General features: G+C 38.6%; 1 protein-coding gene and 1 non-coding gene across 2 annotated transcripts; both read right to left on the bottom strand.

Annotated features, from left to right (window-relative positions):
- Positions 1-11,339: 11,339 nt before the first annotated feature.
- LOC145135048 (small nucleolar RNA R71) lies at positions 11,340-11,446 on the bottom strand. The gene has a single exon (XR_013719528.1). It is a non-coding gene; the product is annotated as a small nucleolar RNA R71 (small nucleolar RNA).
- Positions 11,447-38,532: 27,086 nt separating this feature from the next.
- LOC145131119 (putative receptor-like protein kinase At5g39000) lies at positions 38,533-40,602 on the bottom strand. Its single transcript, XM_079065849.1, has 4 exons — positions 39,838-40,602; positions 39,489-39,716; positions 38,875-39,321; positions 38,533-38,784 (listed from the first exon to the last, which is right to left on the bottom strand). Exons 1-4 carry the CDS (start codon positions 40,600-40,602, stop codon positions 38,533-38,535), a joined length of 1,692 nt encoding a protein of 563 aa, XP_078921975.1.
- Positions 40,603-72,089: the final 31,487 nt, after the last annotated feature.

Genomic DNA, 72,089 nt, shown 5'->3' with positions numbered 1-72,089 from the left:
AATTGAAACTTTTGTTTTCTATAATTAACATTGCTAACTTGCAACACTAACAATAATTATCATGCTCCCACTAACATGATGATTATTAGCGTAACACTTATGCTCCCACTAGCTTTGACATGTACTCAGAAATCAGCTGGACTTCTAGAAATCAATACTTTATTGACTTTCTTACCAAAGTTCAGATTTCTGATACGAGATGCTTTGATAAAACTTTATCAAAATCATACACCTTTCCTTAGATAGCATGCATGTGTGTCTAAACAATTTCAGAACTATGAAAATGGATGTCGTAATCATAGTCTCAATTGTTTAGACCTTTTGCCATCTGCTTCAAATCTACTTGGTGGAAGTGTTTCCTCACCATCATTTTCATGAATCGGAGAGAAACCTTATGACCCTTAGATTTTATGGTGTATGTGTTCTTATCCATGTGAATCGTCAAAACCATAGTCACAAGACAAGGATAATGACAAATCCAAACTCATATGGACTGAACTTATGCAATCTTAACTTCTTGCCACCTAGCAGTACAGGGCCTGCCATTGCTTCCAAGTTGTTATGCAACCAATTGAGAACTTTCAGAACTCCTATGCAAAGCCAACTTTAACTGGAATGGGCACAGAATATTTCAACACGATAGGTTATAAACCTCAAGTCGTGTGCTAGTGAAGAACCTCAGGTTTTATTCTTGATTAGTTCTTGAAATTCTTTTTAGGATCTTTAAGACTCCCACTATCCTCTTGACATATAAGACTATCTTGCCAAATATTCAAGAGATAGTGTGGATTCTTTATCAAGACAAACACTTCACACAATTGGCCTTAGTTGGTCTTTGTTTTATCCAAAACATCACAACTTACCAATTTCAAATGTACAAGAGTAGGACACTTTTACTCTTACATTTGACAAGTGTTTTAAACCTTTCTTTAAGATATGTCACTCAAGTTACAATCTTGGAGTATGACTCTAAGAATTGTTTTGGAACGAAGTATGACTCATCTTCCTGATCTAACCATTTCAACAATTCATGACTCCTCTTCTTAGTCATAAGAATGCACTAAGATGACCTTTAGAGGACTAATTGTGATATGATTTCTAAATCATCAAGATGATCACAAACATGATACTAAAGTACTCTCCCATCTTTTCAGATTTGAGAAACTTTTATCTCTCTACCTAATTTGATTCTTCCCATTCGTTCTGCCATACATTGAGACTTTTCCAATGTTTCAGAATTATACTTAAACTTGTAAGTATAACCATATTTACTAAACTTTAGTAAATCAAATAGTCTTAACGAGCTTTGTGGTGGACATGACCAGTGCACAAGAATGTGTACTCGATCCCTTTAGTCCTTCACTTGACTCACACATCCATGTGAACAAGTAATTAGTCTTGATTTTCCAATGCTTGAAAGTTCTCATTCATCATACTATTCAACTTGCATGATTCGAAGTTTCGGTCCAATTGAAACTTGGGTGATGAGGAACTTTCCTGATTTGGTAAATTTAGACACTACCACAAATGAAGGAATCAAATCCATTTTCCAATATTGCTGTCAGTGGAATCATATAAGCAACAATTTTCCACAAATGCCATTGTAAGGATACTTCAAATAAATAAAATTAAACAATTTTCTTTTATTTTAAAACTTTGCGGAAAAACTTATCCTTACAATCCACATGGAAAATTGTTGTTATCTATTCCTTAGCAATATATCATAACTTCTTAAGCAACTGCTCAAAATTCTAATGCGATCGAAATCCACCTTCGCGATCAGAATCAACATATACTTCCTTTAAGACTTCTCTCTATTCTTTGATTCTTAAAACATCAACATGTGACCCAGTCACATCATGTAATGAGGATCTTAGAATAGAACTTAACAGAGTTAGATAATGGGCTGTACCTGATGTAGAGTCAAACTTATTGACTTTAACATCCTTAGGTAAATTTGGCAGCTTTGCAATCAACGCCCCTTCCTTTGGCAAAATAAACATATGGACCCTTTGGTAATGGGACTATCTCAGACTTAGCCTTTCTCTTTACCATTTGGTCAACCGGGTTGACTATGGCCAATCCCTTTCTGTTGGGAAGAGAATGCTTTTTCTGGATTTCCAGTGTCACCATTATCACTCTCCATAAAGTTTTTGGGAAATTGATCTTCTAATCAAATTTGCTTTACTATCGTTCCAAATCATTGCTGATTCAGCAGGACCAAGCAAATAGATATGATCATTAAGGTTCATATCATAGTCTGTTTCATAGTAGTCCCAAAGGAACTCACTATGTGACTTAGAAAGTTATTGAACATCCAAATTTCTCAAGACTTTGACACCCAACTCTCCCGACTTGTCAATATGTGACTTCATCTCTAAGATGTGATCACACATAGACCTTGCTTGCCATTAGTGCTTGAGTGACCTTGAACTTGTGGGTTAGGGAGAATAATTGGAGGAGGTGGAGGAAGAGAAGTATGACTTCCATGAGCCAAACTCGGGAAGTCATATTCATTACGAAAGCTTGGTTTGGGAAGATCATTGTTGTCTAAACCAGACATCAACAATGGGAGAAATTCACGTAAAGTTGATTTAAGTCCTTAATATAACACCCAATATGATATATTAAGGCTAGGACCCAACAAACTATTTTATAACTTGGAAGAGGGATGCCGTAATCCAAGCTATAAAATATTTGAAGGTAGGTGAATGACGATTCACCAATTTCCACCAAGATAAACGAAATGTATTATTAGGTTTTAATTGGTTTTGAAACTCCTAGATTCTTTTGAGATTCATTGAACTTTTCAATGGCATGTTTCAATCTCGAGTGTGCCCTTCAGGTTTTGTGACTGGGATGCCGAGGATCACAAAACAAGGTGTGAAGTAGCCAGGCAAATATACTTGGTACCCTTAATATTTACCCCTCAATCGATGTGCCGGTTAACCACACACGCTCCAACGATACTATGATAAACATTAAGTTACCCTTTGCCTACCTTGTTAAGTCCAGGTTAGTGTGCCGGTTTACCACACACGCTCCACTAACAGCTTAAACAAAGTGCAAAGTGTAATTTCATGGATTAGCACCTTATTCATATTTTCCTAAGTAACTAAGATTGAGAATTTATAAGTGTTTAGTTACTTAGTATTTATCATTATACTTATAATGAAAGGAGAATTATAGTCTTTGTCCTACCTGTTCGGCTAACGACCCTCCACCGGTCAAGGAAGCGGTGAGTGAGAGTGGACACCCATTAAACTGCCATTTTATAGGCAGTAACCTTATACCCCCCTTATAGACCGGCTTCGTGAATGAGGCCTACTAATGGTAAGATGACTTGCTCTTATACATATAATATATTAAACTTTTAATATTATAATAGTATAAGGGTGTATTTTAGCCATTTAAAATACTTGGTGGTTTAATCTATTAATTAAATTAGACTTTTAATTTAATTAAACTCAAACCATATATTTATGGATTTAATAATACTCTTTTAATTAAACGCTTTAATTAACTATTAATAAAGTCCATAATAGTTAATTTGAACTATTCAACAAAACATCATAATTCCAATTATTAAACTCAAAATTAAAACCATTTAATTAATTGTTTAAGTTATGAACCCAAGAGTTTTAGAATTCAATTCTTTTTTTCATAAAAAACTTTTCTCAACTTCCAAAACTTGAGGGCAAGTTTTGTAATTCTTGAAAACCTTTGGATTCCATAACTTATGGAATTAATGGTGTTTTATGATGAAACTTTCCATGTTCCATAACTTAAGAACAAGTTATGGAATTCTTTAAAACATTAACACCAAATTTTGTAACTCCATAAAAACTTTGAATCAAATTTTTTTTTAAAAAAAAAACTTTCATATCCATAACTTATGGAAGTTTAAAAAACCCTTAAGATCACAACTTTAAAAAAAAACTTTTGAGCTCCAAAATTTTATGACAAAATATGTAACTCCTTAAAACATTTAGATCAAACTTTTAAAACTAATAAAATAATCATATCATTTTATCTTTTACTAAATTTGACCTAATTCAACTCATATAACAAATGATTCAAATTTTACAAATAATTCGTTTTTCACAAAACAAGTAATTATCTTAATATTTGACAAACGTCATGTTTTTTTTTCCTTTTTTTTCCAACTTGAAAATAAAACATTTGCATCAATATAACAGAAAACAACCTGGCTCTGATACCACTGTTGGGTTTTAAGCATTCTAACACTCCTATGATGTACATGCAACCCTATAAACCTTGGATCTATGTTTTCTCTATTATACATGCAAATATTAACTAATCCAAGGTTTCATCCTAACTAGCATATTATGAAGCACCTATACTACAAAGTTCTAGTTAGATGACATACCTTTTGATGTAGCTTGATGTCTTCAAGCTTTAAGAGCTTAGCCCCAATAGTGTGGACGCCTCAAATGGAATCACAAATCACCAAAACACCTTGGAAGAACTTGAGATAATATGTATGCACACTAAAATCGGCCCACTCTTATTTTCACACACTTGTACCAATTTTGTGAGCCAAGGACCCCTTTATATATTATGGAGGATTAGGGTTACATCCATGTAAACCCTAATACCCATGACCTTTCATTTACATAGGATCCATGGGTTAAAAGCTCCATGGACCATCCATGAAAGCTTAGCCCATCCTAAATGAACTTGGCCCATTCCATATATATAAGAGTCCATATTTAATTAGTTCTTTTTTATCACTTAATTAATTCTAAATTAATTCTTGATCAATACTAATTAAATAATATGATTCCATATTAATATATTAGAACTTATAATATATTAATATAAATCATAAATATACTATTCTCAAAAGACTATCCATATAAATTGTGCCGGTGAAGTGCAACCCAAATGGACCATGTCGGGTCGGGTCAAGTACATACCAAATATAGTTATGGACTAAGACATTAATCCAACACATATTTCCTTGAATACAACTCAGATTACCTCAAACACCCCTTGGGACAAACTTGGTCAACGACATAAGTCAAAAGTCAAAGTCAATGCTCCAAGTTGACTCAACTCGCCAAGTTGTTCCTCAACTCGTCGATTCCCCCCCCCCCCCAATAATCAACAGGATCGTGAAAAGTCGATCCAACTCGCCGAGTTTCCCCTCAACTCGTCGAGTTTCTCCTTTTTTAACAAAATTGGGACAATCCCAAACCAACTCGCTGAGTTCTCCTATGAACTCGTCGAGTTCTTCAGTCTCCCAACCCACTTAATGCACTAAGCCACAATTCTTCAAATCAAAACCCTATCTTCCAGATCTAGACTGAAAACACGTCTAGAATGGTAAAGTTTCCAACTTTACCCATTAAGAACCACCCTAAAGGCATTAAGCTCAAACCCTAAACCAAAAAGGCTTATGTCTTAATTCAAAAACCACCAAATCCTCAAGATAGGACATAGGAACATAGATATGGACCTTAGAGGCTAAAAGATCACGTAAAGCCTCCAACTTTACTCACATGCATGGCCAAATGAAGCTTAAAAGGCCAAAACAAAGGATTAGATGGTGCATGGAGCTCTTAGGGCCACAAAGTTGGCACCTTTATACCATAAAAGCTCCCAAGGACCCTAGATCTGAAAGGGTTTGGCCAAATGGGACATCCAACTCCCAAAGACCATATCATTTGGACAAAATCAAGCAAAAGACATTAAGATGAAGATCTAAACAACCCCAAGGCAAGGTTGAGACTTTCTTACCATAAAATAACGAAAATGAAGCAAGGTTTCTGGATCTAGCAGCTCTTCCTTGTTCTACAATCTTCCCTTTCTTCCAAGTAGCTTCAAACACACACAAAACCCTCCAAATGGCTCACAATCACTCAAAAGTGACTTAGGGTTTTGGGCAGTGGAGGGTGGAAATGAGACTACCTTATGGGGTTTAGGTTGTTTAAATAGGGTGCAAAATACCGAGATTAGGGTTTCACAAACCACATCCAACTCGTCGAGTTGGTATTCAAAAACACACGTGACCAATACATTCAACACGTCGAGTTTATGCCTTAAGCTCGACGAGTTGACCTTTACAAATGAGGTTTTATTTCGATACTTAACCTTCTAAATTCCGGACGTTACAACTCTCCCCCACTTAAACTAGATTTCATCCTCGAAATCGCTCCTTCTTAACACTCATAAAAAACAAATCAACCTGATGAAGATAATCGGAAGATATGCGCATAAAATAACCTTCCTAAAGCAAACGAAACCCAAACCGAAACTTTTATCCCGAAGATAACACCCCAAACCTTCAACCCTTGCAACCCACCTCTACCTCCGAAAACCTGAAATCTACAACGATCTGTCTTCCTGACAGGTCGCCCTTGCTGAAACAACCCATACCTTCTTCCAAAGAATAGCAAACCAGTCATAACCATTCAAACTCTGATCATACAACTTCCTATCCAGATCTGCTGAAACCTCCTTCAAAATAGTTCTTCATACCTGGTGAAGAACGAATCCTCAATCTTTTGAGTAAAACCCAATCCTATCTTGCCTGAAACCGAAACCAACAATCACGATGGTCTGGCTCCTCGTCAGACCTCCCACACCGAATCGCGACCAAGGCAACCCCACAGAGTTTCGTACAACCAAAATGCTTCCACTCTCTGATCACATTGCTACTTCGAAGGGAAAAAAAGTCACTGACCATAACAGCTGCAGAACACTTATACTTGACAGAAGACTCAGATAATCCTTTGAGTATAAGATTCATCCATGCAACGGTTAGACTTAGACGAGAGTTGCGCAACAGGGTCAAATCATTTACCTTGAGATTATTTAATCCCCCTGCGAGTGACTTATCATTTTCCCATCGACCAATTACTCCACACACACACGAGACCCAAACCACTAATACTGCCCAAAACACTGAAACTATCTGAATCACTAAAACTGCCCAAAACACTGAAGCTGCCTCCAGGATGCATTCGAAAATTCACCGAGACCTCCCTGGTCCCAATTCGTCTTCCAGCCAACTGAATTACCGAACTTTCAGCTTGGCTGCTAAGCCAAACAACACTCCCACAGTCGCCCTACACGACTTTTGCAAGAAAACCCTGACTAACATTAATTATCCGAACCATCGCGACACCAATCAGAGGCTAAGATGAACACTACAAGACCATTTGTAATGTTAACTCAAACCCGGTCTCCCACGACCTACCATATCCTGATTCCAAACATGCTGAGGCCCTCTCACAGCCTGACGAACTGACCCACCCGGCCTAAACCATCCGAGGAAAAATCACGATCAAATCACAATTTGCCACACCTTCACCGTTGCACAGGGACCGGTGAATGCTACGAGCAACCTCGTAGTCCTACGAGACTTCCCACGCTATCTGACCGCTTAGTGAATGCTACGGGTCACCCCCCAGTCTTACAACACGCCTAAACTATTTGTAAACTAGTGAATACTATGGTCTACCCCACAGTGTTACAACACTCCCACTAACTGCTAACTAGTGAATGCTACGGGCCACCCCACTATCTTACAACACTTCCACTAACCAAAATTGCAGCCTAAAGGCTTACCGATGATCTATCAATCCGAACGCCGCCCGGATTTAAACACACTCCTAACCAAACTGCCAAACTGAACTCGAATCATTACTAGAACCCCACCCCGGGTTCCCCTCCCGAAGCCTGTTGCCTGACACCACGAATACGCGAACCAAATGTAGAGAAGTTTTCCAAACTCATAACTCACACCACCCTCAATCCGGACAACCACCTGGACCGCCCTCCTCCCTGACAGGTATGCGAAGCTCATCCTAGTTTCCAACCTCTTTCTGATCCTGAATACTTGAATGATTCTCGCCCACTTTGGTTCGACTAAGTTCTGGCTGCGCATGAGAGTTGAAGGATTCCCAGTCCTTCTTACCTTTAAATGACCGATCCGCTGACAATCGGCGCTTACCAATGCTAATGTTCCACCACTAGCCAAAACCCAAAAGACCGCGCAACCACTAAAGACCAGATGAAAACTTCTCGAATCCTAACGAAACTGATAACCCCAGTTTCCTTGAAATTATACCATACTCAAATCTTGAATTTCTCCATAACCGACGCTCAGAGCAAAACCTCAGTAGTAGACCACTTCCCTTGGCGTCGCCGAAAGCCAACCCAAACACTAAGACTGAACTCACCGAACCCTGACGATTTTGGACAACCGACCCGCTGAATCCCTGACCACAAATCTTCCACATAATACCCATGACCGATCTTGACCATAAACCAAGGTGATACTGAACACTCCAAACCCTCAAAAAGGGAAACAACCTTTCACTAACCACTTAATAATTCATGGCATGCAAATGACATATGATATTACTTGGAGATATAACCCAGACATAGTCAATGAAATAAACAAAAGATACACTTACCCAAACCGATGCAAGATAACAATCACAAAATACATATATATAACCGAAAAGGACAAAAGATACATACCTGTACATCGCCTGCTGGGGTCCTAATCTACCCTATATGTCACTTCAAAGTCCGACTCCTCTCTACTGGGGATCCTACCCTACCCTCTCGTCCATCGGTGATCCTCAAAGTAGCCGGAGCGGGCGCACTCACTTCTCCTCCCCTCAACCTCGGACAGTCGGACTTCTTGTGGCCCACCTGATTACAGTGAAAACATAACGGGCTTGTCCCCTGTGGACAATCCCTGCTGACGTGACCAACCCTGCCACACTTATAGCAGCCCATACCCCTGGAACGACAAACTTTATCTTTTAGTTTCTCGCACGCGCTACATAGAACCCGGCCCTACTGGCCTCTCGAAAGTTGATCAGAGGTCTTAGGTCTCTTCTCAGGACCCTCCAATATATGCAACTGATCTGACCCCCTCTTCCCAATGTGCTCCAAATCAATCTCCCACTCTCAGGCTCTAGAAATCATATCATTCATGGTCTCTGATGTGTGCATATTTAGCTATATATTTAGTATAGATTTTCATTATTTATTAGCTAATTATTTACATATTATGGACAAAAGGTACTTAATAGTGTTCAAATTGTATTTTCAGTCCAAAAGATATGCTCGGAAGCAAAAGGAAGCAGGAGAAGCAGTTGGAAGTTCGTGAGTTGAAACAAAGAAGAAAAGTGCCAAAAACAAGAAGGACTCGGCGAGTCAAAGCCTGACTCGACGAGTTGGATCGAAGATTCACGAAGCTCTAGAAGTCCTTGCCGTACACATATTTTTAATGAGGGACTAAACGAGTTGGACCTTGACTCGACGAGTCACCTCTGTTTCCAGAAAAATATAAATAGGGACATTGAGATCGAGATGGGGACTTCTTTGGAACCCTAGGAGGCTCAGATTGCGATTAAAGGTACTGCTAGACCGAGAAAAGCCGAGGAATCAACCCTAAGTTTGATAAGAGGATTAAGGCAAATTCTAATTCATCCTTAGTTAGACTTTTGATTGAATCATGTTTAAACTATTTGAATTCGTTTTTAAGTTTGTTTTTACATCAATTATGAGCTAAAAACCTTTGTCTTCTGTTTAGGCTAGATGATTTTGTGAATATGGATTGATTTTATGGTTAGAATTAATTTTAATTGGTGATATTGTTTTGCTAAGCTTGTTAAAGAACCTCATAGATCAATGACAACTATTTTCTGTTAATAAATCAATAATTAAGTTGTATGAACATCTCTTAGTTATTAATTTCATATGATTTATGTGACCACATAGTTATATGTCTAGGAATAACGAATGTGAAACTAGAATTAACTAGAAGATAGGTAAATTAATACGTGAGCTTGTGTGATACACCATAAACAAGAGGTTAATTGAATTACCAATTCAATTAACCATTACAAGTCTTACTTAACCCGAATTAATTAACTAGTGAACTTATTAATTTAGATAACTTGCCACTGCTTGAATTAATCCGTTTTCTAAGGATTAGCAATAACGAACGTGAACCTAATCAACTCAATCAGTAACGAAGGAAAAGTTAATCCGATATATTCACCGTAAAATCAACCATAGGATCAAATGATTCGAACCTAGACAGAAGTCCTTTTTATCATTGAATTTAGTTGCAATTTAATTGTTAGCTTCTTAATTAAGTGCTAGTTAATTTTTAGTTAAGTTTCTAGTCTTGTAAAACTAGAGAAACCCCTTCCATTTTATTATTCGCTTTAGATAATATTAGTAATTAGTTTAATTTTCGTTCCCTGAGTTCGATACCCTACTTATTTAACTATACCACAATCGATAGGTCCACTGTCTTTGAGTGTCTAATTCATAATTGAAAAGTAGGATTAAAACTAGTTGGTTTTACACACATCAAGTTTTTGGCGCCGTTACCGGGGAACGGTTCAAAAATTAATTCTAATTTCTAGTTTTATCGATCCTTTGTGTGAGAATTATCTTGCACAAAGTTATCTTTTAGTAAATTAGTAAGTAGTTCAAGTTTTAGTAGTTTTTCTTTTTAGGATTTTTATTAATTTTTTTTTTGTTTTCGCCTTGAACTCGCCGAGTGCAATCGAAGCTACTCGACGAGTCCATCGTTGAAACTCAGTTTAGTTTTTATTATATTTTTGTTCTTTTTACGCGTGTTTTCTGTTTTAATTGCAGTACGTTTATGACCAGAGGAGAAGGTACACCTTTGATTCCACCGCTTGAAGCCCCGGAAGCAACCTTGAGGAAAAACAAAGGAAAGAACGTAGGAAAAACCGCAACGTCGAAGAATTCACCGTTGAAGAATCTAAAAGCTGTTTTTAGTAAGAAAAAAGGACAAGAAAGTGGGAGAATCCAACAATTTTTCTGAGGCGAACGAAGATCCAAACAAGGACGATATCGTGTACGAATCCAAAAAAGAAGAAAGCGAATCCGTAGAAGGAAGCGACATCGAGGGCGAATTAGCTAACCCCATAGCTAACATCAATGAAGTTCCCATGGGCGAATGGAAGAAGAGGATACGTGACGATACCGTACCGGGACTAGTGCAACCCATCATTCCTGCAACTGCCACCTTTAAACTTAAAGGCCACATACTTGCTCAACTTAAGGAGATTCCATTCTACGGGAAGGATCATGAAGACACATACAAGCATCTTGACGAAGTCAATGACATAGCCGACTACTTCAATGTCCCTAATGTGGCTCGCGACACTGTCTTGCTTCGTATGCTACCTGTCACATTCAAGGGAACTGCAAAGGATTGGCTGAAATCACTTCCCCTAGGATCCATCACTACATTGGCTAAGATGAAAGAAGATTTCATAGACCAGTTTTGCTCTCCTTAAAAAATAGCCAAGTTAAAGAAAGCCATAGCTAATTTTGAACAACAAGCTGGAGAGTCACTATATGAAGCACGGGAAAGGTACAAAGGCTTACTAAGGAATTGCCCACATCACGATCCAAACAGCCAACTAGAAGTCTCCATTTTTATGATGGAGTAAATGTGACAACTAGGCAACTCCTTGATTCACAAGGACCACTCACAAAGAAAGCACCCCCCGTGATAAAGGCCCTAATTGAAGAATTCTCTAAGTACTCTAGAAAATATCATAATCCAAGGAATGAACTCAGTCGGGGGGCGGTGAACTCAGTTAATGATAGCATGGCATCAATGATGGCTAAACTAGAGAATTTGGATCGAAGAATGACTAAGATGGAACAATCCATCCATGCCATTAGGGTCGGTTGCGAGAATTGTAGAGGGCCTCATCTCACTAAGGATTGTGATCTTGACGAAAACAAGAACCGGAGGGTGCAAGTGTGCTATTCAAGTGGTGATAGATATGATGAAAATTGGTGAAGACCCAAAAAGGATTGGCTTCCTTATGATGAGTACAAAAAGGCGAAGGAGGAGAAATTTAAGCAAAAAGAAAGGGGCTATTATCCAAAAGAGGAATCGGTGCTGGAGAAGAAAGCTGACTTGGAAGATATGTTCACAAGATTTGTAGCCGCGTCTGAGAAAATGCATAATGATATAGATGATGAAATGAAAGAGCAACAAAATATGCTTAGAGAACATCAAGTTATGATGAAGGATCAGCCAAATATGCTTAGAAATCAGCAAGCATCTATTCATAACATCGAAAAACACCTAGGTCAGCTTGCACAACAAATAAACCAAAGAGCACCCGGTGAACTTCCTAGCAATACCGAGCAAAATCCAAGAATGGCGCATGTGAATTCAATAACAACAGATTCTGAGCCAATTTACACTCCTCTGACCGCTATCCAGAAGAATCCCAACAAAGTACGAACAGAAGAAGAAAGTAGCTGGAATTTGAGTAAACCCGACTCGACTCACCGAGTTGCCATCATGCACTCGATGAGTCGACAACCTGATACCAAAAGCTGCTCTCTTTTGAAGCCTTACCGACCCTCTTTGCCATTTCCGAGCCGAGCCATATCTGATGAGCAGATTCAAGAATATAGGAAGTTTATGGAGCGCATAAAGGCACTCCAAGTAAATATCCTGTTTGTTGAAACAATATTACAAACACCGAAATACGGTAGTTTACTTAAAAACCTCTTTACCACTAGAAGAAATATATAAGAAGTTGCTGAAATAGTGCTGAGTGAACTGCCAGAAAAGAGGGGCGATCCGGGGAGCATCACCGTACCTTGTCAATTTGGGAATATAATGACCACACGAGCATTGACGGATTCGGGTGCAAGTATTAATATTATGCCATATTCCTTCTTCCGAAAGTTAAACCTTCCGATCCCAAAGGCTATTCAAATGAAGATTCATCTAGCCGACAAAACGATAATACATCCAATGGGAGTTTGTGAAGATATCATTATCAAAATTGATAAATTAGTATTTCCGGTTGACTTTATAATATTAGACATGGAGGAGCACTTTAAAGTACCAATCATTCTTGGGCGGCCATTCTTGAATACCGCTTGTGCCTTGGTAGATATGCGTGAGTCTACACTAACATTAAGGGTGGGAGATGATTCGGTAATTTTTGAAGCAGAGAAAAAGGAGAAGCCTAAAGAGTCAAAAGAAGATAAGGTTTCCTCAATAATTTTAGGTGATGAAGTATTGGAGAGAGAACTTTCTTACTTGCAAGAGGTCAATCCAAACCAATTCTTATTATCCTTGGAAGAGAATTCTAATGCCAAGGGAGATCTGGAGGAGATAGAAAGGCTGATCAAGGAAGCTGACTGCAAAGAAAACCTCGAAAGTGTTGAAAACTCTCTGACTCGCCGAGTCGTATCTGCCGACTCGACGAGTACCTACGGAAGTTCCCAATTTGATGGACATGTTACTCTGGAAGCCATTAGTACCCTTTGTGAACCAGATATGCAAATTTTGCATGATTACTTGAAGAATCTTCTTAAGAAAAACAAGGATGTTAAGGATCGTATCAACTTTGAGGATGCACATTTGGCTTTTCTTGAAACAATGGTAGAGAATGATACGGCTGTTCAAGAGGAGGATAGAGGAAGTTTGAAAGATAAAGGGGATCTTAAAAATGTGAATGGTAATAATCATACCTTTTCTATTAAATCACATATGCTAGATCGAAAAGAGATGTCAATCAAAAGAAAAAGAACCAAGCCTCGTGTTATTGTCTCTACTACGTGTGAAGTTTTCGCTTTCAAAGCACCGTATTCTGTAACGACCAAAAAGGCAATCAAGAAAGATAAGAAAGGAAGGGAAACGATGGACCGTGAAAAGGAAAGAGTGGAGAAAAATAAGCACGATAAAGAGAAAAAGAGTAAAGTTAAAGAATTCACTGCAAGGACGAGAATGGAGGAATTGAAGAGGGCATACAAGAGAAAAATCTACTTGTACAAGACAAAATACAATGTACAAAAATTAAAGAAGGAGATCCCAATGGAGGAAGCAGCAGAAACGTAAAGCGGGAAGGAGTCCAGCTAATGACTCTTTAAAAAGAAGCACTTAACGGGAGGCAACCCGTCAAAAGAGTTTGTTTTTCTTTTCTTTTTCGTTTTTCGTTTTTGGTTTCGTGAGGATTACTTAGTTTTGTTTATTTTAATCTCAATATTCATCCATAATTGATTGCTTGAGGGTAATTAAGGCCTAAGTGTGGGGTGCGGCGTTATAAAGAAATTTTATTTGTCAGAAAAGGAAAAATTGTTTTCAACAGAACAATACACTCGTCGATTCTATACATTAACTCGACGAGTCCTTACGCAGATGTGAAAATAATTTTGCGACCTAACTCGGCGAGTCTGAACGATGACTCGACGAGTCGGTCAAAATTACTGGAAAAAAAATATAATTTTTACACTTCTGTAAAATTAGGGTTTTAACCTAATTGATAAACATTTTCACTTCATACGGCCGACACCCCTATACTCGACGTGCCAAGATTCTCTCAAGCGACTTATCTCATTTTTCTTGATTTCTTCCACTATCTTCTAACAAGGTAACATCTTTTGTTTATTCACTTCTTAAAGCTTTAATTTTTGCCGAATATTGATCCCAATTTGTTGCAACCGGTTTCCTTTGACGTGATTAGGATTCTTGGGTTTTTAATTTTTGTCTAAATAGAATGTTATAGATGCAATTGATTATGAATTTATACTTATTATGCATCCCGAGATAAACCCCTGGGACCAATTTTGAGTTTTGTTGGATGAATTGATAAATCTCAAACAGTCGACTCGAGCAGTTCTTGCGACACACCGAGTCTGTTCGTGGACTCGACGTGTCGGTCCCTGAAGGCAGTCCCATATTTTGGTTTTTAATGTTTCTGTGTTTTTTGGTTTGTATGGTTTTCTTATGTTGCAGAAAAAGTTTTCAAGAGGTGGACAAAGCTCTAGGGGTAGCCAAGGAGACCATCCTTGGTTAAATTTTCCAAGAATTGATTCGAAATCCACGATGAAAAGATGGAAGAAGAAGCTAGTTGAAGTTAAGAAGAAAGAAGTTTGTGTACCCAATGCAATTGATTGGGAATGGTTGGAGAGGGTTCGTTATGAAGAGGAGTTGGCCCCGTATCTTGTCAAAGTCTTTATGAATGATGGGGTATCGATCACTTGTGATGGATGGAACCGGCTATTCCACATTCAAGAACCGGTGTTCAAGGAGCTGTGTTGGGGGTTTTTCTCAACCATCAATTTCCGTGAAGGGAACGATTATTACAACCCTGGAATTGTTACTTTTTGCCTTGGTGGTGAATTCCGCAGATGTAGTATGGTGGAACTAGCTTATAGGTTGGGTATTTATGACCAACAATTGGTGTCTACTGAGGGTTTTGGCACATTTCTTGAGCATTGTCAGAAGGAGTTCCCGGAGGGTGTTGCGGGTTCCACTTGGTGGAACACCATTGCTAACAAAGTCTATATCCCCAAGTCCGCTCAAGAGGGGAGTATTCGATCACCCACTCATAGATTGATTCACCGCCTCATCGCGAATACAATCAACATGAGGAAGGATGATGATAGGGTTCCTAACCTTGATGTTTTCTACTTATGGAGTATTATTACTCCAAATACTTTTTTCAATCTTCCATACTGCATGGCGTCTTATTTAGCTGGGGGCGGTCAAGGATCGCAAAACTTCAAAGATCAATGGCGGGATGTTTGTGACCCGCCTAGCCAAATCCTATAGGTTAATGGAAAGAGGAGCATGAAACTTGATGACGATGGTCTCGACCCCTCCTTTTAATCCCATTCTTTTTAGAAGAGCCCGAATTATTGAATATTATGGAGGAGGCCATTATGCTATTCCTCATGATGATGCAGTGATAGGACCCGAGGAGCCCGGAAGGAGGGTAAGGCTGAGACGCGAGCAAGCACATCCCGATCCACCGATGATCCCGGTCGAATATGATATACCCACGGAGTGGTTAAATGAGGAGGGAAGAAGATATCAAGATGATTTGGGGGGAAGCTTGAATTTTACCAACCGGTCCTTTATCCAATTATATAATCACTTCAACATTCAACATGTGGACGGGGGTCAATTTCCTTATGTGCCTACTTGGGAGGAGAGGATAAACACAAGACGGAGCGGAGCAAGTGGGAGTGGAGCGCGGAATGATGATGGAGAGGATGAGGAGGAAGATGATGAAGATTGAAGTTCTATCCTTTTTATTTTGGTTGTGTTAAAACAATTTTTAATCATTGTTTGCTTTTATTTGTTTGTTTTGTTTGGTTTGGACGAGTAATTTAGGATTTATTTATGGTTTGTTTTTCCTTTTTAGTACGTGTTTGTTTTAGTCTTTTCAGAATTTGGATAAAGGGTTTGCAAACGAAGAGTCTAGAGAGTCATTTCATAGAGAGCATCGAGTCTAGGCGAGCGAGAATGGAGTTTAAGTATCGAGTCCGATTTTAGAGAGGGTTGAAGAGTGCGTAGATACTGGAGAAGAGAGGGGCATAAGTGTCTTTTTGATGTTACTTCAGCACACTCGAGGCCGGATTTAAAGTAGAATATATTTTCGTTACACAACGATGGACTCGCCGAGTGCACATACTGACTCTACGAGTCCCAGTGAAAGTTCACGATTTCTGCCTTTTCCCGCTATTACTCGACGAGTCGCCATTCCACTCGACGTGTTGTTTATCATTGCACCTCTAAAGTTACTGATTTGATGCTTTTTTATACGCCACTTGACTGCATTATCTTTAAGATTGATTCCTGGAACTTTCCAAGGGATTTTCCTGCATATTTGGAGCTAACCACATGAGATTTGACACCCAAGACATGGATGAACTGTTCCCATGTCTAAAGTCAATTGAAGATGGAGCTTTCAATGTCAAAGATCAACCTCACAACTGCTATCCCAGGGGAGTTTGTTCCAATTCCCTCTTTATTTTATTGTTCTTTATCATGCATAATATGCAATGGGGACATTGCATAAATTAAGTGTGGGGTAGGGGGTTGGTTATATAAGTTAAAATTTTAGTTAAAATTGAAAATTTTGAAATTTTTGCATAAAAATTGCTAGGATTTAAGTTAGAAAATTTTGGTAAAAAGCAATTAGGAATCATGCTAAGTGTTATGTTTGATGATTGCATGATGACCCAAATGTTTAGTTGATCCTATACACGTTATAGTGCATTTGTGGCCCCCTTTATTCTAGTGAAATCATGGGACAAAAACATAACCTCGCTTAGTTTGAGGGATGCAATATGTTTAGCATCGTGTACCAGAAATGTATCCAGAAAATTTTTTATCTCTAATCAATAAAGGTTGAAGTTGAGCGCCCTTGCTTAAGCATGTAGGATTTGAGTGAAAAAAAAGTGAGTTACATGTGAAAAAAAAGAGAGAATTGCAAGAAAAGTTGTAAGAATTTTGGAGCAATCAAAGTGAAGATCAAAAGATCAAAAATCCGAAGAATCAAAAATTTGAAGATACCAAAAAAATCAAACGAGAAGGTGGTGAATTCAAAGAAATAAAGATCAAGTTATCAAAGAGTGAAGAATTCCAAAAATAGCTCCATAGTGGTATCGAAAAATTGTAATTTTCTAGATTATGTATGCTTGGGTTGCTCAACCAAAAATACCTTTAGACTAGGAGGTTTTCAGCGGATGGATTCGGAGGGATGCATAAAATGAGCATTGTTCAAAAGAAGTGGGCGAGTGTTTATGAGGATTGTGAGTATTTAGAATTGAGGGGGGTCCTTAGGAAAACTTTAGACACAAATGCATGTGTTGCGGTCTTGACATAATGGCTGGGTTTGATTGGGATTGTTTTGATGGGTTTTATGCATAAGAAACAATCCTATGTGCTCATACAAACCCTAATGCTTGGATCTAGGTTTCTCTATTGTACATGCTTTGAATCCAAGTCTTGCAAACCCTAATCTAGCGTATATATTATCAAAATAACAAACAACATCAGATCTAGATGTTTACCTCTTCAAATAGCTTGAATCTTCTTTTCTTGAGCTTAGAATCACAATTGTAATTCCTCTAATGGATCACAAACACCAAGTAGCAAGAAGGCAATAAGAGAGAGGAGGGAGGATGCTAGAAATCGGATCTAGGGTTTCTCTTCAAGAAGTGGTAGACGAAAATCACATGCAGGGGTCTCTATTTATACTTGCAGGCTACTAGGGTTTCAGTCTAAACCCTAATGGACAGCTTAGCCACCAAGCAGCCCAAGGAACCTTCTGGAATGAGGCCTTTGGATGAAAATATGATGGATCCCCATCATAATTTCGTTCCCCCTTAAGTCCATTAGGATTCCTTAACCCAAAATCTAACTATCACATTTTTGACAGTTTATACCCCTTTATTTAATTAATCTCTTTTACTCACCAAATTAATTCATAATTAATTTATGACTAATACTAATTAAATAAATATGATTTCTCCTTTAATATATTATTCTTATAATATATTAATAAACCATAATATCCTCTCTCTCATATCAAATTACCTTGTCAAGTTGCTTTGGTGAAGGCAACCCAAAAGGACCATGCACAACCGGGTCAAGTACATAACAAATATAGTTACGGGCTTAGACACTAATCCAACAGTCTCCCACTTGGATAAGTCTAGTAACTATATCTCACATACGTCTTCAGAATCCAATTAGCAATCGTAGCTCTTATATGCTTCTGTCACTCTGATCAAAATCTTGTCCTTCAGATAAGGGATCGTATAATTCTCTGTTCTAGATATCATGCATACAATACTTATTGTCTAGCATTTTGTTTCTCGATCTCTGATTCGTTCGACATAGAATTCAGTTGAACACATCAACATCATCCTGAACGGGCCCGGCACATAAGTCAAACCAAATCATCGAGTGGCCAAGATATCGCTTTGATCCTCTTAGAATAAAAGGAACAGATAAACTTCGACTTATATGCTCTTTTTATCTACTAGCTAAGTTACACACAATAATACGTTTTATAACATCAAGTTACTGATGTGTTTTCGTATTATCAATATATAATCAACTAGCAAACAACAACCATATCTCTAGGTTTTAAGATTATATGATATTATCATCTTGCGATCACTTATGATAACATTCAAGAAGTGATACTAGCAAGTGCGGGTTTATTCCAATGCTCAAAACATATTTCATAAGCACTCATAAACTTTGCAGCAAACCTTTGCTATGTCTAAAACCTTTTAGACAATCTACAAACTAATTTATGACAATCTTCTTTCATATCTACTTCCAACATATGATCGATTGTGGACTGTTCGAATAATCTTATTATTCAGGAAGTCAAAACATGCAAAATTGAAACAATAGATAAATAATCAACATAGAATAATAACTTTCTTATAAATAAAACACCTTTATTTAATCATCAAATGTTGAATATAAAATTATCTATTACAATTTTCCTACCTATCTAATCTAAACTAATATCGTCCTTTAGCCCAATGCTCCTAGCGTGCTTCAAATGCTTGACCCTACTCAGTCCCTTCGTAAGGGGATCTGCTGAGTTATCTTCTGACGATACCCTCTTCACAACGAGGAGTCCCTCTTCTACCCGATGTCTAATAAAATGATATTTCCTGTCGATATGTCGAGATCTGCCATGATCCCTTGGTTCCTTGGTCAAGGCAACCGCTCCTTCATTATCACAGAAAATTTCCATGGGCTCCTTTATGGTTGGCACAACTCCAAGGTCTCCTATGAAGTTCTTTAACCATATAGCCTCCTTTGACACTTCGCTTGCCGCAATGTACTCCGATTCGCACGTTGAATCAGCTACGGTCTCTTGCTTGGAACTCTTCCAAGTCACTGCTCCTCCATTCAGGGTAAAGACCCAACCCGACTGTGATTGGTAATTATCCCGATCCGTCTGGAAACTAGCGTCACTGTACCCTCGCACCCTTAAGTCATCACTCCCACCGAGGACTAGAAACCATTCCTTGGTCCTTCGTAGGTACTTAAGAATATTCTTGACAGCAATCCAATGTGCTCTACCAGGGTTCCCTTGATATCTGCTAACCATGCTCAAAGCGAAGGCCACATCAGGGCGAGTACAGGTCATAGCGTACATAATCGAGCCAACTGCGGAAGCGTAAGGTACTCGGCTCATATCTGCTATCTCTGCCTCTGTACTTGGGCTCTGAGTCTTACTCAGTTTGGTATTGCATTGGATTGGTAACTCCCCTTTCTTGGAATTTTCCATACTAAAACGTTTTAGTACCTTTTCAAAGTATGTATCCTGACTGAATCCTATCAGTCTCTTACTTCTGTCTCTCACTATCCTTATTCCCAGAATATATGCAGCTTCTCCGAGGTCCTTCATAGCGAAACACTTCCCAAGCCAGGACTTTACCTCCTGCAAGGTTGGGATGTCGTTTCCTATGATTAGTATGTCATCGACATACAATACGAGGAAGCTCACTATACTCCCACTGGCCTTGACATACACACATGACTCATCCTCGTTTCACAGAAAACCAAACTCTTTGACTTTCTCGTCAAAACAAAGATTCCATCTGCGAGATGCTTGCTTTAATCCATAAATGGATTTCTCAAGCTTGCACACTCTATTTGGATGCTTCGCATCGACGAAACCCTCTGGCTGATTCATGTAAACATCCTCAGCCAACTTCCCATTTAGGAAAGTGGTTTTTACGTCCATCTGCCAGATTTCATAATCATGAAACGCAGCTATTGCGAGCATTACCCTAATAGACTTTATTTTGGCAACTGGCGAAAAGGTCTCATCATAGTCAACTCCAGGAGTTTGAGTAAAGCCCTTTGCGACCAATCGCACTTTATAAGTGTGCACTTTCCCATCCATGTCTGTCTTTTTCTTGAAGATCCACTTGCACTCGACCGTCTTACGACCTGGTACATTATCAACCAAATTCCAAACTTGGTTGTCATACATGGACTGAATCTCGCTGTCCATTGCCTCTTTCCATTTATCAGACTCTGGGCCTGCCATGGCTTCCTTGTAGCTATTAGGTTCGTCCAGATTTACTAGTGTACTATCACTAATAAACGTATCCTCGTCAGTAGTAATATGGAAACCATAAAACTGGGGTGGAACAACAACTCTACTTAAACGTCTAAGAGGTAAGGACTGGTCAATTGGTTCAATAGGAGTTTCCTCCTCAGGTTGCATGCCAATGTTAGAGGTTCCTTCATCTCCTGACTCTTGAAGCTCTTCAAGGTCAATCTGACTCCCACTATCTCTTTGACTTATGAGTTCTCTCTCTCTCAAAACCCCTCTCCTAGCAACAAAGACAACATTGTCACTTGGTCTATAGAAGAGATAGCCAAAGGACTTCTGTGGGTAACCGATGAAATAACACTTCTCACTACGAGGTTCTAGCTTGTCGTGAGTCTCTCGTCTTACGAAAGCTTCACAACCCCAAACCTTGATATGTGCTAACGAGGGAGCTTTCCCTGTCCACATTTCGTGAGGTGTCTTGGTAACCTTCTTGGTGGGAACTAAGTTAAGGGTATGGGTGGCAGTCTCTAAGGCATACCCCCAGAATGAGATTGGTAACGAAGCACGACTCATCATAGAATGAACCATGTCCAACAAGGTTCGATTACGTCTCTCAGCCACACCATTCAATTGTGGCGTTCTAGGAGGCATCAATTGCGAAACTATTCCACATTCTTTTAGATAGTCGTGAAACTCAAGACTTAGGTACTCTCCTCCTCGATCAAATCGAAGCATCTTGATTTTCCTGCCCAACTGATTCTCCACTTCATTCTTGAACTCTTTGAACTTTTCAAAGGTTTCTGACTTCTTTTTGATTAAGTAGATATATCCATATCTGCTATAATCATCTGTAAAAGTCACGTAGAAGCGACAAGCGTCCCTTGTGGTGGATCTAAAAGGTCCACATACATCTGTATGTATGAGATCCAATACACCCTGACCCCTTTCACATGAGCCAGTAAAGGGTGACTTGGTCATCTTCCCAAGCAAACAAGACTCGCACACGTCATCGTCCCTAAGGTCGAATGACTCCAAGACTCCATCCTTTTGGAGTTTGGCTATTCGTTTCTTGTTAACATGGCCAAGGCGATAATGCCACAAGCATGCTTTGTCCAAACTTATGGACGAATCAATATTCAAACCATCATTTCCTAAATTATCAATAACTAACACAGATTCATAAATCCCATTACAAGGTAATGCATTGAAATAAAAGACACCATTCAAATAAGCATTAATAGAACCATTACTATTATCAAACGAATATCTGAAACCTTGTCTAAACAATCCATGAAAAGAAATGATGTTCCTTGCCATATCTGGCGAATAGCAACAATTATTCAAATCTAGTCCTAACCCATTACTCAACACTAAGGAATAAACTCCGATCTTGGTTACTGGTGAAGACTTCTTGTTTCCCATGATCAAGCTTATCCTTCCATGCTCCACTTCCCTACTTTTTCTTAGCCCCTGCAAATCAGAACAAATGTGGTAACCACATCCTGTATCAAGGACCCATGAAGTAGCAAGTGATGAGTTATTAGATTTAATTAAATACATACATGCGAAGGTGGGCTTTATCTTCCCATCCTTGATATCCTGCAGATACTTGGGGCAGCTTCGTTTCCAGTGGCCCTTCTGGTGGCAGTAGAAGCACTCTGCTTCCTTGGGGTCAGAAGAGGGTTTAATAGAACCTGCATTGGTCCTACTAGAAGAGGAACCATCTTGGGTCTTACCCTTATGGTGGCTCTTGGAAGGAGCCTTCCTCTTCTTACCCTTTCCTTGGCCAATTGCCAACACAGGAGCAGCTACAGTAGAGGATGATGCAACAGATTTGTCCTTGAGGTTGCTCTCAGCTGTCCTCAGGAGCCCTTAGAGTTTACTCAGGGTGACCTCTTCCTTGTTCATGTGGTAGGTCATCCTGACTTGGTTGTAGCAGGAAGGCAAGGAGTGGAGGATGATGTCGATAGCCAAATCCTCATCAAACTTAACATTAAGTTTGAGAAGACGATCAACATACCTTTGTATTCTTTGCAAATGAGATGTTAGGTATTCTCCACTTCCCATCCTAGCGGTGATCATGTTGGTGATGATCTTATAGCGCTCTTGCCTCGCGCTCTGGTGGTACCTGTCCAGCAAATCTTGATGCATTTCATATGGATACATGTCCTCATAGGACTTTTGGAGTTCGAGGTTCATGGTGGCCAACATGATGCAATGAACTTTCGTTGCATCACGCTCGTGGGCCTCAAAGGCGGCCAACTCTTCAGGAGTAGCTTCTTCTGGGTTAATCTTCTCTAGCTTCTCGTCGAGGACATATTCTTTGTCCTCGTAGCGAGTTATCATACGAATGTATCTCATCCACTCGTTGAAGTTCGAGCCATCAAATGTCACCTTTTGACACAGGTTCATCAACGAGAACGACCCAGAAGTGTTGTTGTTTGCGTTTGCATTAGACATATGAAATAGAAAGGAACAAGGTTTGATTAGAAATGAATCCCCAATTAAATACCCAAATGAGAAATTAGGGCTAGGATCCAACAACATTATATACAACTTAGAAAAGGGATGCCGTAATCTAAAAGTAAATAATATTGAAGGTAAGTGAATGACGATTCACTAATTTTCACCATGCAAAACGAAAAGAATTAAGTTTTAAATGTATTTGAAAATTCCTAGATTTCTTTTGAGATTCATTGAACATTTCAATGGCATGTTTAAATCTCGATATGCACTTCAGATTTGCGACTGGGATGCCGAGGATCGCAAATAAGTTTGTGAATAACCATGCGAATCAACATGGTGCACTCAAAATCTTCATCACCTAATCAATATGCTGGTTAGTCACGCACGCTCCATTGATCTATGATAAAACATCGAGCCACCCTTTGTCACCAATGTCAATCCCAAATTTGTGTGCCGGTTAACCACGCACGCTCCACTAATGTTTGACAGGGGTACAAAGTGTAATTCCATGGAGTAGCATCATTTTCACATTTTACCCTAAAGTAACTAAGATTGGGAATTTATAAAACAATGTAGTTACTTTAATATTTCCATTATACTTATAATGATGAATTAAATACCCTATCCTATCCGTTCGGCTAACGACCCTCCACCAGTCAAGCAAGCGGTAGGTGTGAGTGTACACCCATTAAGCGCCATTTTATAGGCATCAACCTTATACCCACCTTATAGACTGGCTTCGTGAATGAGGCCTACTAGCGATAAGACTAGCTTATTCTTATACATATATATTAATTAATCTTGTAATAATATAATAGCATAAGGTTGAATTTTAAACTTGTAAAATTCTAAGGGTTTGAAATTTAAATTATTCAAATTAAACTTTTAATCACAAAATTCAAATTTCAAAACTTGAGGGCAAGTTTTGAACTTTTCAAAACATAAGGGATCAAATAACACATAATTTAAATTAAACAATTAATTTCATAATTATCTATATTTGATCTAACTTTATTTAGTCATTAGATAATTACCAAATACTTTTAAATAATCCATATTTATCATATAAACAACCAATATTCAAAAGATTTGAAATTATCTATTGTTTTGGCAAGGATAATCATTTAATTAAGATAAAATTCGGATTTTAACTTCAAAAAACGATTTAGGCATTGTATCCAAGTCAAAACAGCAACTAAATCCCGAAATATCCTCTGTCTGACTCGCCGAGTTGAGTCGGGCAGAGGCAAAAAAAACTCGATTTTCAGCAAGCAAAACAGTTAAGCATCACATACAATTGAAACCAATCAAGGCTCTGATACCACTGATGGGTTTTATGCATAAGAAACAATCCTATGTGCTCATACAAACCCTAATGCTTGGATCTAGGTTTCTCTATTGTACATGCTTTGAATCCAAGTCTTGCAAACCCTAATCTAGCATATATATATTATCAAAATAACAAACAACATCAGATCTAGATGTTTACCTTTTCAAATAGCTTGAATCTTCTTTGCTTGAGCTTAGAATCACAATTGTAATTCCTCTAATGGATCACAAACACCAAGTAGCAAGAAGGCAATAAGAGAGAGGAGGGAGGATGCTAGAAATCGGCTCTAGGGTTTCTCTTCAAGAAGTGGTAGCCGAAAATCACATGCAGGGGTCTCTATTTATACTTGCAGGCTACTAGGGTTTCAGTCTAAACCCTAATGGACAGCTTAGCCACCAAGCAGCCCAAGGAACCTTCTGGAATGAGGCCTTTGGACGAAAATATGATGGATCCCCATCATAATTTCGTTCCCCCTTAAGTCCATTAGGATTCCTTAACCCAAAATCTAACTATCACATTTTTGACAGTTTATACCCCTTTATTTAATTAATCTCTTTTACTCACCAAATTAATTCATAATTAATTTATGACTAATACTAATTAAATAAATATGATTTCTCCTTTAATATATTATTCTTATAATATATTAATAAACCATAATATCCTCTCTCTCATATCAAATTACCTTGTCAAGTTGCTTTGGTGAAGGCAACCCAAAAGGACCATGCACAACCGGGTCAAGTACATACCAAATATAGTTACGGGTTTAGACACTAATCCAACATGTTTTATGTAGTATTAGTGTGTTAAAATTCAGTTTTGCTTGGGGGCAAGCAAAAGTCAAGTGTGGGGTATTTTTTTGTGTGCATATTTAGCTATATATTTAGTATAGATTTTCATTATTTATTAGCTAATTATTTACATGTTATGGACAAAAGGTACTTAATAGTGTTCAAATTGTATTTTCAGTCCAAACGATATGATCGGAAGCAAAAGGAAGCAGGAGAAGGAGTTGAAAGTTCGTGAGTTGAAACAAAGAAGAAAAATGCCAAAAACAAGAAGGACTCGGCGAGTCAAAGCCTGACTCGACGAGTTGGATCGAAGATTCGCGAAGCTCTAGAAGTCCTTGCCGTACACAGATTTTTAATGAGGGACTCAACGAGTTGGACCTTGACTCGACGAGTCACCTCTGTTTCCAGAAAAATATAAATAGGGACTTTGAGATCGAGATGGGGACTTCTCTGGAACCCTAGGAGGCTCAGATTGCGATTAAAGGTACTACTAGACCGAGAAAAGCTGAGGAATCAACCCTAAGTTCGATAAGAGGATTAAGGCAAATTCTAATTCATCCTTAGTTAAGCTTTTGATTGAATCATGTTTAAACTATTTGAATTCGTTTTTGAGTTTGTTTTTACATCAATTATGAGCTAAAAACCTTTGTCTTCTGTTTAGGGTAGATGATTTTGTGAATATTGATTGATTTTATGGTTAGAATTAATTTTAATTGGTGATATTGTTTTGCTAAGCTTGTTAAAGAACCTCATAGATCAATGACAACTATTTTCTGTTAATAAATCAGTAATTAAGTTGTATGAACATCTCTTAGTTATTAATTTCAAATGATTTATGTGACCACATAGTTATATGTCTAGGAATAACGAATGTGAAACTAGAATTAACTAGAAGATAGGTAAATTAATACGTGAGCTTATGTGATACACCATCAACAAGAGGTTAATTGAATTATCAATTCAATTAACCATTACAAGTCTTACTTAACCTGAATTAATTAACTAGGGAACTTATTAATTTAGACAACTGGCCACTGCTTGAATTAATCCGTTTTCTAAGGATTAGCAATAACGAACGTGAACCTAATCATCTCATTCGGTAACCAAGAAAAAGTTAATCCGATATATTCACCATAAAATCAACCATAGGACCAAATGATTCGAACCTAGACATAAGTCCTTTTTATCATGGAATTTAATTGCAATTTAATTGTTAGCTGCTTAATTAAGTGCTAGTTAAGTTTTAGTTAAGTTTCTAGTCTTGTAAAACTAGAGAAACCCCTTCCATTTTATTATTTGCTTTACATAATATTAGTAATTAGTTTAATTTCCGTTCCCTGAGTTCGATACCCTACTTATTTAACTATACCACAATTGATAGATCCACTGCCTTTGTGTGTCCAATTCATAATTGAAAAGTAGGATTAAAACTAGTTGGTTTTACACACATCAGTCTCGCACCCCGAAATACTCACGAACTTCGTTATATCATCCTGCATAATATCATGATACCTTACTTTATTCATTTCCTCATTTGCTTCATACTACAACAAGATGACTTGGAGAGGGAAGGATTTCGGCTAGGGTTTCTCACAGAACTCATTGGAGCCGAAAATCCTATGCAAAGGGTTACTTATATAGTTGTGTGGGCTGCTAGGGTTTCTGAAGGAAACCCTAATTCCTGCTTAAGGCCTAAGCAGCCCATGGATCCCTTCCTTAGAGCCCTTTGGACGAAATCTTATGGTCTTCCCCATAAAATTCATCCACTCCACTCTACGGAGTCCAACAACTAACAGTTAATTGCAATATCAGTCTCCTTTATTTAATAAGTCTCTTTTGATCACAAAATTAAAACCAAATTAATTTCTGATCAATACTAATTAAATAAGATGATTTCCAAATAATATATTAATATCATAATATATTAATAAAACCATTTTGAGTACCAATTTATTATTCATATAATAGATCGTACTCTCTCTCCTCTTGTCATCCTATCAAGTTCCATGAGTGAAGGCAACCCAAAAGGACCATGCTCATAATCGGGTCAAGTACATACCGCAATAGTTATGGTTTTGGACACCTAAATCAACAGTCTCCCACTTGGATAAGTCTAATCACTATTAAGTATGACTTCAGAACCTGATCAGTAATCGTAGTTTTTAAAAGTCGCTGTCAACTCTGATCTTATCAGAAACACATCTATTAGATAAGGGATCATATATTCCTCCATTATGGATATCGTATGAACTGAGACATGGATTTTAATCATACTCTTTGTTCATGTGTTGTTTCCCGATTTCCGATTGATGACGACTGACAACAGACTACAATTGAACACATCAACTTAGTCCCAGTTTGGCCAAGCGCTTAGGGCGTCATCACTAAATCATCGAGGGGCCCACATATATCGCTTTTATCTCTCTTAGGGTAAAAGGAACGGATAATGTTCGACTCAAATGCTCGCTTGTACCTACTCATCAAATCACACACAACAATATGTTTTATAACACCAAGTTACTGGTGCGTTTACATATTATCAATGTGCAACCGACATGTAAATTACAACTCACATGGCTCCATTTCAAGAACATAAGATATTATCGTCTCACTAATCGCTCGTGATAAAATCCATGAAGTGATTCAAGTGAGCGTGGGTTTAATCCAATTCTCAAATCTTATTTCAGGAGTACTCATGAACACTGCAGTAGACTTTTGCTATGTCTATAACGCTTCAGACAATCTACAGTCGGATTCATGACAGTCTTCTTTCATACCTACTTCCAAAGTATTATCGACTGTGGAAAGTTTTGAATATTCTTATTATTCGGGAAGTCAAAACATGCAAAGTGAAACACAAGAATAATACTAATTCTATATGGCCCCAAACTTTTGAGTATATAAATAAAACACCTTTATTTAATCACCATATTGATTACTCATTATTCATTGTATAATGTTTTAGATAATCAACTAAATACTTGAATTATAACAACAGTCGTCCCATGCTCTAAGCATGCACACTTTGTTTACCTATGATCCATACTTTGTGAAATAGATCAATTGAACACATTTCCAATGATACTCATTTCACAACTCCTAATCCTTGTCATAAGTGTAAGAATACCAAAGTCTTCCCACTATTAAAATATGTTAGATTCTAACATTTTATGTAACGGTCCCTTCATAATGTCATAGTGCCAAAGTCACCAAGACTTTGTCAATAAAATTACAAAGTGCTCGATTGGAGATTGTTACAAGGCAATTTCGTAGATATGAAGTCCCACATTCAAAGTACATTCCTTTGAGCATCCTTCTTGCATAAAACTTTCTAATCTCGACATAGATTCTTAACGTCCAACTCCCAATATGGAAACATTTCCATATTTGCCATATGATAACTCATTCTAAATAGAATCATATCTAATCATAATAATGTCAATATGTTCCATTCAATACTCTACTTCCAACTGCCCACAAGTGACCAATCTTTGGCGAACCTCAGATTGTTCTTGACAGTTTTTTAATTAATTTTAGTCATATTTGGTTCTGGTCCCTTTTCCCTCTTAATGCCCTAGGCATTTGGAAAATCAAAACGGTCGATTATTACAGCATATGCAATCGATCCTTTACCCGAAGCGTACGGGATACGATACGCAATGAAAACGTGATACTTTACCAGTCTCTTGCCATAATATTGCTATATATAGGATTCGATAATGTTGAATCTTTTCAACATAACATCCATATATACCTTTTGACTAAATTTGATTAAAATTTCTCGATCTAAGCTTTTAGATTTGAAATGAAGTATAATATTCTCTCCCTTAATTATAGCAAAACAACCTTTCAGCCCCTGCAACTTTGCAAAGTGAAACCTTTGTTTTCTATAAATAATATTGCTAGCTTGCAACATAATAATCATGCTCCCACTAACATGATAATTATTACTTTTACTAGCATAACACTTATGCTCGCACTAGCTTTGACATGTTCTAAGAAAATAACTGAACCTCTAGAAATCAATACTTATTAATTTCCTTAACGAAAGTTCATATTTCTGATACGAGATCCTATGATAAGCCTTTATCTAAGCTTATCAAACTCATACACCTTCCCTTAGATAGCTCATATGTATGTCTAAACTAATTCAGAACTTATAACAATAAGTCCTAAATGTTTAGACTAATTGCCAAATCTCAAAATTCGAACCATGAAGAGGGATGCCGTAATCATGATCGGATTTGAGAATGCAATTCTTACAATTGCTATCTCCTTAAAATCTTCCTAGTGAAAGCGTTTCCTCACAATCATTTTCATGAAGGAGGGAAACCTTATGACACTTAGATGTTACGGTGGATGTGCTCCTATCCATATGAATTTGTCATAACCATAATCATAAGATAATGTTTATGAAAAATCCAAACTCTTATGGACAGAACTTGTTCATTCTTAATTTCTTGCCACTTGGCAGCACAAGGGGCCTACCATGTCTTCCAAATCGTTGACCAGCTCACCCTTACTGATCAATGAGCTTTCACTGATCAAGGTGATATGCCTTATGCAATCAAATGAGAACTCATAGAACTCATATGCATAGTCAACCTTAAATGGAATAGGCACATAAACAAGAATGTGTCAACACGATAGGTCACAAAACTCAAGTCGTGTGCTAGTGTTTAACAATATGTTTACTCTTGATTAGTTCTTGAAACTTTTCAAGACCATTTAGACTCCCACTGACTTCTTGACATATAAGATTCCCTTGTCAAGAAACATTTCGAATACTCAGGAGATAGTGCGGATTCTTATCAAGACAAACACTACACACAATTGGTCTTAGTTGGTCTTTGTCTTATCCAAGACATCACAAATTACCAATTTAAAACGAGCAAGAGTAAGAAATTTTTTTTTACTCCACATTTGATGAGTTTGTTCAACCTTTTTCTTAAGATGATGTCACTCAAGTCACAATCTTAGAGTGCAACTCTAAGACTTGATTTTGGAACGAAGTATGATTCACCTTTTCATTTAACCATTTCAACAATTTCCGATTCCTCTTTTTAGCCATACTAGTGTACTAGGATGTCGTTAGAGGATCAATTGTGACATGGTTCTATAATCGCTAAGATGATCATAAAACACGATACAAAAGTACTCTCCCTTCTTCTTAGATTGGAGAAACTTTTATCTCTCTATCTTATTGATTCTTCTTATTCGTTATGCTATTCATTAAAACTTTTTAATGATTCAGAATCACACTTAAACTTTTAAGCATAACCACATTTACTAAACTGTTAGCAAATCACAACGAATAGTCTTATCATTCTTTGTGGTGGATCTGACCAGTGCACAACATTGTGTACTAGATCCTTTAGTCCTTCACCTAACTCTCATGCTAGTGAGAACAAGGAATTAGTCTTAATTTTCCAAAGTACCAAGATTTCCATACATCACATGACTCAAGTCATATGATTCTAAGCTTCTGTCCAATTGAAATTTGGGCGATGGGAATCTTTCCTTACTTAGAAAATTACGACACTACCACAAATAACATAACTAAGAATTACATCCACTTAATATTGCTTATAACACACAAGCATCGATTTTCACAAATAACATTGAAAGGATAAATAAATAAGATAAAACACAAAACTTCATTTATTTATAAAGGTGCGGAAAAACTTGTCCTTATAATGCAACTTAAAATGAAAACTATGCTATTAAATATTCCTAAGAAATCTATCATAACTCTTAAACAGCAACTCAAAAATCTGATCTTCGAATTATGCGATCGAAATCGATTTCTTTGTGATCAGACTCAGCCCACTCTTCCTTTAAGCTTCCTTTCTTTTCTTTGGTCCTACAAAAAATTAAAATGTAATCATATCACATCATGCATTAAGAATCTACAACTAGGAACTTAATAGAGTTAGATAGTGGATTTTACCTGAAGTAGAGTCATACACCTTGACTCTCCCATCTCTTAGATCTCTTAGGTAGTTAGGGCAGCTTCGCAACCAATGCCCCTTCTCTTGGCAGTAGAAACACCTAGACTCTTTGGGAATGGTACAAGGGACTATCTCATACTTAGCCTTTCTCGTGCATAGAGAAAATGTTTATGGACTTCCAATGTTTCCATTGTCCATAGTAGATAGGGACATTGATTTACCAGACAAATTTGCTTGACCAATCCACCAAATCATTTCTGATTCAGCAACAATAAGCAAATAAGTCAAATCAATGAGGGTCACGTCGTGGTCCATCATATAGTACTCTCTAATGAACTCACTATATGAGTGAGGAAGTGATTGAAGAACCAAGTCAACAGCCAGCTTCCTAGAGACTTCGACACCCAACATTCCCAATCTATCAATATGCAAATTCATATCCAAGACATGAGCACATACAGACTTTACATCTTTGTGTTTGTTTGCTAATAGGGCTTGAGTGACCTTGAACTTTTCAAGTCTTCGAACATGTGGGTCAGGGAGAATTATTGGAGGAGGTAGAGGAAGTGAAGCATGCTTTCCAATTTCACAATCCAATCATGGAACACCATCTTCAAATGGAAAACTTTTCCCAACAGATTTAGGAAGATCACAATTGATAGAATTTGACATCTACAAAACGGGAGAAATTCAAGTTAGTTGATAAATTCGTCACTATAGCACCCAAATGAAATATTGAGGCTAGGATCCAACACAATACTCTACAATTTGTAAGAGGGATGTCGTAATCCAAATTGTAGAACATTTGAAGGTAGGTAAATGACAATTTACCAATTTCCACCATGAAAAATGAAAATTGAAAATTAGGTTTTAGATGAATTGAAACTCCTAGATCTATTGAGATTCGTTGAACTTTTAAATGACATGTTTAAATCTCGATTGTGCCTTTCAAGTTTGTGACTGGGATGCCGAGGATCACAAACAAGGTGTGGATAACCATGCAAATTAGCTTGATACTCTCGAAGATGTCTATCACCTAATCAATGTGCCGGTTAACCACACATTCTCCATTGATCGATGATAATCTATGAGCTACCCATTGTCATCCTTCATTGGTCCCATATTAGTGTGCCGGTTAACCACACACGCTCCACTAATGACCAATCAGGTGCAATGTGCAATTTCATGGATTCGCACCAACTCCACATTTTCCTAAAGTAACTAAGATTTGGGAATTTATAAAAGCGTTTAGTTACTTGCATTACATTATACTTATAATGGAAGGTTGTGTCCTATCCTACCCGTTCAGCTAACGACCCTCCACTAGTCAATAGTGCGGTGGGTAAGAGTGGATACACATTCAATCGCTATTTTTAGGCAATTTCCTTAAACACCTCTTAGAGACCATCTTCGTGAATAAGGCCTACAAACGGTAAGACTGACATTTACTTATACATATATAATATTAAACTTTTAATTTTATATAGTATAAGGGTGTATTTTACACTTTTAAAATACTATGAGGTTTAATCTATTAGTAAATTAGACTTTTAATTTGATTAACTTAAACCATATAATTATGGATTTATTAATTATCTCTTTTAATTAAACTCTTAATTGAATTAATAAAACCATAAGGGTGTAAACTGAACTTTTCAAAATACTAGGGTCTTAGAATTTAATATTTTAAAATTGATACCTTTTAATTAAAATTAAATTCCAAAACTTGATGACAAGTTTTGAAACTTTTCAAAACATTAGGGTTTAACTATTTAAATTTCAAAACTAAAACTTTTAAGTTCAAATTTAAACTATAAAACCTAAAGGGTGCATTTTGAAACTTTTACAAATTACTAGGTCAAATATTTGACTAATAATAATCCTATATTATCCATATTCAACCAAATCCATCAATATTTGATGAGGATAACCATTCCAAACTTAAAAAATCAGATTTTGGTAAGAAAAACGAGTTTTGACAATTATCCTCAACAAAATCTGGCTAGAAAATCGAAATTCCCGGCACCGGACCCTTGGACTCGTCGAGTCATTCATGGACTCGACGATTTTGCCAGTCAAAAACCCAAAAAATCGATTTTCAAGATCTTTGGTGGTTCACTTTTGCATCTATTCACTAGAAAAACGACCTAGGCTCTCATACCACTGCTGGGTTATGTGCATTACATCATTCCTATGGTGTACATGCAACCCTAATTGCTTTGAACTAGGTTTTCTAAGTAAACATACAAAATTGAATACCGAAGCAATAAACCCTAATTGACTAGCATACAAATATGGAAAAAGACATATGATTAGGGTTAGGAAGTTTACCTTGATTGTTATGTAGCAATAACACTCACAATCCTTCTTCATCTTCACTTATGAAAGCCTAGTGCCTCAAATGTTGCACCTATAATGGAATCACAAACACTCAATGCAACAAGATGAATTGGAGAGGGAAGGTTTTCGGCTAGGGTTTCGCACAGAACTCATCGGAGCCGAAAATCCTATGCAAAGGGTTCCTTATATAGTTGTGTGGGCTGCTAGGGTTTTTGAAGGAAACCCTAATTCCTACTTAAGGCCTAAGCAGCCCATGGATCCCTTACTTAGAGCCCTTTGGACGAAATCTTATGGGCTTCCCCATAAAATTCATCCACACCACTCTACGGAGTCCAGCAACTAACAGTTAATTGCAATATCAGTCCCCCTTATTTAATCAATCTCTTTTGATCAAAAAATTCATACCAAAGTAATTTCTGATCAATACTAATTAAATAATATGATTTCCAAATGATATATTAATCTCATAATATATTAATAAAACCATTTTGAGTACCAATTTATTATTCATATAATAGATCATACTCTCTCTCCTCTTGTCATCCTATCAAGTTGCATGAGTGAAAGCAACCCAAAAGGACCATGCTCATAATCGGGTCAAGTACATACCAAAATAGTTATGGGCTTAGACACCTAATCCAATAGATAACAGATTCCAAAATTGTGAAACACGGTGCATGCATGCACCTTAAATACTCTAACCCTAATCAATGATAGACGTACGGTGGACGGGCCCAACCCATTTACAAAATAAACAAACTAAATAGCCCATTAACGCAACACTTTATACCCAACACACATCAATGGAAGGATTAAGCGTTGCGATGAAAGAAGCGTGCATTAATGGAGTTTTCAAGGAGTGCAACTACCAAATGGAGGTCCAATCGTATCACACTTGCTATATGCCGATGATGTACTATTTATCGGCGATTGGACTGAGCACAATGTAAAGAATTTGGCCAGAATTTTAAGATGCTTCCACACATCTTTGGGGCTAAAAGTCAACTTCAATAAATCGAGAGTTTTTGGTTTGGGGGCAAACACGAATGAAGTGGCTCGATGGGCATCTCCTTTTGGCCGTGAACCTGCAACACTACCAATTAACTACCTTGGGGTAACCGTTGGTACTAACATGCGCCTAAAGAAACATTGGCAATCGATGATTGAACGGTTTCATAAAAAACTCACTCAGTGGAAATCAAAGACTTTATCGTTTGGAGGAAGGCTCACACTCATAAAATCAGTCATTGAGAATCTTCCCACGTACTTCATGTCTCTCTTTGTTGCACCTGCTGGTATAATCGATAAATTAGAAAAACTAAGGCGTAATTTATTTTGGGGTGGTTCGGATGGCAAGTCCAAGATACATTGGGTATCTTGGGACAAGGTCATCGCTAATAAGAAAGCACGGGGACTTGGAGTAGGCTCGATAAAGGCTTTCAACACAGATTTAATAGTGAAATGGTGGTGACAGTTTAGATCGGAACCAATATCGATTTGGGTAAAACTTGTATCATGCATACATAATCCTGCGGGTAAACCGAACCATATCTTCTCAATGAAAACTTTGACCAGTGTATGGAACAATAATACAGGCTCACAAAAAGATCTGGAGAAATATGGCATCACAACCGGTATGGAATTGGAAAAACAATCTGCGAATGGAGGGTCAAGGTGGACGTGTCCCCTCACTAGTAACGGGGATTATCAGGTCAATGCCATAAGGAAGAAACTTGATTGTTGCAGTCTCGTTGATCTAGGCAGATTTGAATGGACAAAAGAGATTCCAATCAAGGTAACTACATTTATTTGGCGAGCAAAACAGGGACGTATTCCAACTTCGATGGCCCTAGCGAAAAGAGGTGTTAATGTAAACTCAACAACATGTTGTCAAAGTGTGGAGTTGGAGGAAACACCAGATTACGTGCTGGTCCAATGCTCACATGCAAAAACGGTAATGTAGTGGATTTTTAAATGGTGCAAGATTCAACCTGCAAACTTGTCTTCAGTCCAAGATGTACTCGATTATGCGTCGAATTGGGGCAATTGCCCGGAAAAAAAAGAGGCCGCTGGGAATCTGCTATGGTTCTATTTGGCGCATTTGGAAATCAAGGAATGATAGATTGTTCAACAACAAAAGGTTGTATCCTACTAAAGTGGCAGATATCATTATGTCTGCAATGTTTACATGGGTGAAATACAGGAGGAAACAGAGGCGATAAGATGGTCAATTGGTGTTCAAATCCGTTCATTGGGTTGTAACTTTATTATTTTCAAGGCTCATGTTTTTTTTCTCTTTTGTTGTACTCGTTCCTAGCATCTTGCTGGGCTTTTTCTTATTATTAATATATCATCCATTTGTCGGTTCAATATATATATATATATATATATATATATATATATATATATATATATATATATATATATATATATATATATATATATATATATATATATAGGGCTACGTTATTTTGTTTCTTACATTTATTGTGTGCTACAATGCACCAATAGAAATTTAGTAAATTAAATAATTATTTAATTAAATAAATATAGACATTAAATGATTTCCATAATTGTATGTATATTAAATGATATCCATAATTATAATTCTCTTTTTATGGAAACTAATTAAATCCGTCATTAATGTCAGCAATAATATTCCTTCAGAATGAATTCGCATCTAGGTTTTATATATGAGTTCGTTTTTTATTTCAGGACTAACTCACTTAAAATACAATAAAGTTGAATGAAATATGAAGAACGAGAGTGTATTCTACTAGAATACAGTCTCATTTTGCTGGAATACACTCTTATTCTTCTACATACAAATTCATTCTAAAAGAATATTATTGTTGAAATTAATGACAAATTTAATTAGTTTCCATAAAAATGAGTTATAAGTATTGATAACATTTAATATGCATATAATTATTACTAAATTCTTATTGGTACATTCTAGCACACAATAGATGTGAGAAACATTTGAACCTACATCTCTCTCTCTCTCTCTCTCTCTATATATATATATATATATATATATATATATATATATATATATATATATATATATATATATATATATATATATATATATATATATATATATATCTATATATATATATATATATATATATATATATATATATATATTCAGTTTTTGAAAAATGTCAATGTCTTACTGACTGTCCCGTTCCAGACTTTTTTTTCAAAATTTGGAGTTTTTCTGCTTCTTAAATTTTTTTAATTATTTTTTAAGAAATCTCTCTACTTATATATGAAATGCATATTTTGAAGTGTTTATTGTTACTCTTTTGAATCAAATATTTGATTTTAAGACATAGTATCATATATATCTTCTATTTACTATGTTTGTTTAGCATTTTGTTTTATTTTTAGCAAAAAACGATTTTTTTGAGACTCTAAAACTGTTCATTGAATTTCGAACTTATTCTTGAAATTCTAAAGTTTTTTTCGAACTCCAAAATTTTAGTCCATAATTCGGAATGTTAGTTCGAAAAACGTTCTATGTCTGAAATTCTTCATTCCGGACTTGGTGCTTATTTTGCCAGAAAAAGAAAATTTGGTTATTTTCGTTAAATCCAAATTACATTGTTGTTAGATTACTAAATTCCCTTTTTCAAAAATGTATTTAGGTTTGCCAATATCCTTTTAGTTTTATTGAATTTTTGAAAAGCCAACAAATAAATAAATACCTTTGAAATTAAATCACAAACATCCTTTTAGTTTTAAGTAGTTTTAAGGGCAGAGATCGAGGGAACTCCAAAAAAAAAACTGAATTTTTTAAGCATGCTTGTTAATTATATAATTTTTATTTCATCAATATAATATTTATTATGATTATTATTTGGGATTTAATATTTATTATTTTTATTACAATGTTTTTAAAAGTTATGTATTCATACTTTTATGATTTTTAGTGGCATTTTTAATTACTATACCAATAATAAATATGAATATTAGTGATATAGAATATTAGGTGCCACTAAATACATTAATTTTTAGCATGTCTGTTCGTGTCATGTCATGCGGTTCAATTACGTGTCATGTTTGTTTTGATACACAAAACACGATTTACAATTTGTGTCATATTCATGTTATACTAATTTGTGTCGTGTATACATGACACGGAAACATGAATTGCTAGGACTCGTAATAGCCTAAATCACACATCCAGGAAAACTTGAAAGAATAAGATATTTTATGTAAGCACAAAGACTCCACGATTAAAAGATTATCTTATAAATACTAAAGACGGAACTATATAAGTATAAAACTTTATTCGTTAATACTCAAATATTTAGACGAGTTAAACTATTAAAAATTATTTTATAACTTGAGCTAATGTTAATTTACCATGATAGATCTTGAATCATCTTTTTAGAAGGTTATTTCACTTGAATATGACATTTCTTTAGTCTTCCAAGCTAGTTGTCCCAACCATGCAAATGGTAAATTATGAACATCGTTCAATTCCCATACACGCCAGCCTTATTATTGTTAAGATTGGGCCTGGCTTGATCATATAGTTGATCGTTACTCCTTAGTGCCGGCCCCCGACGTAGAAACTTCCTGAATCCGCAACTAGCAACAGGCAGTGCACATAAGTCTTTATGAATATGTATTTTTGACAAATAACTGAGGCTACACAATAACTAATTTAACTGTCAACTTCATTACATCAGTCACTTATGATGAACGGATGAATGATGGTTGACGGCTACTGAAATTTGTCACATAGTAGCCTTCAGATATACCCCAATACCATCAACATAATAGCCACAAAAGCCGTAAAACCCAACAAATGAACCTTTGTCCCATGGAACTAGGAAAGGAACTCCCCTTGCATCACCAAAGGGTCCATGTATCCTTTTGTTTGTTATAAAAGAAAGCGATGAAACTACAGTGTAACCACCATATCTTCCGCGTGAAAGCCCAATGGTTCCATCAAGTGCGGTTATTTCTTCATCCCAATCAAAAGTAACCTGTCAAGGAAAGATTAGATATAGAACAGCAATAATGACGATAGATTCTGACAATTATGGGTTGATTTTTCTCTGCTGAGAGCTACTAACCTCAGAAACATTTTCACCACCACTCCAACCACCAAATTTGTTAGATGTTTGAAATAAACCCCTATATGTAGTAGTGAAGATGAGGGAATATATAAGATCACCGTGATCTATGGTTATCTTCTTCAAATGATGATTTTCTTCTAGCTGGAAAGACCAACGATTTGGTTCATCTCCACTATCTCTTCCCCATGGTCCAATCGAAATGATCTTTTCAGAAGCCTTCATATAGACACCAATTCCATCAATATAATAGTCAGCTAACCCATAAAATCCAGAAAATGAACCATTAGGCCATAACACCGAGAAAGAAGACTTCGTTGCTTGACCAAAAGGTCCATGGGTGCTCTTGTTCGTTAGAAAGGAGATCGATGAAATTACTGTATAACCATTGTAGGTACCGACTGTTCCATTAATGCCAATCATTTCCTCATCTTCATAAAACATCACCTAAAAGTCAGACAAACCAAAACATTTATAACATAACCTAAGTAAGAGAAAACCAAACATATATATAAAACATAACCTAAGTAAGAGAAATCCAAACATGACGTCATGAACAAATACAAATTCATATATATGTTTTTTGTTGATTGGTGGAGTTAAGATTTCCTGACCTCAGAAATTGTGTCTCCACCAGCCCAACCACCAGCCTTGTCAAAATTATGCACAACACCTTCACATTCAGTGGTGAGCATGAGGGAATATATTATATCACCATAGTCAATGTTTATCTTTTTCAGATGATGACCATTCTCAAGCATGAAAGACCAGTAATTTTGTGGGCCTCCGGTTTTTCTTCCCCATGGACCAACCCTGGCAATATCTGGTGTTTTTTTGCTATCCTTGGAACAAAGAAAAATATAGAATCAATTAGGTTAATGATAGAACGAAGACAAGGTTCTAGTGTGTTAATTAATATATAAATATTGAAAAACTGTAACCATCATACAGAAAGAAGTTTACTTGATGTTCAAACGCATTAAGAAGTTCTTCCAAGATCTGACCCATCGTTGGACGTTCATTTCGACTCTCTTTCAAGCATTGGTATGCGATAATTGAGAAACTGTTCAGTGAACGCAGCTTTATTTGTTTCCTTAGATCGGTATGAATGATCTCATCTAATCTGTTTTGTTCATAGTGACGTTGGACCAATGGAGCAAGATACCGACGCTCATCATGATATTGAGGAACACATGCCAATCTCTCACATAAGATTTCGAAGAAGACTACACCGAAAGAATACACATCAGACTCCTTTGTTATAATTCCAGTTTTTACATATACGGGGTCAACATAGCCGAAGGTACCACAAGCAGCTGCGACAAGAAAAGTGTGTTCGAGATTTGAAGGACCTATTTTTGACAACCCAAAATCAGATATTTTGCTTTCCCAGTTCTCATCCAGGAGAATGTTTGCGCTCTTGATATCACGATGTAAGATTCGATGTTGTGGTCCCACTTCATTCCGAAGATAATTGAAACCACGGGCTGCACAAATGCTTATTTTCAGACGTTGCATCCATGAGAGCTCCGTGCTACTTATGTGTTTGTCAAGGCTTCCATGTTTTGCATGCTCGTAAACAAGCATCTTTTCTCCACCCTCGTCACAAAATCCAACAAGAGAGATAAGATTTTTGTGTCTATAGCACGAAAGCATCTGAATTTCCATTAAGAGCTCACGATTCCCTTGTCCTAATGTACGATCTAACCTCTTTACAGCCACGGTCATCTGGTGCCCGGACACGGTTAGTTCACCTATGAATACCTTTCCAAATCCACACCCTTTGCAATAAAATTTTGATCACCAAAGTTGTTGGTGGCCGATTTTATCTCCTCAAGGGGAATATTTAAGTGTTGTACGCCTTCAATGAATGACATGATATCTAGTTTACAATATACAAAAAATAAAAATTAAGATAGAAATTAATTTTGACAATATACAGTTTAAGTTGTAAACTCATAAATATCTCTATATACATTGTCAATTTAAACATATATACCATCTCATTATTGCCTGAAAAAGAAATATTTATCAACTCTATATCATAATTGTTAAACGAACATCTTAAAATTAAGTGACTAGGATCGACTAGGTATCGAACCGGATACTTTGGAAATTGACACGAAGTAATTAAGCGTACAAAAGACAAAGTAACGTTAGCTTCTCCACGCTGCTAGGGAGTCGTATAACAAGGTAGTAATGGTTATCCAAATGGATAAAAACATTGGTTGTGAACAACAAGATGCAACATCAAGTTGTGCCACCTCACATGCCACATAAGCATATGATGTCATAACATTAAGTGAGGAAATGAGCAACAAGATGCAACACCAACTTTTTGAGAATAATATGTTTTATTTTAGATTTTTTTTTTCGAATTTGTTTTTTTTTTCCTTTTTCCTTTTTCGTTTTTTTTCTTTTTACCTTTTTTTTAATCACTAAAATGAATATATTTTTATAAAACATAAAATTAAAAAAAAAAAAAAAAGACATAATATTTAAAATCTAAAATTACGATTACAATTTTAAAAAACGTAATTTTAAACCTAAAGTCATAACTAAAATATCATTCAAATTACTCATAAAATCCTAACTAACCCAAATATTGCTTCTTAATTTGTTCCTTTATCGCTTGTAGCACCGCTAGATCAGCAGGCGCCAAACCCTCCTCGCTCGTCCGAAGAATTGACAACTGATGTGTCATTAGTTCCCCCTCTTTTTGCGTCTGCTTCTCCCGTGTCTGCATTTCTAGGAACTCCAAATGACGACGTTTCAAGTCATTTTTTATTTTTTTAATAAATTGTGCTCGTCGAATTTCACTCTCATTTCCGCCGCATCTTTTGCTTACCTCATTCGCATGCCTTGCAGCGCGTCTCGCTTTGTCGCATCCGGGCGGTCGTTGTGGTGGGGATATCTCCTCGATCTCATCTGGGATCTCATCGGTGTCAGCGTTTAGGTCGATGTGAGTCCGTGTGTCCGACACGTCGACCGAGCTCGAATTGTGAGACCTTTTGGATTGAACCTCCGACGATGTAGGCGTTTTATTCCACTTTGGATCCGCTCGCAACAACTCCCATGATTTTTCAAAGTCGAAAACATGTCCGATTTCGACCCGATATTGTTCCTTTGTAGATTTGACCAAATCGAAGTCGTTGGTTCCGCTTTGCTGTTGCACCTCAAGCCAGTTGTAAATATCGTTGAATTTGCTACACCGCTTAGTTATTTGACCCCATTTGCTGCCCAACATGTCATTGTTGCGATACAGTTTTTTCTTCAAAATAGCGTGAAACTTGTCGCGCATCGCCCCCCAATAACCTCCTTTCTTCATTCCATTTCTGCGGAGTTCGTCTTTTGAAGTAGTACACCTAGCCGCCGTCAAAGCATATTCCTCCTCAGGTGTCCACCATTGTGGAACGTCTGTATTTTCTGTTTCAACCGCTATCGATTTCCCTTTCGATTTTTCTTTCCCTTTTCCTCTCCTACTACCTCGCACTTCCACTTCAACTGATGGTTGTGTTGTAGGTGGTGGTTGGGTGGTTGTTTGTTGCATCGAAGCAAAAGTAGGGAAAAGATTTTGTTGGAAATTTTGTTGAAGGCAACGTGAGTTGGGAAATTGTATTGTTGGTGAAGCGGGATTGAAAGCGGCGCCTTGGCATGAGATTTGTGGTCATCCTTGAGACGATAAAAGGTTAAAATAGTTTTCATAACCCGCAAATCCGAGAGGTGAGGTTGTGTTTGGTTGTGTGTTTTGGTTTGATGATGGAGGGGGTGTTTAGGTTTTGATCCATTTTTTGATTAAGAAAGTGTATAAAATATAGAGAGAATGATAGAAAGATATAAAAGTTGAATTAAAATGAGTATATATATATAAAGGTAAAAAGGTAATTTTTATTATAAAATTTGAATATTGACCGTTTGCAACGGTCATTACCCCCCAACGTATATTTTTTTGCCGTTTCAGTACGTCGCAACGTCCACACGAATTGGATTAACGAGATGCAACGAGTAGGGGGGGCGGTGTTCCCCCCGTTACGACGGCGTTTCGGCCATCCACCTCAGCCACAACGAGTCTCAACGAATCCCATACCGCATACTCTAAGCTGAGACAGTTTCCTTGATATTTGGACCGATACATGCAAAAAATCTACTGTAGAAGCATCCAATGGACGGCAAGTTTTGGCAAACAAGAAGAATGCTGACGAAATTGGTGTTAGGGTTTTTATTCAACTGCATAGCTGGTTTTAAAATACATTATTAGAATGAGTATATATGTTCGCGGTTTCATCCAAACAGATAAACATCACTAAATAATAGTTGCATGACCATTGTAAAATATAAATATATGTGGAGGACCCCCATATTAACACTCGAAAAGAGCCCTTATGGAGAGAAAGGGACTCCAACATATATAGTTACTTATAAAAATGTGTCGCACCGATGTGGAATACCACTAAGATGCTATTTGTTTTGTCTGTAGATCTTCTTAGCCTTTTCTGTCTGCACTGCGCAGACCACACGCTGACATTAGGCTTCACAGACTATTTGTTTTTTTTGAAAACTACAGACCTAAAAAAGTGTGTTCGTCCTCTTCTTTGCGCAAATGTGGACCAGACATTTTCAAACCTCTCCGGACATTAGATTTCACTTTAAATATGATAAACAATTTTTAATAAAAAACTTACAATACTTAAAGAAAAAAAATTGACGACACAATCATGAGCTTTTTAATAAAAGGTTAAACTACTTAAAGAAAAAAAAGTTTATAAATGAAGATTTAATTACAATAATTGTCATTGAAGTTGTTATATAGATATGAAAAAAAAATCCAAATATTGTCTTATATTTGTGTGCCATATTTCACAAAACATTATATAATACAGTATCATTCATTTCTTGGGAAAATATGTTCAGTTTTTAATTGATTAATTGAAAAAGTTAAAATAAAAATTTTGAAATTTTTTATTTAAAATCAAAGTTTATTTGCATCTATTTTATATGGTAATTTTTTTATCCCTAATTACAATGTTTAGGTGTAACTTTGTGACCAAAGTTTGTTGGTTTTATTAAATATATACGTTAATGCGTACCATTTTATTTTCATTTTTATACAATAATATATAAAAGTTGATCTACATTTGTTAATTATCTATAATAAAGTCATAAAACTATTGAAAAACTTTTTTATGTTTTTTTTTTAAAATCAGTTTAATTAGATTTTACTTTATTCTAGCAGTCTGTAGATATTAAAAAATAAACAATCTTCTTCCTTCAAACTGCAGACGTTTGGTTCACATTTTCTACTACAGATGTCTACAGATGTGGTCTCCAGACTACAGACATTTTTCCTCAGAAAAACAAACAACACCTAACACTTCTCATAAGAGCCAAAGGCTCCATGAGGATAGACAGGGATGTGCGGAGCCACAGGAGTGCGAGACGATGGCTCTGATACCATGTATATGTAGAGCCCCATATTAACTCTCCAAAAAATCCCTTGTGGAGAGAAGAAGAACTCCAACATAAATAGTTACTTATAAAACCGTTTTGCACCGATGTGGGATATACATAGATGTTTTGGCGGAGTTAACCTTTAAGACCCAAATTTTACTACAAAAATTGAAGTACCTCCACCTACACATAAACAGAGTGGGTCAGGTTGGGAAACCTGGTGAGTACATAGGGTTTTCAACCCACAATAATATAATTATTATGTTTAAACATCAAACAATCAACCCAATTACCCATCCCCATTATCTTCTTAAGGATTTACCCTAAGAATCAGCTATTCCTCGTTCTTTCATTCCTAAGGAAACGACACGAAGTCCAACGTTGCCACAATTGTGACATTCTCTATGAGGCGCTTCTGCCGGTATTTTCCTTTAAACGCTACTGTCACTGTTACAATGTCCTCTATTAGGCGTAGCTGCTGATACTATCCTTAGAGCGTAGCTGCTAGGATGTTTAGAGTACCTCGTAGATCCAAAAACATCTACAGGTTATGGCACATCTGCCAATGCTCATCTATAGGGTACTAGGTCCATTGTTGTCAATGTCCACCTATAGGGCACTATGTCCACACTACCAATGTTCCTCTATATCAGCTTTCGTCCCTCATCATTCATCTACTCATGTTATACCCAACATATTTGTAGATATAAAATACATGTACAGATTAAATCATTTAAAACATGTATAAAAATCTTTCACCCAGCATAGACAACAAGTATTCAGACAATATGCATACATAGCACGCAATTTAAATAAAATACTTCATATCTATGTGTAAGATGAAAGTAACTATGCACTCACCTGATAAGGTGGTGATTCTGAATTCGGACCGCGCTTCGTTACTTCTCAAAACAATTTCCCTCGACAAAACCTAGTATCATTACTACTAGGGTTTATCTCAATATTCACTGAGACTAATTAATAGTCTAGCTATTATTATTATATAAGCGTTAAACAACACTATATAACTCATAATAATAGCCCAAATAATTATTATAAAGCCCTAATCACATTACTATAATTAAATAATTGTTATATTAAAAATAGCGTAGGCGTAGCTCACTTACAGCGGGTTTTATAGAAAATCGGGATTTGTTTGGAGCAGCGTTTCTGAACCGAAAGACCCTTTTTCTCAGGACTCTGGGAGCCTCGGGGCTTCCTTCGGGTGCTAGGGGGTTCACCTAGGCTTTGGGGGGGGGGGGGTTAGAAACTCTAGAGAGAGAATGAAGAAAGGTGTGAATTGGTCGGAAATCTTCGCACCTATTTATAGGGTGGAGCTGCTGGGAACGAGCTGCGCTCCTCCGACCTGCGTTGGGCGCTCCTCGGACGCATGTCGTTCAGTAGGTCTACGCAGGGCGTAGCCTCGGATAAGACTGCCAGGTGGCGAGGTATCGGTAGTGTTACGTGGGTGAAGTTGGACCGAGCAGTGGCTGGCGAACGCGACGCGTACGAGAGCTCGGAAGCAAACCGTAGCACAGGCGACATGTCACGATCTGAAGCTATGCCCTGATCAGCGATCGATGGCCCATATGCTGCCATGTCATCGGTCTCGTAACAACTTCACAATTTTGCTTCCCAACTTCTAAAAATCATAACTCTCGCATACGAGCTCCGTTTTTGATATTCTTTATATCCACCTGTAGGCGGGATCATACTCTACAACTTTTGTTTAGACTCCGTCGGCTAATTTTGACTTTATTTTAAATTTATATTTTTAACAGGCTGGGACATGATTGATCCGTTAAAAATTCATAACTTCTTCATCCGATGTCCGTTTTCGTCTGTCTTTTTATCGGTACGCTACTATTAACGAGATCTACGATTCTCATTTAGGTTGTGTCGGCTAAAAACCGCTCGGTCTAATATTCGAACTTCGTACACCGCTAAGCCGAAACTTCGAAAAATCATAACTTCCTCATACGAAGTCAGATTTGGGCGTTCTTTTTATGGACGCTCTCGGTGTAACATATTCTACGACTTTTGTTTAGATCGCTAAGACTAAAAGTCGCTATTTCGTAAATTCACTATTTACGCTTCCAGGTATCGTGCCGGTTCCGTCGCGAAACTTTGACGGGTCATAACTTCTTCGTTATAACTCGGATTTTGGCGTTCTTTATATGTACGGAATCCTTGTAAGATATGCTACAACTTCTATAAAGACTATATCCTTCTATCAAAAAGTCGTTTTCGACCCCTATTGACTAGCCCAGATCTACGGGCGTTACAGGTGACTCGTGTAAATCGAAGTTATCTAAAATGTATTGACACTTTACTTACTAACGTAAGGTAAATACGAAATTGCATCAAGGAACAAAACATAACTAAGGACAATACACTACCCCCATGTACAATGATAGATTCAATGTTAAAAGGTCAATGTATATAGCACATGTTAATGTTAACAATGAAAAGGTTCTTAAATTGATATTGTCTAGCTTATTTCGATTTTTGAAAGCAAGCTAGACTTTGGGGGAGTGATTAGAAAGTGTATTATATTTAGTTATTTCTTAAATGTCACCATGAAACAATGCAAAGGTTACGACTTGTAGTATATGTGTGTGTGTGTGTGTGTGTATATATATATATATATATATATATACAGGGAGAGAGAGAGAGATAGCGAGAGAGAGAGAGAGGGAGAGAGAGAGAGAGAGCCTCATATAAACTCTCCAAAAAAGCCCTTGTAGAGAGAAGGAGAACTCCAATATAAATAGTCACTTATAAGACCGTGTTGCACCGATGTGGGATACATATAGATGTTTTGGAGGAGTTAACCTTTAGGACGCCAATCTTGAAGTACCACCACTTGCACATATACTTCCGTACTTGTAAATTAAAGTATCCCTTGGCCCTGTTGTGATCAAGGTAGATTATATTCGGTCATATTCCATACCTGGTGACTTTGTAAATCGAAGTTATCTAAAATGTATTGACACTTTAGTTACTAATGTAAGGTAAATACGGAATTGCATCAAGGAACAAAACATAACTAAGAACAATAACCACCCCATGTACAATGATAGATTCAATGTTAAAAGGTCGATGTATATAGCACATGTCAATCTTAACAATGAAAAGGTTCTTAAATTGATATTGTCTATTTATTCTAATTTTTGAAAGCAGGATAGACTTTGGGAGTGTGGTTAAGAAGTATATTATATTTAGTTATTTCTTAATTGTCACCATGAAACAATGCAAACGTTACGGTTGTCAGTATATTATGGAGGATAGTGTAATTCTATTTATTTTAAAAATTTCTTGGAGGACAACTCATCAACCAACTACTTGTTTTGCCCACTAAAAAAATAGGGTGACAGTTAGGTGTTGTTTGTTTTTTTGAAACCAAAATGTCTGCAGTCTGCGGACCACATCTGCAAGCATTTGCGGCAGAAGAGGTGGACCAAATGTCTGCAGTCTGCAATAAGAAGACTGTTTAATTTTAACGTCTGCAACTGTTGAAATAAATTGATTTTTCAAACTTAATTTCATGTCATAAACATTAAAAATGCATTTTCACCAAAAAAAAAAAAAGAAAAAAAAATTGCACGGTGCCCCATGTTTTTTTTGGTTTAGGTTAAAATGAGGTCTGAAGACCTTTGAAGACAGTGGCTCATGTCTGCGCCAGGAAGACCTCGCGCAGACATTTTTTGATCTGCGCACTTCCAAAAAACAAACACTCTATGAGGGCATATATAAGCACGTTGTCTGCGCGGCGCAGACAAAAGTGATTGCGCAGATCTTCACAAAAAAAAACAAACAGCCCCTTAGTGGTGTGTATGGGGTGGTTTGGTTCAACTATTGGTCAAAACCGAACCAAAACCTTTACAACTGGTTAATGTATTTCGATAACCATTGGGTAGCGGTTAATATTGGTTTTGTTAGTGGTTTTAATAGGTTAATGGTTATGGTTAATGGTTAATATCGGTTAACAAATGTGAAAAGTATGCCAATCCATGAAAACGCACATGATGCTTTATATGTCGTTAGTGGAGTGTGTGTGGTTAACCGGCATACTAATAGGTATTATAAACAGATATGATAGGCATCTCGAAAATTATCATTGTTGATGGAGCGTGTCTGGTTAACCGGCATATCAATGTGAGATGATAAATGACATTGAGGTTGCCAAACGGATTTGCATTGTTATTCAAATCTCGTTTGTGATCCTCGACATCCTAGTCACAATAGTGAGAGCATAATCTGATATTAAACATGTCATTGATAAGATTAAATGAATATCAAAAGATCTAGGAGTTTCATAAGATTGAAATTGGTAAAAGCGTTACCTACCTAAAATAGATTTGAATTTGATTATGGCATCCCTCTTCAAATTTTGAATCGAAATATGGATCCTAGCCTTAATTTAAATTTATGGGTTAATAATTAAGGATTACAATCAACTAACTTGAATTCCTTTTTCTCCCACTTTTAGATGTCTCGGGAAGATTGAAATGGTCTTCCTCATTCTTTTTGAAATGGTTTTCCTCAATCTTCTAGACAGGATATTCCAATTTCAAGTTAAGGTGAAATTGTTTTCCCTTCCTTAGGAAATGATGGAACTGGGCATCGTCTCTCTTCAACTCTTTAACCTCCTGCTCCTGTGACTCTCCCAACGTCATGTTTTTCTCAAGTTGAAAGATATGAGACTACTCAATCCCTATTGGCATGTAAGCATCAAGATGGAAACTTTATGTGTGCACATGTTTTGAAAATGAAATCATACATTGACAAGTTGGATAGAATGGGTGTTGCTTTCCTATGGGAGCAAGCCACTGATTTGGTTCTTCTCTCGCTTCTAAATTCATATGATCAATTCATTGATAACTTTGATATGAGTAATATCGACGTGACCCTAATTGGTCTGACCTAAATTTTGATGGTTGCTTAAGCAGAAATGCTTGAGAGCACACCTGAAGAAGAGATAATGAAAGGATCTAATTCTAAGGTTTCCATGGACATTGACAATGGTCACAATTGTGGTCCAAAAAAGATTTCCCTTCCCAATGGAAAGGGGTCGTCCAAGGTTAAACAGGTTGATTGTATGGTAAATAGAAAGGGTAGTTATGGGATCGTTCCATGTGTTGACCCCAAAGAGTCCATTTGTTTCTACTGCCAGTTGAAGGGACAGGGGAAACGAAGCTTCCCAAAATACCTGAAAGATCTTAGAGATAGTAAAGTGAAGTTGTGTGACTCTACTTCAGGTGCATCCATTATCTGAATCCATTGTTTTATAAGTTCCTATTCATAGACTCTTAATACATAGTGTGATGATCACATTTTGATAGTATTAAAGGAGATAAGAGAAAGAAGGAAGCTTGAGAAAGGTAAGCTAAATTTGTTCGTGAGAAATGGACCTTGGCCACATGGTTCGAATATCAGAATTTGGAGCTACTACTAAGGATTTAGGATAATTTAATAGATTGTTATTACTTTTCAGATATGTCTAGAAACATAGTTTTCATTTTATACATTGTAAGTACAAGTTTCAATTTTTCGTTTATTTTCAATAAAAGTGACATTTTGGTTTATCTGGTTGTCTTATTTTATATTTCCTTCCAATGGAATTTATGAAAGTGTTGGTTATGTTTCTAATATTTGCAATATTAATTGTGGATTTGATTCTTATGATATCGCTTGTGGTATTGTCATAATTAACCAAGTGAAAAAAAATTTCAACACCAAGTTTCAACTTTGATAGAAACTTGGAGTCATGCAGTTCGAATTGTGTGATGCATGAGAATCTTTTCCATTGGTAAATTATGACTAATTCATGGTTCACGTGTTTATGTGAGTGAAGTAAAGGACTAGTGGATCTAGTATATATTGATATGGACTCTCTAGATCGACCACAAAGGACGATAACTCTATTCGTCATGATTTTCTAATGTTTCAGTAGATATTGTTATGTTTATCAGATTAAACATAATTCTGATACTTTGAAAACATTTACAGAGTAACAGAAAGAATAAGAAGAATCTATTAGGTAGAAAGATAAAAGTTTCTCCAATCTGAAACGAAAGGATTGTAGTTTAGTATCATGTTTTATGATTATCTTAGTGATTGTGGATTTATATATCACAATTGATCCTAAAAAAACTTCGTAGTGCAATTTTATGACCAAGAAGAGGAATCGGATATTGTTGGAAATAATTCGATCAAGAGGTGAATCATACTTCATTCCAGATCAAGTTGTAGAGACATGCTCTAGTAACTATGAATCATATCTTGAAATCGATTTCAAACTAAAGGTGAAAACACCTTGAAAGATATGGTGTAGAATTGTTTTCTTACTCTAGCACATATAGAATTGGAGTTGCGATGTTTTCGTTAATTGAGAAAGAAAAGATAAACTCAGACCAATTCTATGAAGTGTTTTCTTGTCAGGAATCCACACGAACTTTTGAATATTTGTTTTATCTCATTAAGGAATGTTGTTTAAGAGAAAAGGCATGTGTAAAAGAAGTCAGTGTGAGTCGTATTGATCTTGAGAGTTTCAAGGGTCAACCGACAATAAACCTTTAGTAATCACTGGCACGCGACCTGAGGTTGATAACTTGTCGTGTTTTATTGACATATTCTTATTTCTGTACACTTCTAGTTGAGTTGGCAATTCTTATGAGTTCTATGTTTTCATTTAACTACAAAAGTAAAAACACGTTCGTCTGCGAAAGTACATTGATCAATTTGGGTGAGCTGCTACCAACATGGAAGCACTGGTAAGCCATTGTGCTACAAGAAATTTAAAATAGCGAAGTTTATTCCATGAATGAAAGCTAAATTTTAATTTGGTTTTTTCCTAAACCTAGTCTTATGATTGTAGGTTGGAAATGATAGATTCACATGAATGGAAACGTATGCACCTTGAAATCTATGTGGTACATATTCTCTCTAATTCATGAGAATGATTATGAAGAAATACTTTTGCTAGTAGATTTTAAAGATCTTATAAATATCAATATGGATATTGGTTGTGTTAATTGCATTCTCAAATTCACAATATGCTTACAGCGTCCATCTTCATATTTCGAATTTTGAGAATGGCAAGGAATAGTTTGAACTATCGAGAGATATAGCTATCAGTCTTCAAGAGTTTCAACACATAAATATTCTATCTAATTAAGTTGTTTAAGCATAAGAAGTCTAGTTGGAGACTTATCGAAGCTTCGCGTAACAAAATTTTGTGCTTCTGTAAGAAAGTTGTAACACCCGGTTTTGAATCGTTTCACTATTCAGGACCGTGACCCGAAGATCAGTTATCATAAGGCTTTTAGCCTTAAAGGAAGAGAGATTTAGTACCTTTTTGGATGGGAGTACTATAGGATAGGTGACCCAAGTTTGGTTGTGTTTTGGAACCCAAGGGTATAACCGTAAAGTGGCAGTTCTGGCTTTTTATGAACTATAGATTTTAGTTCGAGAAGTTTTAAGGCAAGGGTGAGTTGATAGAATTAGATGCATCCTCTTTACCTTTCCTGGGATATAAGGATCTTCGAAATAGGACTTAGAACAAAGAAGTTATGGCCTTTGGAAGTTTGGTGGTAATTAGGGTTGACCCTAGTACGCATGGTGTACATAGGAGTACGTTGGGCGTACTAGGCAGCGAACTCGTAGGACTCCTTTGGAGTATTCTGGGCGTACTGGGATTACGTACGGCGTACTTCAGTCAGGCCCAAACCCTAATTTAGGCTCTTGGACCCTTTTTAAGATCCTTAAATCAACACCAGACCCTCTTATCTTCAACCTCCATCCCATTAAACCCCATAAACGAAACCCTAGCCCCCATTGGGGTGGTTCTTGAGCTTTTGGTGGTATTTCATTCATTTTGGTGCTCATTGAAGAAGGAGGAGCTTCTTGGAGAACTGTGGGATTGCTTGAAACTTGTGGATCTAGGCTTTGTGCATCTTGATCTACTTTCTGGAGGTATAAAGCTTCAAACTTGATGACTCTATTCTTAGATGTTGTTATGGCATAGTTTCATAAGCTTTTGTCCCAAAGTTTGGATCTTTGTGAGTATGGAGTACTCCAGAGCATATTAGTTGTCCTTTCTGAGGTCTTAGAATGTTATGAGTCATACTAAATGTTTTCTTAATCGTTTCCTTAGAACCATGCAAGAGTTAAGTGGTTTTGAGTGTTGTAAAAGTAAGGATTTTGGAGATTTGTCCCTCTTTAGCCATGCAAAGGCTTAAAGGTTTCAAATTTATGGTTTAAGACATCATTTAGGGTTAAGATAAGTGTTTGGATGCTTTTGTCTTAACCATTAAGAGCCTATTATGGACTTTTGGACCTCTGGTGAGTACGTTGGGCATACGTGGGAGACTACGCTCAGCGTAATGCGAGTTTTTACATAGGTGACTTGTACGTGGTGCTTTAGAGGTGGGTACGCGGAGCATACATTCCTGGTACGCACGGCATACTCCCTAGAGCGTCTATTTTGGGCCTTTTAGAAATGGGGCCTTGATGGTCCATTGGACTTCTGACTTTGGGTCATGGATAGAATATGGGCCTTCTTGGAATTAGGTATAGGATGGTTTTTGGGCCCAATTAGGAAGTTGGGCTATATTGGGCCTTGGGATGCCCTTTAGGAAATTAGGCTTTTTGAGCAAATAAGTTGGGCCTTGGTTTTGGGCTAAGTAAGAAAAGGGTAAAATGGTCTTTTTCCTTGTTCATTGGGCGAGTAATTTAGATTCGTGATTATTGGTCGAGATGCAATTATTAATTGGATGTTATCTGATAGTGCTAGCGCGCGGGGATTTTTCCAGATCAGCAGATGGAGATTTTATCTGAGAGATTCAACGACTTGAGGTGAGTTTCCGTCACTGTATCCATGGGTCGAAGTCACCACTGTTGACCCACTAGTTTATGCTTGTAGTAAGATGATTGTCTTTGTGATAATTGTCTAGTATGTATGTATGTGTTTGATGTTTCTATGATCATTTAGTTATGATATTATTTCGTAGGGGTAGGGGTGAAATAGACCCAATATCCGGTTGAAATAGACCGAAGGGGAATGCAAGCACCCAAATATGCATGACAATATCCGGTTGAAATATACCGAAGGGGAATGCAACCACCCATATATCCTTGACAGTATCCCATTAAAATAGACCGAAGCGGAATGCAAGCACCCATACAATTATTGGGATATTACAAAAGTCAAGAGTATTGATTTCTAGAAGTCCAATTGATTTCTAGGTACATGCCAAAGCTAGCGGGAGCATCATTTTTATGCTATTATTGAATGTTGACAATACTATTTATAGGGAACAAAGTTTTGAATTTACAAATTGCAAAGTTTGGGAATTGTTTCGCTATAACAGACTTAGGGGAAAGGGCACTCATACTCTATTTCGATTCTAAAGGTTTAGATCATATAGTTTAATAGAACTTAGTCATAGACGTATATGGATATCATCCTGAAATGGTTCAACATAGGAAATTCCATATATGAAAATATTATAGCAAGAGATTAAGCAGATATCAGATCCTTATATAAGATATAAAGTGTTGAGTCCCATACGCTTTCGGATATAGGATCGATTACATATGTTATAATATTCAGTTATTCTATTTTTTTTCAAATGCTCAGAGCATTATGTGAAAAAGGACTAGAATTTTGTGTGACTAAAGTTGTAAAAAAACTGGCAACAACATTCTAAGGTTATACCAAAATAGTAGTTGCTTGTGGATAGTTAGAAGTATGATATTAATTTGGACGGACCATAGTGACATGATTCTGGATTGAGATGATTATTGATCAGAACTGATGATCATATGGGAGTATGGAAAGGTATCATAATGGGGGATGGTTGAAATGTCTACATGTGAGTTCGAAACTTTAATGCAAGAGAAGTAATCAAGGAGTATACCTTGAATTAGAACCTTCATTACCATGGAACTGTTTCTAGTAACAAATTTCCAATGCGATATTCTATAATATCAAAGACTCGGTCTTTGAGACTTCGGAATCTTAATATCACAGGAGATTAATGCATGTTAAGTTGGAATTCCATCATATCTTGGATAGTGATAAGAATTTGGAATTGTGAAATGAGCATAATTGGAATAATGTCTTGTTGATTTGTTCACAAAGGAAGGACCATAGAGAGGCATGGTATGTCATAACTAGCACTTTTGGCTAGGAAATTCCGTCCTCAGGTAAGTAAGGACTATTGTGAGATTTGTGCTAACACTCCTAAGTGTTCAATATGAGTTCCTAATGAGCCATAAAGTGTTAGAATGCAAATCTCTCCAAGTATAGTGAATCTCTCCCAAATCTCTCCAAGTATGTGAAATCTCTCCCAAATATCTCCAAGTATGTGAAATCTCTCCCAAATCTCCCTAAGTATGTGAAATCTCTCCAAGTATGGTGAATCTCTCCCAAATCTCCCTAAGTATGCGAAATCTCTCCAAGTATGGTGAATCTCTCCCAAATCTCCCTAAGTATGAGAAATCTCTCCAAGTATGGTGAATCTCTCCCAAATCCCTCCAAGTATGTGAAATCTCTCCGAAATCTCTCCAAGTATGTGAAATCTCTCCAAGTATATAAAATCTCTCCCAAATCTCTCCACATATCTCAAATCTCTCTCAAATCTCCCTAAGTACCTTCCTCAGTCGAAAACAGCTCAAAACCGGAAGAGGAAACCCCAAAAGGACCATCTTGGTCCGAAACCCTCTTGGTCCGGAACCGTCTTGGTCCTGAACCTCTTGGTCCGGAACCCTCTTGGTCCGGACTCCTCTTGGTCCGGAACCCTCTTGGTCCGGAATGCCTCCTAAGGAACCAAGAGGACTCACCACTTCGGAACTCCCCCTTCTTGCTTCGGAACTTCGCTCCGGAAGGCATCACTCCTGCTACGTCTCGCTTCGGAAGACTGCTGGCCGGACCGGACTTCGCTCGCATAACTCCGGAATTTGGAAGATGGCTTCGGAATTGATCAGCTGACTCCGGAACCTTGAAGAGAGCCTCCGGAATTTCCCTCAGCCCTTCGGACCCTCGCAGGAACAATGTTACTCTCCGGATTTTGGTTATTTTCGGACTTTTTCACCATTTTAAGGCATTTTGACGCCGGAAATCACACCAAACTCGTATTTTTCCTATCCTAAACCCTTTAAACCCCTATTTTATGCAAAAATTAATTACTTTAAGCATATTTACATAAAAATAAATGTTTGGGATTTAGAAAGATCTTATCCTAAATCAAGATGAGGACAAAGAGTTTGACTTTATGATGTGATGCAAATTCCTCATTTCCCAAGCAAATCCCAGTTAAACACAAAAATTCCCATGGATATAAGTCTTGTACACCAGTCCTCCAAGCAAGTGTCATATCACTCTTATCCCTCCACTTAGAATACGTGAACTCCTCTTCTTCCTTTTCCCACTTCTCATTTTCATCTCCAGCAAACTTCTAAGAGTGTTCTCAACTCCTTCAAGCTTCAAGTTCATCTCTTCAAAGGAAATTCCCAGATTTCTTTGGTGAGTATTCTTATCCTCTTTGAACAATAATTCTTCACATTATTCTAAGATTTCATTCTATTTACACAAAAATTATTCTTAGGATATTTTTAAGTTAAAAGAAACTCTCAAGTGTTGGAACTTGGAAACTCCTCCTCAGCTCTTCAAATCACCCAGCAAGTCAACTAAGTTGAGCTTCATACCCCACCTTTTCAATATTTTAATGTTTTTGGGGGAGAGTACAAGTCAAATCTTGCCTAAATACTTGAATAATTGCTTATATACGTATGATTGTATGTGTGTGTGAAATATTATTAAATTAATATTTTAGTAATATACTCACGAACGTAAGAATTCTCAATTTCATAAAGAACAGAGGATACTTTGTGTACAAAAGAGCCTCCCAACTATTGGATGTGTCCAACTTAAGCCCTTTATCTATGCTTTCATGTCTAGAAATAAAACTTATAAAAAGGAACCTTAATAAGTTGACACTTATTCTAGTGATTTTCGAAAATGGGAACTTTGTGACTATTTTGCAAACTGTCAGGGGGTATTTAATAAATATTCAATATAAAAGTTTGCGTCAAGAAAATACACAAATAGAGCCTTTATGACAGAATTATTTGCATATCATAAACTGTTGTCGTAAAACCTCCAACAACATAAGTAATGTTCTATATGTCATAAAACAGAAAATGCGGGTCATAACCGGCAGTTATAAATTTTATACAAATTATAACTTGACACTTTTTGTCTTGACTAAAATGACTTATTTTTCAATAAACGAAAAGGAACGAACACGAGCACCTAGTTAATGAGCACAATCAACGATATGGAACGAGAACGATATTTTTATTCCACAAGTACGAATTTCATTATTTATCTAACAAATAATGGATCTCTAACGATTGCTCAAAAGGTTGTTAATATTCAAGTCAGACAAATCTCAAAAGTACCTAAATATAAAAATATTAGTGTACGTCTAAGTCCTGTAAGGAGTTATAGCCAGAGTCTCCTGGAGGGAGAGCGGGAATTTGTGTATAGATCTATACGGGGTTGACACCCCACACCTTCGCTGTTCGCTACAGCTAGACAGGCCAGTCTAGGGTGACAAATGTCTTATCCAAACCGAGGGCGCCTGAGAAACGCCAAAACAGGCACTTCGTCAGATTAGTATGGTTATACGACTCACTAGAATATGTTATATTCGCTAGAAATTTATGTAAGGAAAACCTCATAAATAAATTTTGGCACGTTCTGTTGACTGTCCTACACGTGATAGGTGATGGTCCGCATTTGTTGTGTTGACTGTCCTTCTTCATCGCGTAGAATGTCCACAATAACCATGTTGATTCTTTCTCCTACACGTATAGAGTCGTAATACTGCTATTTTTACAAATTAAAAAACGTAGGACTCTATGTAAAATGTATGTAAACGATTTTGATAACGATAAACTAACCCACACATATACATAGTTGGAAAGTAGAACTTACAATTATTTTATAGCAGAAAATATAGGATTTTCTGGGAAAACGATTTTTCCACGATTTCGATAACGATAAACTAGAACTTACGAATATTTTATAGCAGAAAATATAGGATTTTTTGGAGAAAACGATTTTTCTACGATTTTGATAACGATAAACTAGAACGCACACACTCAATTTTACTCGATAAGAGGAACAAGATTTCCAACCATATTTCCTTTTTGAAAATAAGGGATTTTTCTTGAAACGGTTGATTGTTACTATTCAAAAGAACTATTCTCGGACACAGCTCGCTTTTACAAATCACATTACTTTTCAAAATCACTCCTTATAAGGATGAACAAAAGTAATGTCATGCAAACACATATCCATGATTTTCAAGGCAAGACTTCAAACGATTTCATAGAAAATATCGGATTTTCTGAAAGTACAATGAGAACGATTTTAAACAAGTGTAAACGATGTCATACAAAAATGCTTATGAACTCACCAACTTTTAAGTTGACGCTTTTCAAAACGACTTGTATTCTCAGGGATCTAGTGAGCAGGTAACAAGGGACGCTGATGCAAGACCATTTAGCTGTAGTTTGGATTCTTATCTACTTATGTATCTTCTGTGTAACTCGAAGAACAAATACAATATGTAAACAATGTAAGTTTGTTATCTCAATGTATGATGTTTGGATTGCTCTGTTTCATTTATATTCAATTGTTCTGATACTGCACAATGAAGTCACCCGCCTCCGGACGTTACCGTCGTCTGGTCCGGGGGTGTGACAGATTGGTATCAGAGCATTGTTTATAGTGAACTGGTATATCTAGCCATATAAGATATACAACTATAAATACAATGGGACTAAAACACACTCTGCCTAAAAGTATACTTTAAAAAGACAAGTATTCTATAAAAGTATACGTACCTACTAACACAGTATCATAACGAGAAGATAACAAAAGTAACTAAAAGGTTGAACACTACAGTCAAACCTGGGCAATTATGTAATTATATATGGGATCAATATAGCCTGATCAACTATATTTATTTGACATATGACCAACATGTGCTTGGGAGTGATTGTGGTGTTGCAACAAACCTAAAACCTACCAACTATGAGTACAAGAGAATACTAGAATCGAACATCAAGTTTAAAATACTATAGGAGTATTTTAGGAAACTATAAACCCCTCCAACACCTAAATTTTCCCTGTATATCTTGTACCTCGATTCTCGCACAAACAAGTAGTTGAAATTCCTCGCCAAGACTTCTACTCCCCTGTCACGGTAAATGGTAGATGGGGAAAGGAGAGACCAGAAGAAGTCCATGAGGAAAAACCCAGAAGTGAATCCCAAGGAATACCAAGAGATGAATCGTGAAAGGGAGAATTTCGAATAAGGGCCAAACAAGGATGAAAGCACCAAGGGAACTCATAGCAAGCTTATTCCTATTGGCAGAAGACCCTTTCACCTCTCTCTTCCCAGATACATAAACACCTGATATAGGTACTCCTGGAATAGACATACCTAGAAACAAAATGATACCCACGCAAAAACAAGTTAAGAAATTGGCTCCTAACCCATTTAGGGCGTAGCTCCACAAAAGACAACCCGATCCACAATCGACGTGCACCGAACTCCGATAGCCAACGCCCTCACGAATCAGACATCCGTTTAAACCACAAGTAACCCAAAGTGACTCCCCGGTTCCAACCCTATGTCATTGAGTAATGGAGACCATAAACAAAGCCCGATATATGGGAATGTAAATCCGATCCCCCAACAAGTAACCAGAACACCATTCCAAATGCCTTGCGAAACCCACAAGTAGGACCAGAAAACTAGGCAGACCATGTGCACTCCTTAAAAGAGGAAATGGTCATTTGGAGACCACAACTCATAGCAACCAAGGTAGGACAGCCTTAGCAGCGTAAGGAACACAAAAAGGGCACCCTTAATATAAGTGAAATGGCCAAGCACTTTGTGGTCCAAAAGAGGATCACCACACTACTCGCCTCAGCTCCATACTTAATCGCAACCAGTAGTAGTAAACCAAGAGGAGTACATCCTCCAAGAATCCATACAACCAAGTCCGTTAACTATACCACTAACTATATGCTATTTTGACAGACTTAATATCGTGCAATATATGTTTCCAGTCTCTTTCGTAAATGCATCATGGCGAGTAAACTCCCTTGAAACTAGCTACAAGTACTTACGAGCTCACTTTTCGTGTGCAACATGGTCATGTCTTCTCATGAACATAACCAGTACCCCGACCATGCACCGGTCCTACGAATAGACTCCACCACTTTCCAAGCCACTGTAACAGCGGCTGTGGCAGCCGACATGGCATACTTCAATACCAATGACACAAGCAAAGTTGGAAGCAGTGTTGGTAATTCCAACCATAACAACAACCAAGGAAACCAACGAAGGACAACCCACCCATGCACTCAAAAACCTAAACCTAAGAACAAGAAACGAAAGTTTGGGAACGAAAAAGGAGAAAGTTCGACTCAAAGGCCTACTAAAAGACAACAAGTGGAATCACTCCCTACCCCTACTAACCCTACTCCACCCCCATCGAGACAATCATACCTTGGGAACAATCCACCCTGCAACAAGTGCAAATACCATCATTGGGGAGCCTGCCAGACATTTTGTTGCAAAAGGTGCAACAAGATGGGGTACACCTCCCGCTACTGTAGGACTCCGGCCCCATGCATTGCCCCAACCCGCAACCCAGAAATAAGCTCAGTTTGCCACAAGTGCGGTGCAACGGGACATCTCAAGAGAGATTGTCCAACGGAAATGACTAACGAAGGATTCGACGACTAGACAGGAGTTGACGACAAGGAACCCTACCACAGCTCTTGGTACGTTCCATGATAAACTTATGCATCGATCTATCACAAAAGTTTTTGTCAACTAAAGATATAATCCAAAAACTATTTTATCATTAGAGCAAATCCTGTAAATCACTGGAAGCTAGGGATCCTCGCGAACGGACCATGATGGTCCCATATGAACGTTAGTATCACCTATGATTAGGATTCCACAAACTAAGACCGTGCGATTCCGCCTTACTTTCTGCCCCTAGGCTGAATAACGAGTAGGACAGAACCCCACAGTCAACCATCTCTAAAGATCCTAAGATCTTAAGTATGTACGGTTAGGTCACATCCATCTATAGCGGAAGGACCTGGCATAATTCGGATTACGAATTCCTTTGCCTTATAACAACACCCTCATGTCGCCAGAACGCCTAACAACCAGAAACGAGATAGACCCAATGGTAACAACGAAAACAAAACTAGTAACGATAAGAACACGAACACTAGAACACCTAACAAGCAGAAACAAGATAGACCCAATGGTAACAAAGAAAACGAAACTAGCAACGATAAGAACACGAACACTAGAACACCTAACAAACAGAAACAAGATAGACCCAATGGTAACAACGAAAACAAAACTAGCAATGATAAGAACATGAACATAAAACACCCTGTCATTACTAGCTACCAATACTCCTCAATCGACGTAACAACAAGAAGTCCAATGCCACCAATTGGCACGGACAGGCTTGATCCTCACCTTACAAACCTCGAGCTCTGCCAATAGACTTTCATTCTACTCAACCGAATAACAAAACTCTTCCAACCAGTAACGACAAATCCCTAGCAACCAGACACCTAAGTTCTGGTGTAAGAAACACCATGCCCCTCCCTAGCCCAATAAAGATTAAAAACCAAGAAGCAAAGGGCACCAAAGGGAATTCGAAAGGCTTCCAACCTTCCTCCAGAGGGTCCTATAATCCCTTTGGAAATCTCAACCATGTGCTAAGCGGAGATAGAATCACCCTGACTCTAGGAACCACCCCAATAACCAAACACCTGATACCACTTAACACAGTCACAAGAACAGATAGTGCCTGATCGCAAGATCGACATAATAGATAAGGGAAACATTAGACCCAGTCCCTAACCACAGGAAGCACCTGACAAACTCATAAGAGAGAAAGACGAAACTACCATAGGCACCACCGACTACGAATAAGCCAAACAAACCCATCCTCAAGGATCGATACTCCCTACCCCCGAATCGGAGACATGTTCAACCAACAACGAGGACTGGCAGAGGCCGACCTACCATTGGCTTGGGAAAATTATAGGAAGAAAACTCCCAAGATAATCTAAGACTCATAAGGTTAACTACACCACGCGCAAACGCAACCTTGGTGACCATAGTACCAACTCCTAACGCCCAAAAAACTCTACTTTTAGGACATCAAGATCCCGATCCCTAGAAGACCATTCAAAAGGCCTCGCCAAGAAAGGGCCTGATAACTCATAGTCTCCGATTAACATAAGGAACTAGTTTTGGACATTTCACCTTCCATGTGCTCAGCGCTCATGAGTGTCAAACCACCGAAACTCTAGAAATTCCACCTGTCGAGGTCAAGGTAAACACGAACCCACACCCCGCAGAGAAGCATGTGTAGTGGACATTGACAAAGTTGGATGCCCACTTGCTTCTAATCGAGTATTCATATGACAACAACTACCACTCGAGCATATGAGTTGCACCCCTCGAGGCCCTGTGTGGCCAGAGGTGCAAATCATCCTCTGTTAGGCTAAGATGGGAGATACCCAACCGACAAGATGACAAACGCCCAATAGCACACTCACTAGACCCGATATTATTCGATAAACCACAGAAAGGATAGTTCAAACCCGAACACGACCCCAACTATAGTAACGCCGACGAAAGAGCTATGTTGATAACATCTTAAAACCTCGAAGTCCCAAGTAGGGAATCGGGGTATTAATTTAAGAACTTCCCTCGGGGAAGAGTGACTCGAGTCAAAAAGGAAAAGTAAACTAAATCCCCGATGCACTCGACCCTTCGAGATCCTCACACGGATCGGCCCGGTAGCCTACAAACTCCAATTACCCTCCGAATTTGGTAATGCACACCCTGTATTCCATGTATCGAACCTAGAAAGTGTCTATCAGACAACTCTCCCATTCCCACTAGACAAGACTAAGGCGAGCTAGAACCTCCTAATCATTGATCCGCCTATCGAGACAATGAACGGAAAAGTTAAGTACACAAAACAAAACCGCATCCCGATTGTGAAGGTTCGAGAGAACGCTAGGCGTGAGCCGGAATTCACTTGGGAGCGCGAAAACCAAATGAATCGAAAGTACCTTCATCTATTCCCATATTCATGACTCTATCTTTCGAAAGAATTTCGGTACAAAATTCCCTCTAACGGGGGGATGATGTCACAACTAGCACTTTTGGCTAGGAAATTTCGTCCTTAGTTAAGTAAGGACTATTGTGAGATTTGTGCTAACACTCCTAAGTGTTCAATATGAGTTCCTAAGGAGCCATAAAGTGTTAGAATGCAAATCTCTCCAAGTATAGTGAATCTCTCCCAAATCTCTCCAAGTATCTGAAATCTCTCCCAAATCTCTCCAAGTATGTGAAATCTCTCCCAAATCTCCCAAAGTATGCGAAATCTCTCCAAGTATGGTGAATCTCTCCCAAATCTCCCTAAGTATGAGAAATCTCTCCAAGTATGGTGAATCTCTCCCAAATCCCTCCAAGTACGTGAAATCTCTCCGAAATCTCTCCAAGTATGTGAAATCTCTCCAAGTATATGAAATCTCTCCCAAATCTCTCCACGTATCTCAAATCTCTCTCAAATCTCCCTAAGTACTTTCCTCAGTCGAAAACAGCTCAAAACCGGAAGAGGAAACCCCAAAAGGACCCTCTTGGTCCGGAACCCTCTTGGTCCGGACTCCTCTTGGTCCGGAACCCATTCGTCCGGACTCCTCTTGGTCCGGAACCCTCTTGGTCCTGAACCTCTTGGTCCAGAACCCTCTTGGTCCAGACTCCTCTTGGTCCGGAACCCTCTTGGTCCGGAATGCCTCCTAAGGAACCAAGAGGACTCACCACTTCGGAACTCCCCCTTCTTGCTTCGGAAGGCATCGCTCCTGCTACGCCTCGCTTCGGAAGACTGCTGGCCGGACCGGACTTCGCTCGCATGACTCCGGAATTTGGAAGATTGTTTCGGAATTGATCAGCTGACTTCGGAACCTTGAAGAGAGCCTCCAGAATTTCTCTCAGCCCATCGGACCCTTGCAGGAACAAGGCTACTTTCCGGATTTTGGTTATTTTCAGACTTTTTCACCATTTTAAGGCATTTTGACGCCGGAAATCACACCAAACTCGTATTTTTCCGATCCTAAACCCTTTAAACCCCTATTTTATGCAAACATTAATTATTTTAAGCATATTTACATAAAAATAAATGTTTGGGATTTAGGAAGATCTTATCCTAAATCAAGATGAGGACAAAGAGTTTGACTTTATGATGTGATGCAAATTCCTCATTTCCCAAGCAAATCCCAGTTAAACACAAAAATTCCCATGGATATAAGTCTTGTACACCAGTCCTCCAAGCAAGTGTCATATCACTCTTATCCCTCCACTTAGAATACGTGAACTCCTCTTCTTCCTTTTCCCCACTTCTCATTTTCATCTCCAGCAAACTTCTAAGAGTGCTCTCAACTCCTTCAAGCTTCAAGTTCATCTCTTCAAAGGAAATTCCCAGATTTCTTTGGTGAGTATTCTTATCCTCTTTGAACAATAATTCTTCACATTATTCTAAGATTTCATTCCATTTACACAAAAATTATTCTTAGGATGTTTTTAAGTTCAAAGAAACTACCAAGTGTTGGAACTTGGAAACTCCTCCTCAGCTCTTCAAATCACCCAGCAAGTCAACTAAGGTGAGCTTCATACCCCACCTTTTCAATATTTTAATGTTTTTGGGGGAGAGTAGAAGTCAAATCTTGCCTAAATACTTAAATAATTGCTTATATACGTATGATTGTATGTGTGTGTGAAATATTATTAAATTAATATTTTAGTAATATACTCACGGACGTAAGAATTCTCAATTTCATAAAGAACAGAGGATACTTTGTGTACAAAAGAGCCTCCCAACTGTTGGATGTGTCCAACTTAAGCCCTTTATCTATGCTTTCATGTCTAGAAATAAAACTTATAAAAAGGAACCTTGATAAGTTGACACTTATTCTAGTGATTTTCGAAAATGGGAACTTTGTGACTATTTTGCAAACTGTCAGGGGGTATTTTATAAATATTCAATATAAAAGTTTGCGTCAAGAAAATACACAAATAGAGCCTTTATGACAGAAATGTTTGCATGTCATAAACTGATGTCGTAAAACCTCCAACAACGTAAGTAATGTTCTATATGTCATAAAACAGAAAATGCGTGTCATAACCGGCAGTTATAAATTTTATACAAATTATAAAATGACTTATTTTTTAATAAACGAAAAGTAACGAACACGAGCACCTAGTTAACGAGCACAATCAACGATATGGAACGAGAACGATATTTTTATTCAACAAGTACGAATTTCATTATTTATCTAACAAATAATGGATCTCTAACGATTGCTCAAAAAGTTGTTAATATTCTAGTCAGACAAATCTCAAAAGTACCTAAATATAAAAATATTAGTGTACGTTTAAGTCCTGTAAGGAGTTATAGCCAGAGTCTCCTGGAGGGAGAGCGGGAATTTGTGTATAGATCTATACGGGGTTGACACCCCGCACCTTCGCTATTCGCTACAGCTAGACAGGCCAATCTAGGGTGACAAATGTCTTATCCAAACCGAGGGCGCCTGAGAAACGCCAAAACAGGCACTTCGTCAGATTAGTATGGTTATAACGACTCACTAGAATATGTTATATTAACTAGAAATTTATGTAAGGAAAACCTCATAAATAAATTTTGGCACGTTGTGTTGACTGTCCTACACGTGATAGGTGATGGTCCGCATTTGTTGTGTTGACTGTCCTTCTTCATCGCGTAGAGTGTCCACAATAACCATGTTGATTCTTTCTCCTACAAGTATAGAGTCGTAATACTGCTATTTTTACAAATTAAAAAGCGTAGGACTATATGGAAAATGTATGTAAATGATTTTGATAACGATAAACTAACCCACACATATACATAGTTGGAAACTAGAACTTACGATTATTTTATAGCAGAAAATATAGGATTTTCTGGGGAAAACGATTTTTCCACGATTTCGATAACGATAAACTAGAACTTACGAATATTTTATATGTAACACCTGGTTCTTGGTATGTATTTTTATTTAAGTATTTTTGCATTTTTGGCCTTGGACTCGGCGAGTTGAAGGACCAACTCGCCGAGTAAAAGCGGGATGAGGCGCTGGATTTAAGTGATGGACTCGTCGAGTCGGTCCCGGACTCGACTAGTAGACTCTGACTGGACAAAAACCCTAATCCGAGGGTTTGCACCCTATTTAAACAATGTTATGTCGGCCACAACGTCCCTTATGCTCCCAGAACACCTCTCATTGAAACCCTAGCCATTATTGAAGCAATCTAAGCCTTGTTGGTGGATTTTGGTGCTTGTGGTCTTAAGAATGAAGGAGAAAGGCTTGAGGAAGCAAGTAAAGACCAAGGGAACCCGAGTTTGTGCACCTTCTACAGTTCATTGAAGGTAAAAAGCTATAACCTTGCTCTTTCATTTGTTAGATCCCTTTTTGGGGAGATTTAGGGATTTTATAAGCCACTTTTGATGGCCAACCATGTTTGCAAACATGGTTGGGGGTTAGACCTTCGGAATCACGTCATTAAAGGAGTCACAAGGCAGTTGGGGACTGCTTTTGCACCCATGAAAGGCCCCATGCATCTTAAGAGCTTGTTTTATGTCTTTTTGAGCTCAAAGTCCCATGCAAGCACGTAAAGTTTGTAACTTTACGTGCTAGATCGATTATAGAAGCTTGGATCTATCTTTTGATCAAAGGTTGTACATCAAAATTCAAGGATTTAGAGTGTGGACATGACTGACTCGGCGAGTACGTTCTTGGACTTGACAAGTCCGAGGCTTTGAGCCTCATATCTGTTGAGAGTCAAAGGAACCTAGTTGAGTGTTAGAAGGGTTGAAATCGGACAGGAAGAGTTACCCAATGTATTGGACGTGATTTTAGACCTGGATTTCATGGGACTCGACGAGTGCTAGAACAGACTCGGCGAGTCCAAGGCAATCTTCTTAACGATGAAGATGAACTCGACGAGTTGTTCATCAACTTGGCGAGTCGAGGACAGAACTTGTTCATCAGATGAAGGTGAACTCGACGAGTTGTTCATCAACTCGGCGAGTCGGATGAGTTTCATGCAATGTTCATGTGAGGGAGGAACTCGTCCAGTTGACGGCCCAACTCGACGAGTCGGGTCATGGATAAGGACGAGTAAAGGGTGAGGGACTCGGCGAGTTGACGGCCCAACTCGGCGAGTCGGGTCAACTTGAAGTTGACTTTCACTAGACTTGGACTGACCCTGTTTAGGGTTGTACTGGCTGTGTGTTGACTTGAAGGTCGTCGTGTAGGGATCGAGGAGTTGAAGGGAGTCGACTGGTGCACCGAGGATAATTCAAACACTGCACGACATTGATATGAGTTACCTTCCAGTAGGGGTGGGTCTAAGGCCACAATGCCGGCCCACCAAAGAGGAGTATTTGTAAGATGATTGTCTTTGTGATAATTATCTTGGTTTGGTTATGTGCTTTGGTCACGAGTATTATCTGCATGATATGTTACGTGTACAGTAGGGATTAGGATCCCTGACAGCGGCCCTTAGGGCCGTGGGGTAGGTCAGTACCCGGATATGCCTGACTGTATGATTGTATCTTGCTGTTGTATGCTAGTGGTAGGGGTGGAATAGTACCCAGTTACCGGTTGAAAGATACCGATGACAGTTACCGGTTGAAAGATACCGATGGCAGTTACCGGTTGAAAGATACCGATGATGGTTACCGGTAGAAAGATACCGATGATGGTTACCGGTTGAAAGATACCGATGACGATTACCGGTTGAAAGATACCGATGTTGGTTACCGGTTGAAAGATACCGATGATGATTACCGGTTGAAAGATACCGATGATATTGTATGGTATGTGGTATGATGGGGGGAACTCACTAAGCTTTGTGCTTAGGGTTTCGGTTTTGGTTTCAGGTACCTCTTCGTCTAAGGGGAAGGAGTCGGCGGCATAGCAACGCATCACACACACACAAATGATTTCCGCATGGAGTTTTCTGGGATTGTACTCTGATATGTATTATTCTAAGGCTTGGGTTTTCAGACATGATACATTGTTTTATGAGATGATGTGTTTTCACAGTATTTTCTTATGAATGTTTTTATGTGATGGTTAATTAAAAAGAAATTTTTGGACTTGAAAATTGGGATGTTACAAGTTGGTATCAGAGCCCTGGTTTGAGGGATTCGGACACACCCTCGTGGGTGTCTGGACTCAAACTGAGGGGCTAAAAGGTTTTACAAGGAAAAATGGTTTTCTAAAATCTAAATGGAAGGATTTTAAGAAAGACGACGTGTGTGATGCATGCGACCGGCAGGGCTCAAGTAAGTTTTCCCCAAGATACCCATACTTGATATCTTATGCTATATGCTTTTGATTCAGAAAACTGCATGATAGAATAGGACTAAGGATCTAGGAGGATGCCTTGTGTGCCTGATATATGATTCTGAGAATTGCCTGCTAGTTAGGGCTAAGGATCTAGGAGGATTCCTTATATGCCTGTTGTATGACCTGTATACTAGGACTGTTTAGTCAGCAGTAGGATGGCCTGTGTAGGTTATGCCTGATTTGGTTACCCAACGCTTGAATGCTGCATGCTTTGTGCTATGGGGGTTCTGGCCACCTTCAACTAGCTAAGGAACGGATATATAACAGTATCCGCATGTTAGTTAGGGGGAAGTGGTGGGGACTCCTAGTGCAGCTGATGGCGGAGGGTAGGTCGGAGAGTGCCCTAGGAAAACCTAGGATGAGGTCAGTGGAAAGGGGTATCGGTGAAGGGGACTTGGTGAAGTCAAAGCAGTCCTCGAGGAAAGCACGGATAGATGTGGAAGGTAGTATGGGCCCGTACTACTGGAAGCAGAGGATCCGTACTCGAATCAAGGAGGGCCTAGATGGAACCGGGAACATTGGAAAGTGTGTTAGGCCTCTTGGAAGTATGTATGATCCTGACATTTATGCATGTGTTTTCAGCATGGTGACCAGACGACATGGAGCAGGAGGTTCCGGATCAGGATCAGGATCGGGCTCGGGTGCAGGATCCGAGCAGGTTGATGACGGGCTGCACGAGTTCATCGCGTCTGAGATCACGAGAGGCATTCTTGAGTCGACCTCGGTCATTTTCGGGTCGATCAAGGAAGGGATTGTTGAGCTGATGGAGGATCGCCTCCGGGCATTCAGGAGTGATATGGTGTCTAGTCAGACGAGTACGCGCACACTGTCCTTTAAGGACTTCCGAGGGAGCGGTGCGCCAGATTTCCATGGGGTGAAAGACCCCATTGCTGCTAGGAGATGGATCGCAGACATCGAGTCTGCGCAGCTGACCAGCTTCTGCCCCGAGGGGTCGAAGGTGAGATATGCAGCACGGTGTTTGAGAGACAGAGCTAGAGATTGGTGGGAGTCTGTTGGTGACTCATTGGGAGCCTCGGCTGTTGAGGCTATGACCTGGTCAGACTTTGTGACCAGATTCAGGGTGGAGTTTGCGCCAGCTGTGGAGCTTCAGCAGCTGGCCAGAGATTTCTAGGACATGAGACAGACTACGGAGACTGTGCCGGAGATCACCGCCAAGTTCCGGGAGAGGGCATTATTGGTGCCTCAGTATGCGGGTGATGAGGACATGAGGAGGACCCGCTACCATGATATGTTACGAGCTGACATCCTGGAGCATGTCAGTTTCTCAGCTTGCCCTACCCTGGATTCCATGATTGCTAGGGCTAGGGAGAGGGAGATTGATCTGGAGCACATCCGGAAAAGGAAGGCAGCGGAGGGGCTGACGACGGGGGCTTCGGGGAAGAAGCCCAAGGGATCCGATGGTAGGCCGAAAGGCCAGTCTGGGCGGGACCGCTGTGGGAAATGCGGTCGTTCACACGAGGGAGCTTGCCGCACTGGGCCGGGATCAGGCCGCTATAAGTGCGGCAAGGTTGGGCATTTTGGCAGAGATTGTACCGCCCCTACTCCTGCGGTACAGATGAAAGACCTGATTTGCTTCCATTGAAATCAGAGGGGCCATAAAAAGGCCAACTGCCTGAGATTGTCAGCAACGTCAGCAGCGGCGCCAGCAGTGGCGCCGGTCTCAGCGACAGCGCGGGTTGCAGATGGCCGGAAGGCCAAGACAGAGGCTCCAGTGGTGTGGAGCCGAGCATTTCAGTTGACAACCGAGGAGGCACGTGTTGCACCTGATGTGGTGACGGGTATGACTTCTTGTTTATGCTTGTATGATATGCTGATGTGATGTTGATATGTTATGTATGCGCTCTGTTTAGGATCGTTCCATGTGAACGGTATCCCAGTTCAGGTATTGTTTGATTCGGGTGCCACTCGATCATTTATCTCTCTTGCGCTTAGCAAGAAGTTTCCTGAGTCTTCGGGCATGCTGGATTGCCCTCTAGAGGTCGAGATTGTGGACGATCGGTCGGTACGAGCGTCAGAGGTTTACCGAGATTGCGTCCTACGACTGTTTGAGGAGTGTTATATGGTAGATCTGGTTCCTATACCTTTGCGGGGGAACAAGGTTATTATCGGTATGGATTGGCTGAGCCCCAACGGGGCAGTGATTGACTGTGCGCATCAGTTGGTGCGGATCAGGACCCCAAGTGGGCGAGATAAGTTAATTCAGGGCGAGAGGCCACTGCGAGGACCAGCTTTATGTTCAGTAGCGAGAGCTAGGCGTTACCTCCAGCAGGGTTGTGCAGGTTATGTCGCCTATGTTATGGATACCCGGGAGGCAGGTAGGGCGACGGTGGGCGATGTGCCCGTGGTGCAAGAGTTGGCGGATGTATTCCCCGAGGAGCTGCCTGGGATACCTCCGGAGCGACAGGTGGAATTCAGGATCGACCTAGTCCCTGGTGCGGCTCCAATAGCCAAGGCACCGTATCGGTTGACTCCTCCTGAGATGCAAGAGTTGTCTACACAACTGCAGGAGCTGTTAGACAAGGGATTCATTAGACCGAGTAGTTCTCCCTGGGGAGCCCCGATTCTGTTTGTGAAGAAGAAGGACAGGTCGCATCGGATGTGTATAGACTATCGGGAGCTGAATCAGGTAACGGTGAAGAACCGTTACCCACTCCCGAGGATTGATGACCTCTTTAACCAACTACAGGGAGCATCTTGGTTCTCCAAGATTGATTTGCGTTCAGGGTATCATCAGATGAGGGTCAGAGAGGAGGATGTGTAGTATTGATGCAGAGAGGGCATGGAGGATCTCGTCGTGTATTGTGATGTGTCCATCTCGGGCTTGGGCGCAGTATTGATGCAGAGAGGGCATGTTATTGCTTACGCTTCGAGGCAACTGAAGCCTCACGAAGCAAACTACCCGACGCACGATTTGGAGCTGGGGGCTGTTGTGTTCGCCCTCAATATTTGGCCTCATTACCTCTATGGGGTTCGTTGTACGATTTACACGGACCACAAGAGCCTGATGTATCTTATGGACCAGCCAAATCTGAACATGAGGCAGCGTCGGTGGCTTAATGTGGTAAAGGATTATGACTGTGAGATCCTGTACCACCCGGGGAAGGCCAATGTGGTGGCCGACAAGGCAGCGCCGATCAGGGATATCTGTCTGAGGATGACAGTGGTGACTCCGCTGTTGGAGCGGATTCGGGAGGCCCAACAGCAGGCCATGAAGGAGGAACATCGGAAGAGCGAGCGGATTGTGGGGAAGGTTTCCTCCTTCGACTATGATAGCCGAGGGTTATTGACTCTTCACCATAGGGTGTGGGTCCCTTATCATGGAGGCGTGCGCCAGTTCTTGATGGAGGAGGCACACAAATCCAGATTTTCTATCCATCCCGGAGCGATGAAGATTTATAGAGATCTTCGTCGCGATTATTGGTGGCCCTGCATGAAGCGGGACGTAGCATGGTACGTGGAGCGGTGCTTGACCTGCAGGAAGGTCAAGGCCGAGCACCAGAGGCCACACGGCAAGATGTAGCCGTTGGATATCCCGCTGTGGAAATGGGAGGATATTACGATGGATTTTATCACAAAGCTTCCTAGGACCGCGCGAGGGGTGGATTTGATTTGGGTTATCGTCGATCGATTGACCAAGAGCGCTTATTTTATTCCGATTTCGGAGAGTATCTCGGCCGAGAAGTTGGCCGACATCTATATCCGGGAGGTGGTGTCACGGCACGGGGTGCCAGTTTCAGTGATTTCCGACAGGGATGTACGGTTCACTTCCAGGTTTTGGAAGAAGTTTCATGACGAGCTGGGTACTCGTCTGCATTTCAGCACCGCTTTTCACCCGCAGACGGATGGTCAGAGCGAGCAGACCATCCAGACGCTAGAGGATATGCTGCGGGCATGTGTTTTAGACTTTGGAGGTAGTTGGGATACCTACCTTCCGTTGGTGGAGTTCTCGTATAATAATAGCTATCATGCGAGTATCGATCGACCTCCCTTCGAGATGTTGTACGGGAGGAAGTGCAGGACCCCGATATGTTGGGGCGAGGTTGGCCAGAGGGTCATGGGGAGCACCGATGTAATGCTCAAGACGACCGAACGGATCCATCATGTCAGGAGCAGGCTTCAGACCGCTCAGAGTCGGCAGAAAAGTTATGCCGACAAGCGCCGATCGGACCTGGAGTTT

The sequence above is a fragment of the Lactuca virosa genome, chromosome 8, assembly GCF_052849685.1.
Source record: "Lactuca virosa cultivar CGN04683 chromosome 8, Lactuca_virosa_CGN04683_v6, whole genome shotgun sequence".
NCBI lineage: Eukaryota > Viridiplantae > Streptophyta > Magnoliopsida > Asterales > Asteraceae > Lactuca > Lactuca virosa.
The sequence above is the reverse complement of the archived record's forward strand: the minus strand, read 5'-3'. Positions and strand labels throughout refer to the sequence as shown.

Excerpts from the sequence above, each read along its gene's own strand:
- LOC145131119 (XM_079065849.1), bottom strand. The coding sequence starts at position 40,602 with ATGACCGTGGCTGTAAAGAGGTTAGATCGTACATTAGGACAAGGGAAT. Across the intron at positions 39,717-39,837 it reads TTAATGCGTTTGAACATCAA|GATAGCAAAAAAACACCAGA; the intron begins GTAAACTTCTTT and ends CTTTGTTCCAAG. Across the intron at positions 38,785-38,874 it reads GTGGTGAAAATGTTTCTGAG|GTTACTTTTGATTGGGATGA; the intron begins GTTAGTAGCTCT and ends TTTCCTTGACAG.